Source organism: Bos indicus x Bos taurus, chromosome 23, assembly GCF_003369695.1.
Source record: "Bos indicus x Bos taurus breed Angus x Brahman F1 hybrid chromosome 23, Bos_hybrid_MaternalHap_v2.0, whole genome shotgun sequence".
Lineage (NCBI taxonomy): Eukaryota > Metazoa > Chordata > Mammalia > Artiodactyla > Bovidae > Bos > Bos indicus x Bos taurus.
In genome coordinates, this window is record NC_040098.1 from 53416556 (window position 1) to 53488644 (window position 72089).

Genomic DNA, 72089 nt, shown 5'->3' on the forward strand with positions numbered 1-72089 from the left:
AGGAGGGGGCAGGTGGGTTATAGCACCTACGTGCAGGTGATGGTGGTCCTGTTGGACACAACTCAGAGCCATAAGGAGTGGTGGTCAGGGGCTCAGCTTCGTCCTCTTGTTCTTTATCTGTAACTTCCCACTCCTGTAGCCTGGCCCTTTTCTCCTCTTCAGGTTACACGTACAGTGGTCTCAGAATTGCTAGCTACTGCACTCTGGAACAGAGAAGGCAGTGGCACCCCACTCCAGTACTCTTGCCTGGAAAATCCCATGGACAGAGGAGCCTGGTGGGCTGTGGTCCATGGGGTCGCTAGGAGTCGGACACTACTGAGTGACTTCACTTTCACTTTTTGCTTTCATGCATTGGAGAAGGAAATGGAAACCCACTCCAGTGTTCTTCCCTGGAGAGCCCCGGGGATGGCAGAGCTGGGTGGGCTGCTGTCTCTGGGGTCGCACAGAGTTGGACACGACTGAAGTGACTTAGCAGCAGCAGCACTCTGGAAAGATCTCTATAAAATGAAGCCCAGTGTTTATGTGCAGGCCATTTTGCCTTTTGTGTATCGATTCACTCATTTCTAAAGTCAACACATTTCGCCCCATCTCCTACAGTGAGATATCTTTTCAGTGCATTTCTAATGTGGTTAGGTTTTGTTGCATTGTGTATTCTGTCCTGCGACTCTCCTACACCCTGAATAACTATACTTGAGTAGATTGTTTGATCCCTTGGGCTATACAAATCGACGAGCGTAGACAAATGCATAGTGACAGGGGCCCATCCTAAAGCGTCACAGGGAACACTTCAGCCCCTTCAGCAGAGGATCTGCTCATCATCTGTGTGGCTGTGCTTTTCCTAGAATGTCATAAATGAGGTCATACCCCAGACTGCATTCTTTCACTGAGTGATAGCACGTGAGAGTTAACCATGCTTTTCAAGGTTTGGTGGTTCATTCCTTACTACTGATGAGTAATACTCCATTGCATGTGTATGGGAGGAAAAACAATTTTCACTCTGCCCTTCCATAATACAAGACAAATCACCAGGAGGAAAAACAGAGGCATACCTCCTCTATGCTTCCCTGGTGGCTTTGTGGTAAAGAATCTGCCTGTAATACAGGAGACTTGGGTTTGACCTCTGGGTTGGGAAGATCCCCTGGAGAAGGAAATGACAACCCACTCCAGTATTCTTGCCTGGGGAAGCCCATGGACAGAGGAGCCTGGCAGGCTACAGTCCGTGGGGTCGCAAAGAGGCAAACATGACTTAGTGACTAAAACAACAAATAGCCTCTGTATACAGGGGAACTACCAAAGAAACCTGAGTCACTCCCTGAAATGCCCAAAGTCATCACTTTAAATGCCATCTTCAGCTAAAAACAAGACCCTGAAGAATGGGACAAGCCCATTATGGAAGGTAATTACACAAAACACAGTAAAGAAGGGTATGATTGTTTATAGATTTAAGTCAGGACCTCTCCATTGATAAGTTACTTGAGTTTTAATTAGCCTTTTATTTCTGGTGCAAGCAGGGACAACCCTTAAATGCAGAGATTTCTCTGTTGTAAATGTCCATCACAAAACGGCAATTGCTACTTAGTTCACTGAGAGTCCTTTTTTTTTTTTTTTCATGGAAGTGGACTTAAGCAATCCTCACAGCAGAGAGGCATATTTTGGGGTGGCATGTTCTACTTGCTTTGACATAGATATACCCCAATTTGATTATGCATTCATCTATTGAAGGATACCATGATTACTTCAAGCTTTTAACTATTATGGATAGTGCTTCTGTGCCTAAGTTCATCTTCCTTTGTGTTTGGGCATGGATTTTTCAAAGCAGTTTCCTAAATACTGGAAGTACGATTGTTGGATCCCAAGGTGAGGTGTGTTTAGCTTTGGAGAAAACTGCCCAACTGTGTTACGAGGTGGCTGTGCATGCATCCCACCAGCACTGAGGGAGCGTTCCTGCTATTCCTCAGCCTCCAGCAATCGGTATTGTCATATATTTAGAGTTTAGCAGCCCTAATATGTGTAGTGTGATAGCTTGTGACTTTAATTTGTAATTCCCTAATGGTGGATGATGTTGAGTGTGTTTCTGTTTTGTACTATCTGTATAACATTTGGCTGGGTGTTCAGATCTTTACTTATTGTTTATAGGGTTGTTCAAGAGGTCTTTGTCTATTTTGTGTCCAAATCCTGTTTCAAATATGAATTTTTCAAATATTTTCTCCCAGTTTGTGGCTTGTATTTTGATTTTCTGAATGAGGTCTTTCAGAATAGACATCTTTATTTCTATAAAGTCCACAATATTTTTCTTTTGTGGACTGACAGCTTGTGTGTTAAAACTCAAAGCTCATGATATACAGGCCAAACCCAAGGTCATGTAGATTTTCTATGTTTATGTCCACAATTTTGATAGTTTCAAAATTTAAATGTCTGTTAATAAATCTGAGTGAATTTGGTGACTACATTTCATTCTATACAGTTTCAAGTTAATTATTCCTTAACTATTTTGGAGAAGTTTTGGATATTGGCAATATTTCAGTTTGAATTTCCATAGTTTAATGGACCTAGCAGAACTGCCCTGAGGGGCGGGGTCTCCACTTAGCTGCGCCTGCACGAGTGAGGGAGGCTTAAGCTGCAGTTCCCATTGGCTGGCAGGGAGCGGGGAACCCGCCTCCCCGACCCACCCCACCCCAAGCGGAATTCCCGCTCTGCCTGAGCATCTGGCTACCTGCTGACGGGAGTCTGGTCTCCTTAGGACCCGTTGGGGCTTCAGCTTTGGGACGTTGTGGGGTTCAGTTCAGGCTGAAGGGAGTCTGGTCTCCTCAGAACCCATTGGGGCTTCAGCTTTGGGACATTGTGGGACTCAGTTCAGGAAGACAGGGAGTCTGCTCTCCTCAGGACCTGCTCAGGTTTCGGCTTTGGGACATTGTGGGGTTAGTTCAAGCTGAATGGGTGTCCTTCTAAAGCACCGGGAATAAACATGATGCCCCAGGAAGCTGTATCACAGACACTCTGTTTTGCATCCCCCGTACCTCGAACTGGGGCCGTGCATGCTCCAGTTAGAGACGCGTGTAGGCATGTGGTCCTTGGAGTTAATCAGAGCAACTAAACGGAAAAACGATTTAAGTGACTCCCGACATTGCCAGTGTGGTCGTGAAGGGGAAAGGCTTGAGCCGCATTGCAGGACCGAAATGCAGAAAGTGTGTGCTAGCTTCCTGCACTCGCGTTCCAGAACACTTCTACAAGGACCGAGGGGATCTCCGAGGCCCTTATAAGGAAAACAGAGTCCTTGAACCAGGCGGCATGGGCAGGCGTAGAAGGTGGCGTGGGCGTGGCCGTCCCTGTGCAGCTGTCTCCTGACCGTCGCGCAGGGGCCTTTCCACGGCAAGTTCCCTTGTTTACAACGGGCGGTGGAGCAGCCCCTCTGAGAGGCTGGACCACAGTGGGAGCTGCTGAGTAGCTCAGGTCCTAGGGAGGCTCCTGTGAGCCACACGTCTCAGGGGGAGGAGTCAGGAGGAGACACAGCAGCCCAGAAGGGCGAGGGCCAAGGAAAGGGCCTTAAAAAAGCTAAGTTCCAGATTCCCAGGAACCAGGTGTTTCCACTTTAGGTGGTGAGTCTGTGTGTCAGATGACACTTTAGGTGTCGAGTCTGTCCCGGCGCTTGCACATGGGCTCCTGGAAGCCCTGGGCAGCTGCATGTGGCCCAGGGGCCCCATGTGCCCAGCTATCACCATGCAGTGACGCTGCCCATGGGTCCACACCGGTCCAGTTGGAGAGGACCCTCCTCCAGGCCCAGAAAGCGGACTGAGAAGCAAGAGGACTGGAACGGGGTGGGGGCCCTGCTGTACCCCTTTATCTTCCCAGTTCTGGCTGTCTTTGAGCTAAGATCCTCAGGACCTGCTGGTGCTTCAGCTCTTGTCAGCCTATGCCGTCCCTGCCACCAACAAAGAGTGAGTTCTTTCCATGCATTTCTAAGTCATTTAGACTCTGCTGCATTCTGTGTTTCATTCTGTAACACTCTCATATCCTAAATAACTAAATTTGAATAGATTATGATTTACTAATTGAGATCTAAAGATCTATGGGTTTATACAAATGCACAGTGGTAGATATTCATCTGAAATGTCAGTTCAGTTGCTCAGTTGCGTCTGATTCTTTGCGACCCCATGGACTGCAGCCCGCCAAGCTTCCCTGTCCATCACCAACTCCCGGAGCTTACTCAAACTCACGTCCATCGAGTCGGTGATGCCATCCAACCATTTCATCTGTAATGTATCAGATGGAATATTGAATCTCCTACCTCATAATCTTTTTCTAAGTCTGTTTTGCCTTTTTCAGAATGTTGTATAAATGGGGTCATTAGTGTGTAGACTGGATTCTTTCACTTAGCAATATACATGTAAGATTCATCCATGGTTTTTCTTGGTTTGATGGTTCATTCCGCTATATTTCCGAATACTATTCCATTGCATGTGTATTGGAGGAAAAATAATGTTTCCATTATATTTCTCTTTTCCTCATTGAGACTTTTCCCCACAATGAAAGGCAGATGAACTGGAGGAAAACAGAAGCTTACTACCATGCATACCCCCTATATGCTTGTAAGGTACCTAGGAAAACCTGAAATGGCCCAAGCCTGTAACTTATGTGCTATCTTTAGCTAAGAACAAAAGAAAGATATGGTGGTGGGGGGTGTGGTGGGGGCGGTGGGGGGGGGCGGTGGGTGGTGGAATGATTTGAGAGGTTTGGAGGCAAAGCACAGTAATCAAGGGTCTGGATATTATGCAGATTTACATCCAGGCTATCTCCATGGACTACCTTCTCTCAAGACTTAGTTATCCTTCCATTTCTGGTACACAGGTGGAGACAGCCTTACCAGTGGAGATTTCCCTAATAAATGTAAATTTAATTCCTAAAAGGGCATTTTCAAACATTCTCCTGGGTCTGCTGTTTTTTAAATGCCAGTCCAGAATGATCCTGATGTCAAAAAGACACAACTTGGGGTGGCATATTCTGCTCCCCTTGATGTAAATGTGCCCTAATCTGCTTATTAATTCATTTACAGAAGAAGATTCTGATATCTTTCAGTTTTTAACCAATTTTTAACCCAGAATAAATCTGTGCATTATTTTATGCTAGTTTTTGTTTGAACATTATTTTATGCTACTTTTTGTTTGTATTTTGTTGTCTAAATACAAGAGGTGTAGTGTTGCATCCTAGATGAGTCTGTTTAGCTTTGGAAAAAACTGTCAGACTGTCTTCCAAAGGCGGCTGTGCATGCATCCCACCAGGATCTTGAGTAGGTTTTTTTATGGTTGTTTACTATCAGTGTACCCTTTGTGGCCAGGTGTCTGTTTCAGGTCAGATCAGATCAGTCGCTCAGTCGTGTCCGACTCTTTGTGACCCCGTGAATCGCAGCACGCCAGGCCTCCCTGTCCATCACCAACTCCCAGAGTTCACTGAGACTCACGTCCATCGAGTCAGTGATGCCATCCAGCCATCTCATCCTCTGTCGTCCCCTTCTCCTCCTGCCCCCAATCCCTCCCAGCATCAGAGTCTTTTCCAATGAGTCAACTCTTCTCATGAGGTGGCCAAAGTACTGGAGTTTCAGTCTTTACCAATTATTAACAGGTTTGTTTGCTCTAGAGTTCTTGGTATAATTTGAGTAAAAATTCTTTATCAGATATGCGTTTTTTTTCATTATTAATGTTTGGCTGTGCTGGGTCTTTGATGCGTGGGCTTTTGTCTAGTTATGGCGAGCAGGGGCTATGCTAGTTGTGGCGCGTGGGCTTCTCACTGGTGGCTCCTGTTGTTGTGGGACACAGGCTCTGGGGCTCATGGGCTCAGTAGTTGCAGCTTCCGGGATCTAGAACACAGGCTCAGTGGTTGCGGTGCATGGGCTTAGCTGCTCCACAGCATGGACAGGGATCCAACCTACGTCTTCTGCATTGGGATGAAGATTCTTTAATATTCAGCCACCAGGGAAGCCCTCAGCCATGTTTTAGATTCTAGTTTGCCACACCTGTATCTGGTGAGAGAGGCCAGTATCAAGAGGCCTGGGAGCTGGGAGTGCTCAGCCACAGTTCTGGCTGTGCCATTGAAAGCTTTGGGGCCTTTGGTGAGCTCCTCAACTTTCCTGGGACTGTTTCCTCTCTTCAAAAATGCCCTGCTGTTGGACTGTAGCCCGCCAGGCTCCTCTGTCCATGGGATTTCCCAGACAAGAATACTGGAGTGGGTGCTATTTCCTTCTGCACAGATACACATTTGGAAGATATTTTCTCCTGGTTTGTGATTTTTATGCAGGAAGGGGGAACCCCTTCCACGGCCTGAGAGCAGGCTCTTGTCTGACACTTGGAAATGAATTGTCCGAGGCGACATGTGCTGTCAAAGAGACTTTATTGGGAAGGGCTGCCTGGGTGGAGGGCAGGAGGGTGAGGGAAGCTGAGAGAACTGCTCTGCCAAGTGGCTCACAGTCTCAGGTTTTATGGGCACTGGGTTAGTTTCTGGTTTGTCTCTGGCCAGTCATTCTGAATTGGGGTCCTTCCCGGTGGCATATGCATCACTCATCCAAGGTGGATTCTGCAAGGAGGACCCTGGGAGGTTGGTAAGACCTGCGGATTGGAGTCTCCTGTCTCCTTTGACCTTTCCTGAATTCTGGTTGGTGGTGGCTTCTTAGTTCCTTGTCCTTACCCAGGACCTCCTGTTGTAAGACGACTCCTGCAGGTGGTTTCTCTGGTGCCTGGCAAGGACGGGCGGGTGGTTTTGGTTAGTGGTTCCCCTAACGCTTTGTCCTGTGGTTTTCTTGAGTAAGGTCCTTTACAGAGTGAATGTATACATTTTTAAAAGTCAGTGTTTTAATTAATTTATTTAAAACATTTTGTATATTGGCTTTTTTGTTGTGTTTTAGAACTCATCACCAGACTCAAGGTCATGTAGATTTTTTCTTGTTTTCTAAACTGTTTATAGTTTTTAACTGAAATGTGGTGTCAGTTGCAAAGTTTGTGTTTGTGTTCCTTTCATTCCGTATGGTTTTTAATCGATTGTTCCCTGGCCGTGTGTTGAGCAGGGTCATGGAGATTTTTGGCTCCATTTCAGTTTGGGTTTCCAGTCTGAGCGCTCACAGCAGAGCTGCTTCTGGGTGAGCCCTCTGAGGTCTGTGAGCGCGGGGCTGCCCGCTCTTCTCTGGCGGCCCGCAGGGGGCGCCAACCGCCCTCTGACCCGTGGGCGCAGGACGTTTGCCTTCGGACTCGGCTCAGTGACCAACTGGCGGGAGGTTTGTCTCCTCAGGACCGTCAGGGCTCAGGCTTCTGGATAACGGGGCTGCGTCCAGGCTGAGAGGAGCGGAGTTTCCTCAGTGCCCACCAGCAAGGAGGCGCTGCAAGAGGGAAAAATGAGGACGAAGTAGACGTTTCCTGTGTCCAGCTGAGCGCTGACCGGAGGTCCATCTCAGAGGACTGGGGCGGGGCGGGGAAGAGCTCCATGTGCAAATGGCGGGTTTTTAGTTAGATTTCTGTTAGATGATCTAGAGGATGGCCAGTGATGCTCTCTGGTGTAGGTGGCCAGTTTTCTGTCACTGTTTCTTGAAAGGACTGTCCTTTCATCTTTGCACGTTCTTGGCTTGATTTTCATGAACTGTCCACATACATGTGGCTTTATTCCTGGGCTCTCTATTCTTTCCTCGAGTCCCTGTGCCTGTGTTTGTGCCAGTTCCTCACTGTTGTGGTTACTACAGCTCCGTGATGTGGTTTGAAGTCAGAGAGGAAGATGCCTCCAGGTTCATTCTTCTCTCTCAGAGTCTTTTTGGCTGTTTAGGGTCCTTAGTTGTTGCAGAATATTATTAGGAATATTCTATGAATATTTCTGTGAAAAATGCCATTGGATATTATATTTTGATTGCAGTGCATTTGCTGATGGCTTTTGTTGGAATGGACATTTTAATAACTCATTCTTCCAGTGCATGAGCATGGAATATTTTCCCGTTTATTTGTGTTTTCTTTGGTGTCTTTATCAGTGCTTTCTAGTTTTCTGACTACTGGGCTTTTACATCCTTGGTTAAGTTTTTTCTTAATTTTTGTTTCTGATTGTTATTAGTGTATGGAAACACAACTGATTTTCATATATTGATTCAAATTGTAAATTGTAGTATTTTATATGATTGTAAATTGATCCCAAAGTATTCAACTTTACTGAATGTATTCTAACAACTTTATGTGGGAAATTTTATTTATAAATTCCATGTAGACTCCTTCAAGGGCAATGAGCATCTCAACTTCCCTTGAACTTCGTCTGGGTAATTCTTGGCCTCTATAACAAAGTTTCAAGCCTGTCTGATCTGATTTTCTTTTGTGGTATTGACATGGTTGTTTTGAAAAATAATTTACTTTTCAGTAACTTAAAATGTGCAGGAAACTGTTAATAATGGTAAAAACAAACAAACAAACAAACAAAACACCTCACATTTGCCACATCACCTAAAATACTCCATGCTTTTTATCCAAAATGGGTGCCTTCTCCTGTGGAACCAACACATAATCTCCAAAATCAGGAAATCATATAGTTTCTACATTATAATGTAATCCACAGCCCCACTTCCACCTTCAGCAATTGTCCAATTGTGTGAATGTATCCTTTTTCCCATCCTCATCCAATTTTTTTTAAGACTGTTACTGAGATTTTCAGTCATTTGGACAAACGTGGTGGATGTAAAGCAGACGTGGTGAATATGGGATCTGGGTGGCCTTTTCTATATGGATTTTTTCACTAAAGATGTTTTTAATGTTTATTCATTTTGTAACATGTATCAATACTACATTCTTTTTCCCCATAGTAATTAAAAATAAATAACATGTGATTTGCCATTTACATATTTGTAAGCATACAGTGTTGTAGTATGAACTACCTTTACTTGTTTTGCAAACCAGTTTAATAATGTGCACCTTGTGCGTGCTTTGGAGAAACTCAGGAAACTGAGTCATTGACTGAAATGGCCCAAGATATCACCTTAGATACTGGCTTCGTCTAAAAACAAAACAGAGGCTTCCTGGTGGTCCAGTGGCTAAGACTGGACACTACTTAAGAAGGAGGCCCAGGTTCCATCCCTGATCAGAGAACTAGATCTCCCATGCCACAACTAAGAGTTTGCATGCCACAGCTAAATATCTGGCTTGCCTCAATGAAGGTTGACCTGGCGCAGCCAAATAAAAAAACAAATAAATATTTAAAAATAAAACTAAAGGAAAGGAAGGGTATGGTTGTTGTACAGATTTACATCTTAGCTTTCCCTATTGATAAAAAAAGAGTTTCACAAGACTGTCATCCTTCTATCTGATATATACAGAGAATTCCTTTGAAATGAGATTTCTCTTGTAAATGTGACTCAGAAGAGCCATCTTGAAATTGGGTTTCAGAGATGATCATGTGTCCTCTAAAAAAAAAACGTTAATTAAGTCCAGTGAATTCTCATGCTGAAGGGGTATATTTTGGGGTAGCATTTGCTCCCCTTCACTTTGGATGTATCCCAATTTGCTTACACAGTCATCTACCGAAGACATCCTGATATTTGAAAGTTTTTAGCTATTAAAAGTAGAGCTCCTGTGTCTAATTGTGTGACAATTTTTGTCTGGGTACTTTTTCAAAGCTGTTTACTAAGTACTAGACATGTAGTGTTCAGGTCACAGGTGAGCCTTATTTAGCTGAGGAAAAATCCAGCTGTTTCTCTGTGGCATGTGGGATCTTCCTGGGAAAGGGATTGAACTTCAGTGTTTTGCATTGTCAGGCAGATCCTTTACCACTGAGCCACCAGAGAAGCCCCTCCCCCCACCCCCCTTTTTTGAGTTTCCTGGATCTAATAGGTGTGCACTGCTACTTCACTGTTGTTTTAGTTTGTAATTTCATTACAGTATATGATTTTGAGTATTTTTGATATGCTGATATACTATCTTTGTATTTTCTTTGGCCAGGTGTTCAGATTTACACATTTTAAATGAGGTTGTTTGTTCCAGATTTTTTGTTATAGTTGGAGTACAATCCAGAAGTAGATGGTTTTTTGGAATACCTTTGCTTTCTCCATGATTCAGTGAATGTTGTCAAGTTGATCTCTACACTTACAGTAATAAAAGAACCATTGCTATTTAGAATGCGGGGGCTTTAGGGAAGTCATTAGGTCATGAAGGCTTTGCTTTGCCCTCATGAACTGAATTAGTGCCTGCTCATGCTTAGTCGTGTCCAACTCTGTGACCCCATGGACTGTAACCCGCCAGGCTCCTCTGTCCATGTGGTTCTTCACATACTGGAGTGGGTTGCCATTTCCTGATCCAGGGAACATTCCCTACACAAGGATCAAACTCAGGACTCCTGCATTGCAGGAATATTCTTTACTTTCTGAGCTACGAGGGAAGCCCATGAACTGGATTAGTGCCCTCATAAAAGAGCCCAGGGCACTCCCTTGCCCCATGTGATGTGTGGGCACAGCAAAAAGACAGCCATCTACAAACCAGGAAGAATGCTCTCATCAGAACCCAATCCAATCTTAGACTTCCAGCTTTCAGAACAGTGATAAATAAATGCTTATGTTATAATTACTATAGCAGTCAAAACAAGCTAAAACAATCATCAACATAATGTTCAGATATCAACAGAGTTTTCACCAGAAGACTATACATCAAAGAATGTGTTCTGTTTGATTTCAGTTGTGTAAAATTCAGTAAAATACACAAACTTTGTAGAGTGCTAACAGTAAAGATTCATCTAAGTTGAGGAATACTGACTCAGAAAGAAGAGGAGAAGTTTGTCTGATGTAGTGTTGGTCTTCTACTCGGTTTAGAAGTTTGGTCATAAAGGCATTTTTACTTTGAAAAAAATTCAATAAATTGTAAACTTATGTTTTGTGCACATTTTGAACGTATACTATAAATGTTTGAAATATATTAAAAATGATACTACTCTTCAAAGAACCAAAACTTCCTTTGAATATGAAAGCAGTCTCTTTGTCTACTGAAGGCAGAATGTATTAGTTTGCGAGGGCTGCTAAAACTAAGTACCACAGACTGGGGTGGCTTAAACAAAAGAGACTGATTTCCTTCCAGTTTGGAGGATAGTAATTCAAGATCAAAACGTTAGTAGGGTTGGTTTCATTTTGAAGCTTCTGTCTGGCTTATAGACGGCCATCACCTCCTGTGTCTCTCACAGTCTTTCCTGTGTGTATTCTTGTGTTCTAATCTCCTTTCTTAAAAAAGATACCAGTCATCTTGGGTTGCTGCTGCTGCTAAGTTGCTTTAGTCATGTCCGACTCTGTGCGACCCCATGGACGGCAGCCCACCAGGCTCCCCTGTCCCTGGGATTCTCCAGGCAAGAACACTGGAGTGGGCTGCCATTTCCTTCTCCAATTCATGAAAGTGAAAAGTGAAAGTGAAGTCGCTCAGTTGTGTCTGACTCCCAGCGACCCCATGGACTGCAGCCCACCAGGCTCCTCCATCCATGGGATTTTCCAGGCAAGAGTACTGGAGTGGGGTGTCATTGCCTTCTCCATATCTTGGGTTAGGATGCACTATTTGAACCGATTACAATTTAATTTCCTCTTTAAAAACTATATCTACAAATTCAGTCATATTCAGAAGTACTGGGAGTCAAGATTTTGATATAGGGATATTAAATAAACTTTTCAACCCATAACCCAAAGTGAGATGGTAATAGGTTTTGGCACAAAGTTATGATAATTGTGTGGAAGAAACTGTGTTAAATTGGATTAAGCAAATATTACGGGTAACAGAATATGGCATGAGTATCGATGGCAGACATCAATATTATGATGTAGACTTCCCAATGTATGAAGGAAAATATTGACACTGAATCTAAAAAAGAAAAGCACTAGAAACCAGTTGGGCTCCATGGCAAATCTGCATTGTACCCAATTGTTATTTCTCCAGAGAACTCATTTAGTGCAAAATACTATCTAACAAAGCAATTATTTAATACTCACCTATATGTATAATCTCTTAAGGAAATGGCACCAGTCTACAAATAATATAAATCCTGCCTGCATTATTGAGCAGAAGAGCCATGACACTGATGCTCTTTCTAAAATAGTTCTTCCTTCAAAGGTATATAGACTCTGTATTATACATTTATTTATAACCATCAAAACTCTGCTTTCTTATTTGGGCAATCATGTGCCAAAACTAGACTTATGATTCATAAATGACAAGAAAGAAAAAGGAAATACCAATGACCAGAAAAGTGTGGATATTTACTATTTTAGGTACTATTACTTATATAATCCATTGAGTCATTTAGGTGGATGATAAGGAATATATTGAATGCCATTCTCTATGATTCTTTACTTAATGACTAATAGCTACCATTTATTGATGACTACCCAGTCCATGGATGTACAAAGTGTCAGAAACGACTGAGCATGCACACAAACACACACAGACATGTATGGAGAACAATATGTTCCATAGTGCATACTTTCTGTTGCATAATCCTCAAAATAAACCTACCTATAAAAGGAATCCATTTTGACCAAAAAAAAAAAAAATGAAGCCCAGAAATATTAAGAAACATTGTCCAGAGTGCATGGATCAAAATTGTTAAAGCCAGAATGGGAATTCAACAAGTTGACTCCATAGCCCATGTTTTTACCAGTAAATTCTACTCAGCTCAGTTCAGTCACTCAGTTGTGGCTGACACTTTGCAACCTGTGGACTGCAGCATGTCAGACCTCCATGTTCATCACCAACTCCTGGAGTTTACTCAAACTCATGTCCACTGAGTTGGTGATGCCATCCAACCATTTCATCCTCTGTCATCCCCTTCTTCTCCCACCTTCAATCTTTCCCAGCATCAGGGTCTTTTCAAATGAGTCAGTTTTTCACATTAGGTGGCCAAAGTATTGGAATTTCAGCTTCAACATTAGCCCTTCCAATGTATATTCAGGATTGATTTCCTTTAGGATGAACTGGTTGGATCTCCTTTCTGTTCAAGGGACTCTCAAGAGTCTTCTCCAACACCACAGTTAAAAAGCAACAATTCTTCAGTGCTCAGCTTTCTTTATAGTCCAACTCTCACATCCATACATAACTACTGGAAAAATGATAGGCTTGACTAGATGGACCTTTGCTGGAAAAGTAGTCTCTGCTTTTTAATATGCTTTCTAAGTTGGTAATAACTTTCCTTCCAAAGGGTAAGTGTCTTTTAATTTCATGGCTGCAGTCACCATCTGCAGTGATTCTGGAGCTCCAAAAATAAAGTCTATCACTGTTTCCACTGTTTCCCCATCTTTTTGCTATGAAGTGATGGGACCAGATGACACGACCTTAGTTTTCTGAATGTTGAGCTTTAAGCCAACCTTCTCACTCTCCTCTTTCACTTTCATCAAGAGGTTCTTTAGTTCTTCTTTACTTTCTGCCATAAGGGTGGTGTCATTTGCATATCTGAGGATGTTGATATTCCTCCCAGCAATCTTGATTCCAGCTTGTGCTTCATCCAGCCCAGTTTTTCTCATGATGTACTCTGCATATCAGTTAAATAAGCAGGGTGACAAGATACAGCCTTGACAGACTCCTTTCCCAATTTGGAACCAGACTGTTGTTCTAACTGTTGCTTTCTGACCTGCATACAGATTTCTCAAGAGGCAGGTCAGGTGGTCTGGTATTCCCATCTCTTTCAGAATTTCCCACAGTTTATTGTGATCCACACAGTCAAAGGCTTTGGCATAGTCATTAAAGCAGAAATTGATGTTTGTTTTTTTTTTTTTCTGGAACTCTCTTGTTTTTTCAAATTTTTTCCAACAGATGTTGGCAATTTGATCTCTGGTTCTTCTCCCTTTTCTAAAACCAACTTGAACATCTGGAAGTTCATGGCTCATGTATTGCTGAAGCCTGGCTTGGAGAATTTTGAGCATTAGTTAACTCGCATATGAGATGAGTGCAATTGTGTGGTAGTTTGAGCATTCTTAGGCATTGCCTTTCTTTGTGATTGGAATGAAAACTGACATTTTCCAGTCCCATGGCCAGTGCTGAGTTTTCCAAATTTGCTGGCATACTGAGTGCAGCATTTTCACAGCATCATCTTTTAAGATTTGAAATAGCTCAACTGGAATTCCATCACCTCCACTAGCTTTGTTCGCAGTGATGCTTCCTAAGGCCCACTTGACTTCACCTTCGAGGATGTCTGGCTCTAGGTGAGTGATCACACCATTGTGGTTATCTGGGTCATGAAGATCTTTTTTGTACAGCTCTTCTGTGTATTCTTGCCACCTCTTCTCAATATCTTCTGCTTCTATTAGGTCCATACCACTTTTGTCCTTTATTGTGCTCCTCTTTGCATGAAATATTTTCTTGGTATCTCTAATTTTCTTGAAGTGAGCTCTAGTCTTTCCCATTCTATTTTTTCCTCTATTTCTTTGCCAAGGAAGGCTTTTTTTCTGATCTCCGAGGAAGGTTTTCTTATCTCTCCTTGCTATTCTTTGGAACTCTGCATTTGAATGGGTATATCTTTCCTTTTCTCCTTTGATTTTCACTTCTCTTCTTTACTCAGCTATTTGTGAGGCCTTCTCAAACAACCATTTTGTGTTTTTGCACTTCTTTTTCTTGGGTATCATCTTGATCCCTGCCTTCTGTACAATGTCATGAACCTCCGTGCACACTTCTTTAGGCACTCTGTCTATCAGATTTAATCCCTTGAATCGATTTGTCACTTTCCCTGTATGATTGTAAGGGATTTGACTTAGGTCATAGCTGAATGGTCTAGTGGTTGTCCCTACTTTCTCCAATTTAAGTCTGAATTTAGCAAGTGAATTTGGCAAGTGGATTTGGATAATATTTGTCACCTCTTTTTTTTTTTTAAGTGAACCACTTTCTCTACTCTTTTGAGATTTGTTTCAGTGCTGCATGAAAAATGATGATGTCAATGTTCTTGGTTAAGTCATGTTCCTGGTTTTAGTTTCCAATTTTCAAAATAATTTGTGGGTGACCTTGAACCACTCATTTTGTGTCATTCATTCAGTTCATTTTTAGGATGAATTATCTGACCTCCAAGATCACTTCTGGCTCATAATCTCCCCAAATCTTGATTCTTTTGGAGAATTTAAAGCAATTTTGCTATTTGCAGAAAATTCAGGATAGTTCTGTAAAGCACTTTAAAAAATGGATCTCATTCATACATTTATTTATATATCTATAAATTTTTTATAGTTAAGCATCTCTAGTATAAAATGTATTTAATCTTGACTCTCTTCCTTGCTCTCTCCCTCTTTAACACACACACACACACATACAGACACACTCACACACACAATGCTTTCTTGTTTTAAATTCCCTTTTTCTTGAGGGAGTGCAAGTTAAGTTATAATAATCTGGTGCCAATGAATTTGCCTTATGTAGCTTCTCCATAAAAGGTGAGAAGGAACTAAGAAGGAGTCTGGGATCCTTGGGCACTGAAGAGGAAAACTTTGCCTGAGTATTATTCTGTCCATGATTTTCCAGCAAAATTGAGGTAGTACAAATGGGAGTTTATGAACAATCTTGGTTTCCATTCAGATTCTTTAATTTGCTAGCTATCTTTGATGTCTGAGCCATCAGAGAAGCACCAAGAATACTGGAGTGGATAGCCATTCCTTTTTCCAGAGGATCTTCAGGACTCAGGGATCAAACCTGGGTCTCCTGCATTACAGGCAGACTCTTTCAGTCTGAGCCACCAGGGAAGCCCCTACTATCCATATTTTGTGGAGAAACTGAACCTCAGAATTATTTTACACAGTTTTCTTTTGTTTGTTTTTATATTTTATCCTTCAACACAGAGATAATACTGATCACAATCACAAATAGGTGGCGAGATCTTGTGAACTGTTGATAGGTGAAAATTCATGGCTCATTTCAATTTTTTGACTGCCTCATCAGAGACAGGCGTTGTGCTAGGAATTTCCTAATGTTGTCTACGATCCACATACCTCACTGTGAGACAGCAGTTTCCTTTTTCTACAGATGAACTTTGAAACTGAGAATCTTACTTTTCCAAAGACAGGCAGTTAATTATGGTGCAGAGTGAAGATTTTATTTCTGATCTAACTGACATCGAAGTTGATGCTCTACTGACTCCAAAAAGAGCCTGAAAGAGTTCACTGATAAATTGTTCTACTACAGTCAACTTCTCCACTAATGACCTCTACTTGTACTCATTCTCCCTAGATGTTTCTCTGTGATCTGTACTTTGGAGGCACCTGGGATCTCTTCAACAGCCATGAGATGCATAGGGTGTGCATTGCTGTGTTTGGCCTGAAAGATAATGCTTATTAGGACTAAAGCACAATAGAAAAGAAGGTGACTGAGCAACATTGTATAATGCAAACCAGGAATGTTTTCCTGAGGTGCAAGGTGCTTTCCTGAGGCAGATAATATACCATGTGAAGATGGGAGAGATTATACCCATGACATTAAGGATACTGGTCACATAATGTTATCAGAAGACATTCTTCTGATTAACCCTCCTTAACTTCCCTTACTCCTGAGATGTTTCTATAATTTATTATAATGTGTTTCATCATTATCTGGATAGTTCCTTAGGGAGATGCTCTCAGTGTGTGCAGTGTTCAAGATTCTATTATAAATAGTGAGGAATTATCATTTTTTTTTGTTGCTGCTGAAGATAGGTCTGCAAATTTTATAGTCTTTGCAATAGAGATTAATGCAGTCACATCTTTAATTTTTAGCCCTTTTTTGAAGAAGAGATTAAGACCTTCCTTGTGGACCTATTTGTTATCAGTGTTTTATTGTCTGGAATTATATACTTGGGAAATATTACTATTTGTATTAATAGTTGATATAAAAATTCATAAGAATATCTTGCTACCATAGGGACTTACAAGAATTTTTGCTCTTTAGGTTTTACCTCTTATATCTTCTCTACAAACCCAGTGATTTTCACGTTGTGTTTTAAAATGTATCTGAATGGAATTGAAAGTATGGTGTCATTGGGATGATTGTTATTCCCAGTGCAGTCACTAAGTTGTGTCCTACTCTTTGCCATCCCATGGACTGTAGCATGTCACGCTTGCCTGTCTTTCACTATATTGAAGAAATAATTATACCTTTGCTGTATCGTGTGTGTGTGTGTGTGTGTGTGTGTGTGTGTAAAATTCCTGAAAAGTTAATGAAAGTAATATTTTAAATTTCTAAATTATACATTCTATATGCTTAATTGCTTTAAAAGACGATGCATAGTTATCTAATAAAGTGGCTCTCTATGAGAAGTTACTTCAGTCATCTGGCCCTAGGACTATGGGATCACCTAAGCTTGAGAGGCATAGATAGTGGTGGTCCAAGAACTCTGTTTTTCAGGCTCTATAGCCATGTCAAGCTCTTCTGGTTCATCAAGCATTGAATTATCAAAAGGATAACTTTTCCCCTTTTTTGGATGATAAGCAAACTGCATTTTAAATGTAGAGAAATAGAATATTAGAGAAAGGTTATCAAAGAGGCAGTAGTGATATACAGTTATTGAGTGTACCCCTAGAGTTCAGTTAATTGGTTTGCATTTCCATCTGGCCAATTTGCAGATGTCTGATCCAAGGAGAGCCTCTAGTATGTCAGTGCTTCAGTTTTCTCATTTTTTAGAAAGATGCTAATTAGAACCTCTCTCCTGGGACCTTTGTTTATAAAAGATCGTGTAAGGAGTCAGCAAAAGGTAGCTGTTATCTCACCTTAAAACTGAGACTGTTGGCACTAGAACAGGTTTTAAATAGAGATTTGATTAGTTATGGACACAGTAATGCATTCTATGAAGCTGATCTGGAGATCAGGATGCTTAAAAATCATGTGTGAATATCCCTGAATGTCTACAGTATATAACAACTACTGTAGTCAGTTTGGAGTGTTCTAAAATGAATGAGACAAACTCTACTATCACAGAGCTAATGATTATGAAAAGTGGAAGAAAACCCACATATCACACAGGAAGGGAAATTGGAGAAGTAGTGTTACTTTATGTTTCTTAGGAGCCTTCATGATTTTTTATATATTTTATACTTAATTGCTGGTGGTGTTGTCACTAAGTCATATTTGGCTATTTGAGGCTCCATGGACTACAGCATGCCAGGCTCCTCTGTCCTTCACTATGTCCCAGAGTTTGCTCAGACTCATGTCTGAGTTGGTGATGCCATCTAACGATCTCATCCTCTTATAATTAGTTGTACCAATCATCCAAATCAAACACTGTTAATTAGGTAATTATGGGTTCACCAAGCGAAGGTAAGAGTTTTTATATATGGAAATTCTTGGTCTTAGCTCTATCTCCCAGTCAAAATCAGTAACTCTCATCTGGCTTAGTTTATCCACACTTAGAAACCAGAAGATCTATGATCATGAAAATATAGGGTACAGGTGAACCCAGACCAGAACTGAAATATCAGCGACTATGTTATGTGCCCAAATCATTTTCTCTATGGTGTATTTAATTCCCATACGAATAATTTCAGGGGTAGGAAGAGTGTTTACAGAGATTAATCAACTTCCAAATTGTGAGTTGCTACTAGTTGGAGGGAGGCATGATACAATCATAGAGTTTATACACTTTTTAAAATAGTTCCTCTTCTAACTTTTTGTATTTTCATTTTCTTTTTCCTCAATATTTTTACATAACTGGCTACTTGCCCGTAACTGAAAAGTCACATCCTCAGAGAGATCTTTGACCACTCTGTGTGCAGCCTGCCTCTTCTTATTTCTGTGTTTATCAGCATGCTCCGTTTCCATCTCATAGTAGTTCCATTCCCTAAATTGTCTCATTTCTGTATTTTTTATTCACTCCTTTTCAAAAAGAATCAATTATAATGCAAACCAAAATCTTGTGTAGCTTGTTCAATTTCATACTGCAAAACTTAGACTACTTCTAGATATAATATAATAAAAATATAATATAGCAAATATATTTGACATAACATTGGTTTTGATGTTTGTAAATGAATTATTATAAGCAAATATAACTACAGACCATTTTATGTCATAATATTCCCTTGAAGCAATGTTATTATGGGGATCTTAAATTCCCAAGATGATGTTAATCCTACAGATGCATCCCTAAGTACTCAGAGCAGTTTACTTCTCAGAAGACTTATCTGGGGAAGTGTATTAAACAGAGAAAACATTCGTTGTGGACATTTTAATTGTAATGACATTGAATTTGAAAATAATTAGACATGTAATGGATTGTTGCTGAAAAGCAGTAGAATCTTAAATAAGACAATAATTTTAAAAGCATGGCACCTGAATTTTATATGTATATAGAATTTGTATATTGATATAATTTTGATATGGTGATTGAACCACTCGCGGTTTACTTTACTGAGATAACTGTTAAACTGATACAGTCTGTGTTGTTAAATACTGCTTACCTCATCCTGCAAGCAGCAGTAATCAAACAAGTGAAATATATAGCTAAATAAAATAAAACATGATGAGGATTTTCATAAGTTGAAAGCTTTTTATATCATATGCTGGCATAGTGTATAAAAGTATGTCAATGGCTAGATTGTAAGACCAAGCTTTAAGACAATCATCCCGTAAAATTGCGTAGATAAGAAGATATCTTCTGAACTTCCCTGGTGACTCAGTGGATAAGAATATGCCTACCAATGTAGGGGACATAAGTTCGATCCCTGGTTGGAGGAAGCCTCCACGTGCCATGGAGCAACTAAGCCCGAGAGCCACGACTACTGAGCCTGTGCTCTAGAACCTGTGAGCCACGACCATTGAAGCTGCTCACCTAGAGTCAGTGCGCCACAACAGGAGAAGCCACTGCAGTGAGAAGCCCACACACCCAACCAAGAGGAGCCAAGCGCAGACAAAAATAAATAAATACATTTAAAAAAAAGGATATCTTCCAAGTCATAGGGAAATGAGCAGGTTAATATTACATGTGCATTTGTATTAATATAGACAATGACAGGCAACCATCATACACAAAAATAGTATTCAATGGCATTTCAATGATTCACTCTTATTACTTCCCTGGTCAGCACAAAGTGGTTGTCTGACCTTATTGAATATTTACATTTATGAGTCTCAAGTCATTTCCTATAAGACAATATGCTGAAATGGATTTGGTCATTCTCTGATGACTCTCAGTCTAGCTTTACTTCTGTTAGCTCTCTATGATGTTAGCATCATTGAAATAATTTAGCAAAAATAAGTGTCTAATACTAGTAGTATATGAATGTAATTGTCCGTTTTAAAGTTAAGAAACTAATAAATATTGTAATAATTACCTATAAGTCCTATTAAAGGACATAAATGTGATTATATACTCATATTAAACTTTGTGCAAAGTCTACATTGATTTTTATATTATTTGAACTAGAATACTGATAAACATGACTCAAAATTTTCAAGAATAAAATAAATCCATTTGTTGCTTTTAGTTTGTCCATAGGCACTGCAGACTGGGTCTAAGTGAAGGCAATGCCAAATTTCACAGATGTGACAGAATTTGTTCTTCTGGGGTTGACCAGTCGTCAGGAGCTTCAGGGTCTCTTTTTTGTGGTGTTTCTAGTAGTTTACATGATCACTCTGATAGGGAACACTGGTATCATTATTTTGATCAGCATCAGCCTCCAGCTTCAGAGCTCCATGTACTTTTTCTTGAGTCCTTTGTCTTTTGTGGATGTGTGGTTCTCTTCCATTGTCACTCTGAAGATGCTGGAAAACTTACTATCAGACAAAACCCATTTCCTGTGTGGGGTGTTTGGTGCAGTGTTACTTCTTCAGAGCCCTTGTCCACGTGGAAGTATATATCTTGGCTGTGATGGCCTTTGATTGCTACATGACCATCTGCAACCCTCTGCTTTATGGCAGTAAAATGTCCAGGAGTGTCTGTGCTCATCTCATCTCTGTGACACACATCTATGGATTCTCTGTTAGCCAAATCTGCACACTCTGGACATATGGCCTGTACTTCTGTGGAAACTTTGAAATCAACCACTTCTATTGTGCTGACCCTCCTCTTATCAAGACTGCCTGTGGAGGGGTCCACGTTAAAGAATGCACCATGATTGTTATTGCTGGGATTAATTTCACATATTCCCTCTCAGTGGTTCTCGTTTCCTATACCCTCATCATAGCGGCCGTGCTGCACATGTGCTCTGCCGATGGCAGGAGGAAGGCATTCTCCACGTGTGGGTCCCACCTGACAGCTGTTACCATGTTTTATGGGGCTCTCCTCTTCATGTATCTCAGGAGGCCTACTGAAGAGTCTGTGGAGCAGGGGAAGATGGTGGCTGTGTTTTACCCCACAGTGATTCCCATGCTGAATCCCATGATCTAGAGTTTGAGGAACGAAGATGTGAAAGAGGCGGTCAACAATGCAATCGTCAAGGCAAGCTTGAAGCAGTGCACCTGCAGTGCATAATTCCATGTATGCCACTTCCTGTTATAAATGTCCAGGCATATAAATAACCCTGTTTAAAATAAACTGTATACAGGCAACACTTAAATATACTAAGAGGTCCAGTCTAACACAGTGATGGTTTACCCCGTGAACGGACTCTCAGGACTAAGCCTCCTTTATCTACATATGCAAACATACTAACCCTGACCTATTACTGTTAGTCACAGTGTATGTAAAACTGTGCTAAGTGTAGTCATCGGATAACTCATAAACACATTTGGATAAGCACACGTTAATTTGGAGGTATTTTTGTAAGAGTTGAATATGCTTTCTTAGGATATTTTCTATATATAATTGCTTTTCACTTGTTTTAAAGTAATATGTAATTTCATGAGAAAAAATTAAGACTTCATCACTTTTCCATGAATGTAAAAGTTGGTGGATCCTCATGTATCAAAAAAGCTTTCAATAACATTCATACATGCATGGACTTTTGAAAACAAAAATGTTTTCAGAATCTTCAGCTAGTGTCATGAATCAATCAGAAGGTTAACTCTCAGTATATATTGCTCTATAATTAACACTATTTGTGTTTCAAACCATCTGTTGGCTCACTGTAATTCTACTCTTTGGTTTGGATTTTGGCTAGTTGTTTTTCTCTTCATTAATTTAAATAGGTGAAAAATTTATGAGTAAAGCCTATCATGTCCTTCTCATAGTTTAAAAAGATGAAGCAATATGGATTTTTGTCATTTAAAATCTAACTTTTGATCAGAAGAATGTCCTGTTAAACATTTGATTGCTATGATGAAGGTATTGTTTGATTCCAAATTCTTGTCACTAACATTACATTCTTAGATCTGTATTTAGCTGCTTAAGTCAAGCTTTTAATAACTAGAGTGCATCAACTAGGTAAGAATCTGTGTAAAACTAAATGTCATTGCACTGCTGCTGCTGCTAAGTCGCTCCAGTAGTGTCCGACTCTGTGCGACCCCATAGGCGGCAGCCCACCAGGCTTCCCCGTCCCTGGGATTCTCCAGGCAAGAACACTGGAGCGGGTTGCCATGTCCTTCTCCAGTGCATGAAAGTGAAAAGTGAAAGTGAAGTCGCTCAGTCGTGTCCGACTCTTAGCGACCCCATGGACTGTAGCCCACCAGGCTCCTCCATCCATGGGATCAGCACAGCTCAAACTGGTATCCATTGGGATCTGATTACACGTTTACAATTCAATTTATGTTGATTGGTGTCCACTTAATCTACCTTCATTCTTAATATAAGTGGAATACACTTTTTGTCCTTGTTGACTCTTGCTAATAATACCAGCATAAAAGCAAATCAGAAGTAGAAGTAATTTCTCATGAATGAGTTTATTCTTACGCTACGCTAAGTCACTTCAGTCGTGTCCAACTCTGTGTGACCCCATAGACGATAGCCTACCAGGCTCCCCCGACCCTGGGATTCTCCAGGCAAGAACACTGGAGTGGGTTGCCATTTCCTTCTCCAATGCATGAAAGTGAAAAGTCAAAGTGAAGTCACTCAGTCGTGTCCGACTCTTAGCGACCCCATGGACTGTAGCCTACCAGGGTCCTTCGTCCATAGGATTTTCCAGGCAAGAGTACTGGAGTGGGGTGCCATTGCCTTCTCCGGAGTTTATTCTTGTTTAGGGGCTAATCCAATTAAAAGGGGTACACAATTGAACATATGTAGAAAGATTCTGAGAAGTAACATTTACTTGTGGTAGTATCACTGGAAAGATGGATTCATTTAAGCACAGAAAGTACTGTTACTCAGGCTAATTTACTAATTGCCCACAAGCCACATTCCCTAAGATTGGTTCTGAGAAAAAGCAGATGGTGGGAGGAGAGTTCTTTTTCATAACTTTAGGTTCTAAGCAGGAAGAAAGAGTACTATTTGATTAGTGTTGGAAACTACATTAACAGAGTTTTTTTTTTTTTTTTTAATGTTTTCAAATCACCCAAGTTTGCTTCTAACAAGTTGGTGTCAAGTATGAAATGATAGGCTGCTCAAGAAACAATCGTACTGACAGAGACCATTATAACTTGACCCTTTAAGATCACATTTTCTGTGATCCTTATGGCAGACATATTCCTCAGTGTCCATTATTTTATGTTTTATTTTATAAGTAAAACATTTGTCATCCAGCTGTTCACCACTGTTCCCATTGCCCCTTGTCAGTGGGATACATAATGTTGTCCAGTCTTGGCAATGAGCCATCAGTAGAAAGTGGTGCCTGAAACCTGAAGATCACCTTCTCTATGTTAAAGCCATTAGATATGGACTTTTTTCTCTTCCTTCCCACTTGAAAATGTTGCCACTGAAATGATCACTTTTTAGACAAAGATGGAAACCACATATTGAGGGTCTAATTGCCTTTCCCAAACCCCTTAACTCATACTGCTGCCTGAGAAAGGAATAAATTATTAAGTCACTGCAGCTTGGGAGTTCATTTAGCTATAGTGATATTTTTGCTCTTATAATACTTTCCATAAACATATCCTTGGCATTTCACCTCTGCATCTTACCACTCACTAGGACAATTTTTACCTGAGAATGATCAAGTCTCTTCAGAAACTATTCTGGTATTGAGATCAGGGAATCTTGTCTTCTGTCTTAACCAGAAGGAGAAAAAGTCAAGGTTCTGATCTATATTAGATATTAGGTTATATATCCCTTTGTCGTAACTACTTGATGAGTCCTTGGGCTTGTTATGACCTTTAAGAGTCCAGTTGTCACATTAACTGGTTTTGGATCCCTTTTGACCCATCATCTAGGCCATTTCGCTAGCCTTTTTAGGTACTTACAACTCTCTTTCTTAAGCTTAGGAAATCTCAGCTATTTTTTGTCTGCGCTGTGCTTGCAGGTGTAGATAAGGTGTGTTTTCACCATACATTTGAGCCAGCACATCTTTAACTGTCCTTACTTATTAGTGGGGCTTCCCCAATGGGTCAGCAGCAAAGAATCATCTGCAAGGCAAGAGACATGATTTCAATCCCTGGGGGAACATCCCCTGGAGAAGGAAATGGCAACCTACTCCAGTATTCTTGCCTGGAACACCCCATGGACAGAGGAGCCTGGTGGGTTACATTCCATAGGGTCACACAGAGTCGAACACAACTGAGCATGCACACACTTATATGCACTTATTATGAGTGAAATTGTTCCCCCAGAAGATGTGTTAAGTTCCTAACCTGAAGAACTTCAGAGTTTGGTTATAGGATCATTGGGTTATAGGGTCATTATTTGGATGTAGGGTCATTGAAGATGCAATTGTTAATATGAAGTCATACTGAAGTAAGGTAGACGGTTAATCCAGTGTGCTGCTGCTGCTGCTAAGTCGCTTCAGTTGTGTCTGATTCTGTGCGACCCCATAGATGGCAGCCTACCAGGCCCCACCGTCCCTGGGATTCTCCAGGCAAGAACACTGGAGTGGGTTGCCATTTCCTTCTCCAGTGTGAGTGATGTCCTTACAAGAATGAAGAAATTTGGACACAGATGTAGAGGGAAGATGACCATGAGAAGACAGCAGAGACTGGAAAGATGCTTACAAGACAAGGAATGCCTGGGACCATGAGCAGCTGGAAAGAACAAGGAAGGAACCTCCCCTAGAGCTTCACAGAGAGCCTGGTTCCACCAATACCTTGACTTCAGACTTGTAGGCTCCAGAACTGTGAGAAAATAAATTTTTGTTGTTCTGAGTCAATGAGTGTGTGGTGCTTTGTTAACGCGGACTGATGAAACTAATATATTTCTTTACAGTAATTTTTAAAAGTTAGAACTTGGGTTTTACTTGGTTTTTCTTAGTGTCCCAGGCTATCATCCTGTCTGCTCTAGGAGCTCTTCAAATGTATCTGAAGTTTCTTAGTAAACCTGTGGTTTTGCAGCAACCTCCCCTGAATCCAGTGTGCTACCCAGAAGGGGCACCAGAGTCCTTCTGAAAGATTCACTGACCTTTAAACCCTTCTCACATTGCCAATCTCAGGTCCAGCCCTTACTCTGCAGTTTACTATAGAAGCTCACTGCTGTGCTTTTAACTATTTAAATTATACTTTTGGAATTATTTAAAAAATAGCAACAACAAAGATGTTCTCCTCTCTTGAGTTTTATCTTTGGCAATTGACAGTCATGATTCCCAAGATTAATTTCTGTGCAACTGTGCTCCCTGACCCCAAACGAAGTTGATTTAAGAACTTGAAAATCAGGATTGCAATTCATTGCTTCTCTTCAGAATTTGTACAGTTTACATCCACTTAGAACACCTTGTTGCTGCTTTAATAATGGTGTTGAGGTTAGGTGAGGCATAAATTAAAATAAAGTTTAATATAAATAATTTAACATGGCAATATTGATGTCTTCACATAAATGTGAAATCTAATTTAACAATGAAATGTTTACTAAGATAACTTGGATAAAATAAGCTAAACTGTTTCTAAATAACTTATACAATCAATTTTTTTGCCAGTATTTTCCAAAATAGCAGACTATTCAGCATATTCAGGAATGTTTTTGATTTTGCCCTATGAGAATAGCTCACAATATCACCCACATGGTAGACACCAAACATTTGAATCTGAATTAAAAAAAAAAAATTCCAGTTGATGGTTTAAGTGGGTCTTAGATTGCATCACTTTACAACCACCCCAACATAGAACAATATTCCTGACATCTGACAGCAACCATGTTTAAACTTGGTTTTAAACTATCGCTTCCTGTCAAACCATTGTAATGTCTTCAAATCCCTAAAATATAAAAGGATCTTAAGCCTTGCTGAGGGAATATAAGGGTATGTCTGCATTTTTGTTTTGATACAGAAAAAGAGAGTATGACTTTCCAAAAGCTGGCCCTGATTTCCAGATCTGCATGTCGAAAAATGACATCTTTTCAAACAACATGAGAACCGTGGAATTACAGAGAGTGACCACCAGTGAATCTAGTGGGAGTCAGAAGCAGAGAGGAATTATTTTTAGCAGACAGGGTGCAGTTGAGGAACAGCTACTGCCTGGAACGACATGGGGATGGACAAGAAATTTACTTTACCACCTCCCTTGTTCTGTTTCCACAATGTGTAAAATAGAAACATTTTTGAAAGCAGTGGCTAAATCTTATTATCAGTTAAATAGAAACTATCCAGGTCAAAACTATCAAGTGTCACAGATGCAAATAGTAGCAATTTGTTAAAAATGTGCATTATAGTCTTTTAAACCTTTTACTTATAAATTATATGAAAAATAGAACACATGTGCAAAGTCATTTTGCTCATATAAAAATGGCAGAAATAAAATTAACCTATCAAAGATAATAAAAACAACACATCTGCGTGTGGCATAGTTTCAAGACAGTCAGTGTTACAAGATACATTTTAATGTTTACTAGAGACAGGAAATAACATTTTTTAAAGGCTTTCCTCAAGGCATTTTTTACCTCTTGGTTCCTCAGGCTGTAGATCATGGGATTCTACATAGGAATGACTATTGTGTAGACGACAGAGGCCACTTCGTCTGTGTCAAGGGAATGGTTTGATTTGGGCTGCAGATACATGAAGATCAGAGTCGCTTGGAATATAGTGACAGCAGTCAGATGAGAACCACAGGATGAGAATGCTTTGTGCCTCCCTTCTGCAGATTGAATTCTCAGGATGGCAGCCACAATGTATAGGGAAGAAATAAGGACCGTGGTCAAAGGGCTGATTATGTTGAATCCAGCAAAGATAAAAATCAAGATCTCTTTCAGGCTGGTGTCTGAGCAGGCAAGGGCCATCAAAGGGACATCATCACAATAGAAGTGATTAATAACATTGGGGCCATAGTAGATCAGTCGAAAAGTAACAACTGTGTGGAGGAAAGCAACAGAAAAGCTGTATCAGTAAGGGCCTGCTACCAGTTGCATGCACACCTTTTGAGACATGATCACCATGTAGAGAAGAGGATCGCAGATGGCCACATAGCGGTCATAAGCCATTACTGCAAGAAGGAACGTCTCCAAAATCAAGAAGTTCAGGAAAAAGCCCAGCTGTGCGCACATGCATAGAGAGATATGGACCTGTGCTTGCTCAGGAGGGTCTCCGGGACCTTTGGGGCTATTGATGAGGAGTAACAGAAGTCTACAAAGGCCAGATTACTGAGAAAAAAGTACATGGGTGTGTGAAGGTGAGGATCCAACCGGATTAAGGAAACGATGCCAATGTTTCCCACCAGAGTTAGAGAATATACCACTAAAATGAGAAGAAAGAGAAGGATTTCACTCTCTCTCTGGACTGAAAAACCCAAAAGAATGAGTTCCATCACCTGGTAATATTCTCTTCAATCATTTGTTCTAGTCTCTGAACTGCTGAAAAGAGACAAGTTAAAGACAAATAAGTTATCAGGAGTAAGGAATTGTCATCAGATGCCAAAACGTGTGTGTTTTAACTTGAGAAAGTATTGCTCATTGAAGCAGAATAAGTTGCTCAGTCGTGTGCGACCCTTTGCGACCCCATGGACTGTAGCCTACCAGGCTCATCCATCCATGGAATTTTCCAGGCAAGAGTACTGGAGTGGGGTGCCATTTCCTTCTCCAGGGATCTTCCTGACCCAGGGATTGAACCCAGGTCTCCCACATAGCAGGCAGACGCTTTACCGTCTGAGCCACCAGGGAAGTTCCCCAGAAGTTCTGAAGCAGAATATCAGAACAAATAAATATATCCCCTCTCAAACTCTCCTGTCTGACTATTTATAATTTTCTGAAGCCAAAAATTGAGGTTTAATAAAAATATTGTTTATAAATATATGTAATATTTTAAGTTTAGATTATTTTTAGTCATATTAAATAATAGAATAAAGACATTTTAAAATACCCGGCTCCCATATTTACTTCTCAGCGGAGTAAAACTTTAATATGTAACATTTTATTTGTTTTAATAGACATTTATTTTAACAAATGTTCATTATGCTAAATATAATACAAAGCTAAACAGGATATTCCATGGATAGAAAAGTGGAGGAAATTAAATATTTCTATTTGTGAATTAGGCACATTTTGGATTCATATGTAATTTATTCATTTTCAAATACTACTTTCTAAAAGTGAAAAAGCACACTTGTAGTTAGAATACACATATGTTAAAAAGTAGAGTCCTTTATAATCATTTCCTCAATGGACTTGAGTTTGAGCGATCTCCGGGGACAGTGAAGGACAGGGAAGGCTGGCATGCTGCAGCACATGGGGTCTCAAAGAGGCAGACACGACTGAGTGAGTGAACAGCAACAAATGGTTTTACAGGAATTATTTTCAACACATAATCAGGAATACTTTCTAAATTATTGGTGGCATTATTGGTGTTACCAATTTTTAGTGATTTTTTGCCTGGGGAGCCCTAACGCGGGGTGGCCCAGCAACTGCCTGCGAGGCCTCCCGTGGCTGTTTGCTTCCTTCTACCAGAGCTAGCTGTGCTCTCCGCTTCAGTTTTTCGCAAGCCAGGGCTGCGCCTGCCACTCTTCACCAGGGGGCCCATGGGAGGTGCCAGGGGCCCATGGGTGGTGCCAGGTGCCCTCGGCTAGGTGACCCCAGCATGGCACCCTGCTGTGGTGCTGATACACTCCCGAAGCCTCCTCCCCCATGGGCAGTACTGCGATGACCTAGAAATGTGTTTGCAAGGCTCGGAAAGTGTAGGGTGACACACGGCCCTGATTTGGGAATTGAGGCCCTTGGAGCAGGCTTGGTGGTCTGACCTCTGAGGAGCCGAACCCCAGCTGCGAGGAGAGCCCTGAAAACACATTCTCTCGCCTGCCTTTCCTTCCTCCAAGATAGATAGCTTTCCCAGTCTCTTGTGTGCTGAGAGTCACACAGGGCTGGAATGCACTTGCTTTAATGTCATTATTCAGTAGCAATTGCCCCTGAGGCCCTGCACCTAGGTTGGGCTGCCACACTCACAGGCAAATCAAAGTGACCTCCAAATGAGTAAGCTCTTTGCATCAAGTAGCCTAAGTATTGGAGTTTCAGGTTCATATTTGTCCTTCCAATGTATATTCAGGCCTGATTTCCTTTAGGATGGAGTGGTTGGGTCTCCACAGTTCAAAAGCATCAAATCTTCAGCAGTCAACTTTCTTTATAGTCCAACTTTCACATCCATACATGACACATGGATAAACCATAGCCTTGACTAGACAGATCTTTGTTGGCAAAGTAACGTCTCTGCTTTTTAGCATGCTGTCTAGTTTGGTCATCACTTTCTTTCCAAGTCCTAAGCATCTTTTCGGAGAAGGCAATGCCAACCCACTCCAGTACTCTTGCCTGGAAAATCCCATGAACGGACGAGCCTGGTAGACTGCAGTCCATGGGGTTGCTAAGAGTCAGACACGACTGAATGACTTCACTTTCACTTTTCACTTTCATGCATTAGAGAAGGACGTGGGAACCCACTCCAGTGTTCTTGTCTAGAGAATCCAAGGGTCAGGGGAGCCTGGTGGGCTGCTGTCTATGGGGTCGCACAGAGTTGGACACGACTGAAGTGACTTAGCAGCAGCAGTAGCAAGCCTCTTTTAACTTCATGGCTGCAGTCACCATCTGCAGTGATTTCTGAGCCCCCCAAAATAAAGTCTGCCGCTCTTTCCACTGTTTTCCCATCTATCTGCCATGAAGTGATGAGGCCAGATGCCATGATCTTAGTTTTCTGAATGTTGAGCTTTAAGGTAGCTCTTACACTCTCCTTTTTCACTTTCATCAAGAGGCTCTTTAGTTCTTCTCTTTCTGCCATAAGGGTGGTGTCATCTGTATATCTGAGGTTATTGACATTTCTCCTGGCAATCTTGATTCCAGCTTGTGCTTCATCCAACCCAGAGTTACTCACGATGTACTCTGCATATAAGTTAAATAAGCAGGGTGACAATATACAGCCTTACATATTCCTTCTCCTATTTGGAACCAGTCTGTTGTTCCATGTCCAGTTCTAACTATTTCTTCCTGACCTGCATACAGATTTCTCAAGAGGCAGATCAGGTGGTCTGGTATTCCCATCTCTTTCAGAATTTTCCACAGGTTATTGTGATCCACACAGTCAAAGGCTTTGGCATAGTCAATAAAACAGAAATGGATGTTTCTCTGGAACTCTCTTGCTTTTTCCTTAATCCAGTGGATGTTGGCAATTTGATCTGTGGTTCCTCTGCCTTTTCTAAATTCAGCTTGAACATCTGGAAGTTCACAGTTCACGTATTGTTGAAGCCTGGCTTGGAGAATTTTGAGCATTACTTTACTAGCGTGTGAGGTGAGTGCAACTGTGAGGCAGTTTGAACATTTAGAAACAAACTTAGAGCGTCCTTTTAAATAACTTAATTAATTAAACCTTTTAGCAATATAACACATCAAATAAAAATGAGGTTTGTTAGGGAGCTGGGAAAAGCCAAGCAGCCATCTTGGATTTCCCATAGCCCTGACTTCTTGATTTACAGCTACTGTTCATGCATTTTTAATCCCCCACTTTAGGAGTAGACTGTTGCCATGTTTTAAGGATGTCAGAATAGCAAAAGTCTAACAGTGAGGTGTTATTTTTTTGTGGAGGCAGAATGAGCTTTCACATGTTCCATAATCTTAAAGAATGCTTATTTACTTTACCAAAGTAACAAAAGATTTTAAAAACAAATATAAATCACTTAAAGGCAAAGAAATTCATAATCTGTTTTTGAAAGCTTCATTCTTAGAAAACTTTGTTCTCTTAACATAGTCAGCTCAGTTCAGTTCAGTTGCTCAGTTGTGTCCGACTCTCTGCGACCCCATAAATCGCAGCATGCCAGGCCTCCCTGTCCATCACCAACTCCCGGAGTTCACTCAGACTCACATCCATCGAGTCAGTGATGCCATCCAGCCATATCATCCTCTGTCGTCCCCTTCTCCTCCTGCCCCCAATCCCTCCCAGCATCAGAGTCTTTTCCAATGAGTCAACTCTTCGCATGAGGTGGCCAAAGTACTGGAGTTTCAGCTTTAGCATCATTCCTTCCAAAGAAATCCCAGGGCTGATCTCCTTCAGAATGGACTGGTTGGATCTCCTTGCAGTCCAAGGGACTCTCAAGAGTCTTCTCCAACACCACAGTTCAAAAGCATCAATTCTTCACAGTCTAACTCTCACATCCATACATGACCACAGGAAAAACCATAGCCTTGACTAGATGGACCTTTGTTGGCAAAGTAATGTCTCTGCTTTTGAATATGCTATCTAGGTTGGTCATAACTTTCCTTCCAAGGAGTAAGTGTCTTTTAATTTCATGGCTGCAATGACCATCTGCAGTGATTTTGAAGCCCCCCAAAATAAAGTCTGACACTGTTTCCCCATCTATTTCCCATAAAGTGATGGGACCAGATGCCATGATCTTCGTTTTCTGAATGTTGAGCTTTAAGCCCACTTTTTCACTCTCCACTTTTACTTTCATCAAGAGGCTTTTTAGTTCCTCTTCACTTTCTGCCATAAGGGTGGTGTCATCTGCATATCTGAGGTTATTAATATTTCTCCTGGCAATCTTGATTCCAGCTTGTGCTTCTTCCAGTCCAGCGTTTTCTCATGATGTACTCTGCATATAAGTTAAATAAGCAGGGTGACAATATACAGCCTTGACATACTCCTTTTCCTATTTGGAACCAGTCTGTTGTTCCATGTTCAGTTTTAACTGTTGCTTCCTGACCTGCATCCAGATTTCTCCAGAGGCAGATCAGGTGGTCTGGTATTCCCATCTGCTTCAGAATTTTCCACAGTTTATTGTGATCCACACAGTCAAAGGCTTTGGCATAGTCAATAAAGCAGAAATAGATGCTTTTCTGGAGCTCTCTTGCTTTTTCCATGATCCAGTGGATGTTGGCAATTTGATCTCTGGTTCCTCTGCCTTTTCTAAATCCAGCTTGAACATCAGGAAGTTCATGGTTCACGTATTGCTGAAGCCTGGCTTGGAGAATTTTGAGCATTACTTTACTAGCATGTGAGATGAGTGCAATTGTGTGGTCGTTTGAGCATTCTTTGGCATTGCCTTTCTTTGGGATTGGAATGAAAATTGACCTTTTCCAGTCCTGTGGCCACTGCTGAGTTTTCCAAATGTGCTGGCGTATTGAGTGCAGCACTTTCACAGCATCATCTTTCAGGATTGAAATAGCTCAACTGGAATTCTATCACCTCCACTAGCTTTGTTTGTAGTGATGCTTTCTAAGGCCCTCTTGACTTCCCATTCCAGGATGTCTGGCTCTAGATGAGTGATCACACCATCGTGATAGAGAGTAGACTAAATCCCAGTCCGGTACCAGCTGTACCAGATAACAACAAACAAAATGTGTTTATCGATGAATCTTAGAAGTCTTTTCCATAAATCTTCAAGTAGCAGTATTCTTGCAAAGGCATCAGAATGAGACCATAGAAGGTGTGTTTAAAATCTGATTAAATTGCAATTGACAAAGTAGCCTGGTCATTGCTGTGATATGTAACACTTTAATATGATAACTAGAATTACAACTGACAACATTTTACCAGGACATATCAGATTCTCATGAATTTCACATAATTTCTAGGATATCTATATTAGTAACATCAACCATACACTATAACCTGACGAGATTCACCACTTTCCAACAATACTTCCCATGTAATTTAACATGTCAAATGAACTCAGGTAGTTTAATATCTCTCTTTGGGATGTCTCAGGGGCCCTCTGAAGCACCCCAAAGTTAGCTAGATGTCAAATGCTTTAGGAAATGTTTTCAATAAATATCAAACGGGTTTATAACACTCTGTCGGATAGGATCATATAAGTCGCTGTGAAACAATAGTTACTCACTTGGCCAAAGGTAACAAAAGATTTCAAAGGTAAACATAGATCACTTCAGAGATAAAGAAACTTAAAATCCATTATCTAAGGCAGTTCAACATCTCAAGAAAACTTGTATTTATGCACAAAACTCTTCCCTTGGGTCCACTTCCCATGAAACCTTCTCATCACGTTCTGTGCCCATAACTTTGTTCCCCCATCCTGAAACAGCCACCTGTAAGTCAGACCCACTTCCTTCTCCCTCCATAAAATGTAATTTCATGTATCGTATCTTTTTTACTGAAAACACACATCCTATTTTCCTTAAGCAACCAAGAACTGGCCTTTATATTAGCATTCTATAGATTGGTGAACATAATTACCAGCGATAATTTCTAAAGAAAATTCTAGAGAACATCTCAGGATGGCATCAAACATTATTCATTAATCGTCCAAAATCTCTAGTTTCTCCCTAAGAGGAAGTTAGTGTTCAGTGATGAATGCTTCAGAATCTTATTTGGAAATGACCTAGCTATTCAATACGCTTCTGTCACTTACTTTAGCACCCCCCTAGAAATTCAAGTTACCCCAATCTGGAGAGACTACTTTAGACAGGCATTTCTAAAATATAATTATTCTTAATAGTTTATCTAAAAGTTCATATCTCATTTACATTTTTTATGAGTTTTACTTTTTTCTAGAGGTACTTTCCTTGTTGACAAACTTGTAATAGATGTAACAATATAACAATATGTAACTTATAATAAACCTAGGCACAATTAAAATATTATGCTTCATGTTAATGACTCTTAGACATGTCTATATTAGATTAGCAAACAAACATTAATACTAGATATTTCATATTGAATATTTCTCAGTTCATGTGAATATGATATTCATTTAGATTAATTGCACTTGTATTTAGAATTGTCTGATTTGTAAGTACTTATTTTTCTTTGAAGTGCAGTGAAGTGAAGTGAAGTCGCTCAGTCATGTCCAACTCTTTTCGACCCCATGGACTGTAGTCTAACAGGCTCTTCTGTCCATGGCATTTTCCAGGCAAGAATACTGGAGTGGGTTGCCATTTCCTTCTCCAGGAGATCTTCCCGACCCAGGGATTGAACCCAGGTCTCCTGCATTGTAGGCAGACGCTTTACCATCTGAGCCACCAGGGAAATGTGACCCTCAAATCTATGGCCAGCTGACTTTCAACCAGCATCCTGAAAGGATAGTCTTTTCAACAAGTGGTGGTGAACAACTAGAGAGCCGTTAAGTGAAACAAACCAACCAACTCCCCCCAACCCTTACTTTAAGAACGTTTATTCTTCAACTTCTCTTTAGGCCAATAAAATTAGAACTCATTTACCATTTTGGCAATATTATTAAAACAAACAAACAAAAGACACACACTGAGACATACATAAATCGAGACAGACAGACAGAAATCTCATAGTTTTCCACTTGACATTGAAAATGTCTCTTTGACGACCCCCCCCCCCCGCCCCGCCATTTTCTTGAAGTTCTAATTTGCCCAAGGCTGAGGTTTCAGGCAAAGTGGGCTGTGTATTTCATGTATTTCAGGGAATGAAAGGGGTTAACTTCAAGCTTTTCCCTAGGCAGTCTTTTTAACAAACTTGTTGTAAGAAAAAATTTTTTCAGTTTAACCAGTTTTCTCTGCAGTCTAAAGAATATCATGGCCATCCTGTGTCAGAAAGTCACCTTTCCTTTCTGTAGTCATAGTTTTATACCTGAATTATAGGCTGAATAGTGCTCAAATTGACTCTGATGTCAGGGGCAGATCAGCTGATACAAATCTTGGATTGTCCCTCTGGTGGGAAGGGAGGTCTTTGTCCCATCAGAAGGATCTGAAGGGTTAAGGGAATTTGCAGGAGTGGGGGAAGCTTGGTCCTTCCCCATCCTGAGAAGCAGGAGTAGTTACAAGGGAATTCTTTAGGATGTTCAGGGGTGGGGGAAGCTCGGTTCTCTCTCCACCTGAGAGATAAGCATAGTTAGAAGGGGATCTTCAGAGTGTTAGGAGAGCTTTTGATCCTTCAGGCTTTTGAATATAGGAGGAAGACCTGGACCAAAGGGAACCTCAGAATCCTCTCCAAGAGATCATGTGGGCATGAAAGATCGAGTAGGGGTCGTCTAGGAAACCTGATGGAGAGAGACAGAGGGAGACAGGAGACAGGGAGGCAACAGGAAGACATGAGGCATGAGTCCCTGAGACCCGGATTCCGACTAAGGGCCCTGAAGGACTGAACGTAAGGAGATTCTGAGTTCTCTCACTGCTTTTGGCAAAAGCTAGTGTGCCTTTCAGAGGCCATTTTTTGGGGTCCCCCATGGCGCAGGAGTGCAGCTGGGAGGAGTTGCTGCACTTCCAAGGTCAGGGGCGGCAGCTGAGAGGAGCTACCTCATGTCCGAGGTAAGGAGCAGCGGCTGTGCTTTGCTGGAGCTACTGTGAAGAGATATCCCACATCCAAGGTAAGAGAAACCCAAGTAAGACAGCAGGCACTGAGATAGGGCATCAGAGGGCAGACAGACAGAAACCACAATCACAGACAGCTAGCCAATCTGATCACACGGACCACAGCTTGTCTAACTCAATGAAACTAAGCCATGCCCTGTGGGGCCACCCAAGATGGACAGGTCATGGTGGAGAGGTCTGACAGAATGTGGTCCACTGGAGAAGGGAATGGCAAACCACTTCAGTACTCTTGTCTCGAGAACCCCATGAACAGTATGAAAAGGCAAAAAAGATAGGACACTGAAAGATGAACTACCCAGGACGGTCGGTTGGTGCCTAATATGCTACTGGAGATCAGTGGAGAAATAACTCCTCAAAGAATGAAGGGATGGAGCCAAAGCCAAAAACAACACCCAGTTGTGGATGGGAATGGTCTTAGAAGCAAGGTTCAATGCTGTAAAGAGCAATATTGCAGAGGAATCTGGAATGTCAGGTCCATGACTCAAGGTACATTGGAAGTGGTCAAACAGGAGATGGCAAGAGTGAGCATCGAGTTGGACTATAAAGAAAGCTGAGCACTGAAGAATTGATGCTTTTGAACTGTGGTGTTGGAGAAGACTCTTGAGAGTCCCTTGGACTGCAAGGAGATCCAACCAGTCCATTCTAAAGGAGATCAGTCCTGGGTGTTCATTGGAAGGACTGATGTTGAAGCTGAAATTCCAATACTTTGGCTACCTGATGTGAAGAGCTGACTCATTTGAAAAGCCCCTGATGCTGGGAGGGATTGAGGGCAGGAGGAGAAGGGGACGACAGAGGATGAGATGATTGGATGGCATCACCAACTCAATGGACATGAGTTTGAGTAAGCTCTGGGAGTTGGTGATGGACCGGGAGGCCTGGTGTGCTGCAGTCCATGGGGTCACAAAGAGTCGGACACTACTGAGCGACTGAACTGAACTGAGTTCGTATTTGGGCCAGGCCTTTTGTAGGGCTAAAATTTCGTTTCTGAGAATGTAGCCAAGGGGTGAGTCTGAGAGAGGCTCCCGAGACGTACCAGAGCTCACTCTTAGCCTATCTGCCATAGAATGGGGTACTGAGAGTCACTGGCTGACAGAAAAGCGTCCCTTTTGTCCCAGTGATCTCCCCGTGGGACTAATGCACGGAAATGGCCGACCGACCCAACAGTCGCACCCGACAGTGAGAGGTGACCCCTGAGAACCGTGCAGCTAGGGCACTGTGTGACCCGGGCAGAGACAGATTCCATACTTTTCACAAGTGCACAGGGAATATTCTCCAAAACTGACCATATGTTAGGCCAGAAAATAAGTCTACTCTAAATACACTCAAATCATACAAAGGAACTTTTTCCTGTCACAATGTAATGAAACGAAAAATCAATAGTAGAAGGAAACGTGGGAAAATCCACAAGTATGTGAAGATTAAACACACTCTTAAATAACCAGCAGGCTAAAAAATAATTTAAAAAAAGTAACTTAGAAAACACCTGGAGACAAATCAAACTATAAATAGAACATACCAACATGTATGGGATTCTGCAAAAACATCACCAACAATGAAACATAAAGCTGTGAATGCGTACATTAGAAAGAAAGCTCAAATAAGCAACCTGTCTTTACAGCTAGGCAGAAAAGGGAGAGCAAACCAAACTCAAAGCTAGAAGAAGGAATGAAAATAGTAAAGACTAGCTCTCAGATAAATATACAGAAGAGGAAAACCAAAGAAATCAATTTTAAACAAAAGTTACTTCAAACAGGTCAACAAAAGTAACAAATCTTTAGTTATACTAAGAAAAAAGACAACTAAAATCAGCAACAAAGAGAAAACGTAACTGCTGATATGAGAAAATAGCACAGTAAGGGAGAGCTCTGAGCAGCTGAGTGCTGTGAGATGGGATAACCTGATGCAATTCTGTTAAGCCTCAGTCTGTGATATTCTATTCTGGCAACCCTAGCAAACTAGCATAGCTTTATCCTCTTTCTTGCAAGTAAAAGTTATGAAAATATAAAGTATCCGAAAGGAGGAAAAGAGAAAAGGACAAACTACCTAGGGTGTTTAGAGATAAATATTTTTCTTTGTTTCTTACCAAAGTTAAAATAAAAACATCAAAACCACCAGAAAAAAACTCACGAATAGACATTTTAGAGAAGCCAAACAACAACCATGGTAAAACAACTAGAAAGTCATTCAGTTGGTAAAAACAGTAAAATAATATAGTAAAATAAAAAACAGTAAAATGCATTTTATTCTTTGGAGGTTTTAAAAATTCAATTTATTGAAAATTCCAAAGAGGTTATAATACAGGCACATGATTCAAGATACTGAAAATACACTTTGCCTTAATCTGTGCCTCCTGTCGTTTACCCGGTGTGTCCAGGGCCATCTGCCTCCACAGGTAGTATTTTGTTTCTTACAGATCCTTCTAGAGTTCCTTATAAGCAAACATGAAAATATATTTCTCCTTCACGCCCTAATTCAAAACATAAATAGTGGTATATTAAGCATGGTGTTTTGTTACATGTTGCTTTTATTTATTTGACAATGCCTTGGAAATTGTCCTCTATCAGGACATAATTTCCTGCACAGCAGTGCACTGAGCAGATGATGTAGTAGTATAATACTTCTTGCCCATCCACTTTGGGATGAACACTGACATGCAACAATCTGTTTATATTACGAGCAATGCTGCAATGGAGAACTGTGACCTGTGCTATTCTGCTGCTAGCAAGTGTAGGATATATTTCCAAAGGATTTGTAACCTGGAGTATTTGTAACTGAGAGAGCATTTGATAAGATGGTACCAGTAAGATCCTTCTGAGCCAGCAATGAGCCTTTCTCTTTAAACTGCAACTACTCTATGACACCACTCCCCCACCTGTGTTTAAAACTGCTTTCCAACGTTTTCTAACCTTCAAAACACTCTACAGTCTTTCCTATCATAAGCACAGTCCTTTATTCTCAGTGCAGTTACAACCTCACCGGGTACGTACCTGTTGTCTCCACTCTTCTCTGGGTCCATCACTGCTCAACTCACTCCATTAGAGCTGGAAGCAACGTGGCCAGATAACTCCTTGAGTGTAGAGAAATGGGTCATGGATGATCTGACCCAGGGAACCTGGTGCCCAGGAGAGAGGGAGGGTCTGTAAGGGGTGTAACTGGGGAGAAGGAAAGGTATATTAGGTTTGATCCACAGTAATTTTTCAGGTGAAGATTCTACAGAGCCCAGACATGGGAGCAGGAGTCTTGGTTGGAGAATTTGTACTTGGGAATTTGTACCCAAATAGCACAGCTAAAATGGGAGGCAGGGACTCCAAAGGGAACAGCATGTGAGTGAGTCTGCTGTGAACCTGCTGTGAGTGCCAGGGAGAGACACACACGGGGACAGGATGCAGCAGAGAGGCAGGAAGGCAACAGCAGGCATTCCAAAAGGAAGGAGAGAGCGTCATGGCAATAAGGACGTGTCACAGAAGCATGTGCCACAGAAGGGTGGCGGTAAATGGAAAAGGGATCAGAAGTCATTCATAAGTCCTGGCGAGTTGCTTCATGAGAGGCTAAGAATCAGACCATAGGATACAATGAAAAACAGATAAAATCGGTAGGTAAAACCCATTCAAGTTCAAATTGAGATTTTGTTAAAATGCTCTTTTAAGGAACATAGAAATACAACCTCACATGGCAGGACGTTGAAGTTTAGGTGACGACTGACAGAATGACTCCCTGCCTAGAAGAGATGCCGTCAGCAACAGTTCTGTGCAGAGTTGGGCAGAGAGCCCATGACACCGGTGGACAGATGTGATGGGAGACACGTGTGGAAAAGGCTGCTGACTGGAGGGCTTCAGGGAAGAGGGGGCTCCTGCAGACTACATGCGCCAGTGGGCAGATAACATGAAGGGGGAGCTACTTGGGTCTTAGGAATTACTTAACCTGAAAAAAATTAAACTGAATTTTAAATTGGCACCATGTAAAGTGCAATGGCTTCCCTGGTGTTTCCGGTCGTAAAGAATCTGCCTGCAATGCTGGAGGCACGGGTTTGATCCCTGGGTCAGGAAGATCCCCTGGAGAAGAAAATGGCAACCCACTCCAGTATTCTTGCCTGGAGAATTCCATGCATAGAGGAGCATGGCAGGCTACAGTCCATGGGAAAGCATGGGAGGAATAATCCCAGCAATGTGAGGAAGTGTGCTGTGTGCTGGGTTTTTCACCAGGACAAAGCCTGCTGGCTTTGGATCAACCCCTTTTGTCTCTGAACTTTTCTTGTATTTTAGTGTCTTCTTCTTTTATAATTTAAAAGTCACATTCTGTAAACTTTCCAAGCAGTTTTGCTGGTGGGCTTTCTCCCATGGAAGTGGGATTTCTAGGCATGGGTTCTATATTTCCTTTCTACATAAACTTCATAAAAAGCCCAACATTTTTTTGAGGCAACAGTTCTGCAAACTGTAGAAATAAATTTATTTTGGTCCATACTGGCCAAGACTACAAAAATTGCTCCTCAGTCTCCTGAGTTTAAAATAGGCTCTCTGGTACCATCAAGGTTCCTGCTGATCTCAGATCCTGTGATCTTGCTGGTGCCTTGACTACTGCATGCACTCTGTCTGACTGCCAGGGCCCTGCGTCATCCATCTGTGTGGGCACGTGGCATCAATGTGCTGTATTTATTATGTGAGAAGTATTCAGAGCAGGATCAAATCCCGGGATCAGGGACTGCCAGCACTGAGCTAGCACTGACTCTGCCCTCCGCCCCGCCCCCCTTCCCATCACCACGTGTGCACTCACTCATGTCAACTCAGCCCCCATGTGTTTCCACCCTCCAAGGTGGTGCCCATCTGAGGACCCTGGTACCTGCTCTTCCCTCTCCTAGAATGCCGTTGTCCTAGAGCTTAAAGTGGCTGCTGTTTTCTGCTCATCTGGATGGCAGCTCAGATATTAACCTTTCGGATGGGCATCCTTGGACCAGCCTGTAATGCTGGTGTTTCCCCTTCACCATCCCTCGTGATCCTGATGTTTTCCATCAGTGTTGTTGTTTAGTCACTAAGTCACGTCTGACTCCTGCGACCCCAGGGACTGCAGCCTGCCAGGCTCCTCTGTCCATGGGATTTCCCGGGCAGGAATCCTGGAGCGGGTTGCCATTTTCTTCTCTAGGGGATTTTCCTGACCCAGAGATTGAACCCATGTCTCCTGCTGGGCAAGTGGATTCTTTACCACTGAGTCACCTGGAAAGCTCAGTTGTTTTTTTTTTTCTTTATAATGCTAATCAAAAAATTTTCCCCGATTAAAATTTTTATTTATAACAGTCTGTGTACTCCAGAAAGCCACATGAGGGCAGGGTCCCTATCTATCCCATTTATTAATGTGCCTCCAGTGATTACAATTCTCCGTTGATAAGTATTTATTGAGTAATGAATGTAATATGGCACCGCACTCCAGTACTCTTACCTGGAAAATCCCATGGATGGAGGAACCTGGTAGGCTGCGGTCCATGGGGTCGCTAAGAGTTGGACACGACTGAGCAACTTCACTTTCACTTTTCACTTTCATGCATTGGGGAAGGAAATGGCAACCCACGTCAGTGTTCTTGTGCCTGGAGAATCCCAGGGATGGGGGATCCTGGTGGGCTGCCGTCTATGGGGTCACACAGAGTCGGACACGACTGACGCGACTTAGCAGTAGCAGTAGCAATGAATGTAAGAGCCTTAAAGTCCCTTCAATTCTAATTCATGGATTAGAAATGAGATGTGAGCTGCCAGGTGTCACACAGGTGGTCACCTCAAGCCAATCCAGAGACAGTGAACTGCAAACTTTAGAGCAGAATGAACTGCTAGTGGGTGAAAAAGAAGATGGACACTGGGATTGAGGAGAAAAAAAAAAATTCTCCACCGAATAAGCTGTGGGAAAATTTAGTGTGACTTATTACACCAACAGATCTTGTGAAAACAGGAGCAAAAATTGCCACAGTGACTTGATAGTAGCTGAAGGATTCAAATTCAGAGACTCCTAAGACCTTACCCAGGATTTATTGACATAAAGTTCTTCTAGGGGGTGGGGAAAGCCATCTAGGTGTGTCTGCTGATATTTCATTTTAACATGTTCATGAGCAAAACAAAGACTATAAAACAAAAGACACCTTCAAGCATGTGTGGTTAGGTGATTTTAAATTATTGATGCAAAAGTATAATTTTCTCTTAAAATAAAATGTGATTTCTGCTTCCAAATAAATACAAAGAGTGTCTGGACTGCCTCACCAGTATTAATTGGTAATTAGAAAGCTGAACAAAATATGAAACAACTGTTCTCGGACCCTGAACAGCAGGCTAACAGTGTTAGGGTTCCAGGACTAGGTTCCTCGAGTGAGGGTGAACACACACATCAACGTGATGACTCCGCAGCTCTCTTCCTTCAGGCGGTTTTCGCGCTGCAGCTGCAGGTAGAGGAACCATAAACATTCTGGCAAAAATCTGAATTGAGGACACTGGTGAGCTGGGAGGACAGGGAGGCTATAATCTGTGTGGCAGGGCATCAAAGAGGAGGGAGCTACTCAGAGAAAATGTTCCACAACTGCTTCATGATCCCTTTGAGTCTTTATCGAATATCAATCTGAGGACAGACAGGTGAGATTCCATAATGAATAAAAACACAAAAACATAAAACATTGGTCTCACAAGCAAAAAATAAAACACTTTCTTCCACATTATTTTTTTTCAAAGTATGGCAATTAAATGAAGGCTAGTGCGCAGTACACACATACATAAATGGTTATGTTTCTAGAAAGCAAGTTTTTAAAGATGTCAATAAACCTCTTGTCATTCCAATTTTAGAATTCTACTAAAAAAGTGAAAAAATGTGGCAATATGTCTTTGCATCCAAAAGGCATTCGCATAGCTTTAGTATTCTTTCTTAAAATTTGTTTTAATTGGTGGAAAATTGTTTTACCATTTTGTGTTGGTTTCTGCCATACAACCATGCAAATTACCCATAATTATTTATATATATATGTCTATCACTTGCTTCCCGAGCCTCTCTTCCCTCCTTGAATAGCTTTAGTTTTAGCATGGAAAAGTTATAAGGAGCCCTATATGTAATGTCTAAATAGTAAGGAAATAGTTAACCATGTCACACATGTTCCTGACTCAATATTATGCTTCCATTACCATGTTTATGAAGATTTTAAAATACAGATCAGTAAGTTTAGCAGCTATTTGCATTGCAAGGGGTCAGCCAGCACCACTTGCACTAGGCTGAGACTAGCGGTACGCATAGGAGCGGCAGCAAAACAGGAAGGCATGTGCTGCTCAGAGCTTGTGATGTAGGGAAGCTGGAAGCAGGCTCAGGGGAAGAGGGGCGCCCATAGGACTGCTTAGAGGAACCTAGTCCCACAGATTTGTTTCTAATTGGAAAGGATACAGAAGGAAACAGTCACTGACCAAGACCGGACCTTGAGGCCTATTGCAGCAGAGTTTGGGGGTGTGGATTGCCAGAATGGTTGCTGCAGGGTATGGCCTCATGGATTGTAGAGTTTCCTCTACTTTTAAACAAATATTTAGACATACTGAAATTCCTCTTTGGTCATCTTCAAAGCAGATGAGCAGCTGTTCTGTGGATAAACTTTATAATCACAGACAACGGTAATAATTAACGTTGAATAACAACAATAGTAATTTTCATTATTATAGATTTCAGTACTTTCATCTAAAACCTGCTGCTGCTTCTCCTAAGTCGCTTCAGTTGTGTTCGACTCTGTGCGACCCCATAGACGGCAGTCCAGCAGGCTCCCCCATCCCTGGGATTCTCCAGGCAAGAATACTGGAGTGGGTTGCCGTTTCCTACTCATTAATGCATGAAAGTGTAAAGTCAAGGTGAAATCAGTCGTGTCCCGACTCTTGGATACCCCTGGACTGCAGCCTACCAGGCTCCTCCGCCCATGGGACTTCCCAGGCAAGAGTATTGGAGTGAATTGCCATTACCTTCTCCCCACTAAACCTACTGTAGCAAAATTTAAGGTACTAAAGTCTGGCCATCTGGACGACCTGTCGGCGGCCCAGCTACAAACAGCATGAATGCCACCGGGACAAATTTGGATCGCAGGGTGGGGAAGGCACAGCGTTATCACTCCGCATTCGTTCCCTCCGTAGGTTGCATTTCTCTCCCGCATTCTCTTTTACGCGTGTTCAGAGGCTCTCAAGACTAAAAACCGCGCCAGGCTCTCGTGTCACCAGGACCCTCATCGGACGGCCCCGGACGCTTTCTGTCTCAAACATTTGCTTGGCGCTTCTGACCGCCGAGCCCAAGCAGGACTGGAGCCGCGCATTGGGCGAACTCCTTGTTCGCCCGCCACGTTCCCTGTTGTCACCCACGCTGAGGAGACACGTGTGTGTGGGGTCCATACAACCGCCGAGGCCGCTAGGGGAACAGAAGAGACCACAGGGGGTAGCCGCGAAGACGCAGCCCGTCCTGCGGACAATCGCAGAGAGGAGAAACGAGAGTGGCCGTCGGAGAGCAGCTACCCCGCTTCCCGGCCTTGGTGCGGACCTGAACCCCAGGCCGCGAGGACGGGGCCCACAGCCGAGCGCCAACTTGTTCCGCGCGTTCGGCCCGTCCCCCACTCCAGGGGAAGAGGGACAGGATCCAGGTACGGCCGGCGGAAGTCAGCGCCGTCCGCCGACGGAGACACACGGCCACTCCCAGCCAAGGCGGGAAAACTGGTCAACGTGGCCCAGGACACGGCTCGTGGCACAGTCACTCTTGGTCGCGAGCTATAGGCCATGCTGTACACTGGGGCAGAGGAAACGTCCCGTCCGCCATCCAGCTCCTAGAGAAACGGCCCGGCCTCGCCACGCAAGCCTGTCCGTTCAAGTCAAGCGGGAGCAGGACGCGTCCAGGCCCGTAGACGGGGCCCCGGCTCGCCCGGGAACGAGCCCTCGGAGCACTGACTCGGGCGGGCTGGCCAAGCCCCGGAGCCTAGTATGGGGGTACCGAGGAAGGGAAACGAGCGCCCTAAACGGTGACCCAGGAGCCTGGCCGCTGAGCCTAAGGCACTCTGGAGCGAAAAAACCCTCTCCTTGCTCGCTCCGAGGCCCCGCGGATGGATGGGCGCGGGGAAATGCTGGTCGACCCGACAGAGCAGCCACACACCGCATACCGCGGCGCCAGCCCACCTCCTAAAAAACCTACATGTCCAATCTTCAGCAGAAGTAGGCTTACCCAGATCTCCGAAGCACCGGGGTTATCGCCGCCAGTGATGCCGGCCTCTGGAGCTCTGCGCCGTGTTTGCCGGCTGAATCGCAGCCCTTGTGAAGGTCGCCGAAGGAAAGAACGCTCTGAAAGCGGCCGCCAGGGGCGCCCGACAACCGGTTCGAGTGTCCCCGGGACGAGGCGCCGTCGCCGGCAGGCCTCAGCGGCGACGACCGCCCAAACGCCCGAGCTCGCCGGGGGCCTCAGCCTCGGAGGGGGCTCCCCGCTCGGGGAGCACGGCGCGGAGCGGCCCAGGCGGCAGAGGCCCAGGTGGCCCAGGGCGGGTGGAAAGCAGGAGGCCGCGGCGGAGAGGCCCTCCCCGCGAGATTGCAAGGCCCAGGCCAACCTGAGCAAGGGAGATTCTGCAGGGGGCTGGGCTGTGTGAACTGTAAGCTGGAACAGTGAAAGTAAAACAGAAAGCAAGCAAGCACGGAAGACATTTTATTCTGTAATTTCAGAGTTGAGACGTTATTGAAGTATTAAAAAAACAAGGCTCAGAAGACATGAAAGAAAAGTCTGAAAATTTGACTACGTAATTGGTCTTTTAGTCTTTACCATGCAAAATCAGATGACAAGAAATGGGTGTGTGGGAACATTTGTGCAACTACACGTATAGTAAGAATGTTGATATCAGCATTAGTTAATAACAGAATATTTAGAAACCATGGCAAGAAACCAGTTAAGTAAATCTTTCACTGCATTCACATAACACAAGACTATCAATTTGCTTTTTGGTTTATTGCTGTTATTTAAATGAGTTAGATCTATAGATATTGGAAAGATATCTATGGCAAACTGTTAAATGAAAACAGAAAGTTTTAGCACTTCCAGTGGTGCATATATATATTGCATTTACTTTTTTTAAAAAATGAAGTGGAAAAGTAAAGAGAATAGCTAAAGCGGTTTTAAAAAACAAGACTCAAGTCTTCCCTATAGCCTGGTGTCTGGACAGAAAGACGTGCCAGAAACAAAGATGGGCCACACTAAGTGCTTTTCTGCTCCCTCCTGCTATAGTCTTGGGACAGGCAGCTGGCATCTCAGCCCCTCCACGTCTCTGCTCCACTAACAACCAGAGCCCCTGCAGGCAATCAGAACTCTGAATCCGCAGGCCTGGGATCCCTATGTCCACAGTCTTTTCCTTCACATCAGAAGCCTGTACCAATTCACTTGGTTTGCCCAATCATCCATGCCCAAAGCTGCTGGCTCTAACATACACCTGTGTAGTCCTTCTCTCCATAAGTTTTGAGCTAATATCCCAAGGGAAGACCACTCCCCTCACAAAACAGGTATGAACCACGGAAACAACTGGATATTTGCACCTGGACCCATTATACAAACTCTGTGTGCACACTCAACTCCCAAAGATACTACCCTTTTCACTGTGCTGTTTGCATGTCATGGCCATTGCTTACTTGAAGCATCCAGACTCACTTACGTGGCAGGAAGTATACACACGCACACACGCACACACACGCACGTGCACACACACGTACAAACATAGAGGCACACACACACCCCAGGAGCTAATCTGGACTCCTGCTAGGGCTGGCAATGGTGGGAGCAGAAAAGAGATCATTGTTGCTGCTTCTCGGGCCCTCTGCGCTGGCAGACCCTGGTTGCTTTGCTGACTTCACCGTGGGGAGTGCGGGCTTGGGGCGCCCTAGTCTGCAGTTTGCTGTCCAGCGCCCTGCGCTTTATTCAGTCCACTCTACACTTTCTCCTCAATGCACAGTCACCATTAAGAAATAAGAATCAACACATATTGCATTCATTTTCAAATTTGAACAAAGTTTAAGAACAGAGAGAAATTGAATTATTGTGAAGAAGGTAGTGAGAAAATTTTATCTGTTTTGTAGCTACCAGAATGTTCAAATATAGTCTATAAAAGCTTAATATTTTTTAAAATTAGGAAAAGTAAATAATCCCTCATTACTCCTTCTTAGCCATCACCACCTCTGCACCAGCTTCTGTCACACTGGGCTCACCTGATGACATACCTGTTCTCCTGGTTTGGAAACTTTTTTCATACTCATTACTATCATCTATGCTCACTGTACACTTGAGGCCATGGTAGCCATTCACATGGTAAATCAGGGGATTTTTCTCTAGTGAGCCTGAGGGTTTTTTTTTTTTTTTTTCCCCCTTTTAATAGAAACCTCTCCCATCTGTCCTCTAAAGTTACAACCTTTACAGATGCTGTAACAAGTGGGTGTGAATGACTGAAAGAGGCTGTTTCCATATCAGTCCCTGAGCTGCCATATTCCTAACAGAGTGGTGGATGTTACTGGCATTAATATTTCCTGGATGATGTTAGAAAATCCAGGCTGAAAGGAGAAACTGGACAATTTGGCAAGACACAGATCAAACCAGGAATGAGAGCAAGTCCCCTTCATTGTTTCAAGGTCAAGAACTCAGCCACCACTGTCCTCCTTTGCATCCTCATGCAGGATGGTTGAAACTGACCAGATAAAGCTGAGGAGATGGAAATAAGTCATGAAAGCCAAGCCTCTAAAGCCCTGCTAGATACTCCAGGTATGAGTCCCCAACCACTCACTTAGGTGACCCCTCCTACCAAACCACAGGCATGCAGAGATATGGGGAACAATCTTCTCTGGGGTCAAAGCACTATGGGCTATTCCCCACATAAACAACATAGTAATATTTCCATTTTACACAGAAAAAAAAAAGTCATGAGCTGTTATACTCTGATTAGACCTACTTGTTCAGAGTTATTTAATTAATATTCAATTCCTATGATTTACATCAAATCCCAGGAAACCCTCACAATGATCATTGGGGAATCTTGACTCCACAAAACAAACACCACTCTCTAACATTTCCATAACTAATTCTTGATTAAATGCATCAGGTGTTGTTCTCCAATACTCACCGAAGTGGTTTAGAGTTCCCCGTCCTTCCTGCTGCGCCCTCATCCAACCCTCTGGATGCAAGTGCCTTCAGTCATCTTGAGTCCTCCCCATGTGGGAATCAGGCAGCTTTGGAGCCCGAACCTTAGTTCCATCATCCATGGCCTCAGATATGTGGCCAAGCGACTCTGAATCTTTTCAATGGTGGGTGAAACAATCTGAGGAGTCATATCTTGGTGGAAGGTCAGGCACTCTGGCCGCACAGATAAGCTCTTAAACCCCCTTGCACAGGAAAGAAGCAGGAGCACATACATCATGAGTCCCCTGGTGGGTGTCACAGTCCCACAGGGCAGACACGCTCATCAAATGCAGAGGAAGTTTAATTTGGGGTGAAATCTAGTTGACACCTTCAGAGACATGGTGAAATACTACATGGATTTCTGCCCTACTAACTATTATTTGTAGAAACGGTCATCATTTCATAATTTTGGTTTAGGAAAGAATTTGTCTTTAAGAAAGAAAAAATAAACTAATTGCATTCTTCATTGAACAAATTTATGTGCCCACTCAAAGCATATTCTGACATTAGTTGACACTCTCCATCTTCTAAAAAGATAAGAAATATAATCATTTGTTTCATTTCACCCTGCTCATCTCCAGGTTTCCCATTTTCCCAGAAGGGTGTGCTTCCTCTGAGTACAAGTCCCACCTACTCTCTTGTCTTCATAAGAGAGCTCAGGCCTCAACCATAAGTTCGCCCTCGAAATAAATACCTCAGATGATCTAATGGCCACAGGAGAATGAGAAGCTCTCACTAATGTGGTGAGAACTTGGGTTCTCTCCCCAACTAATCTTCTGCCAAGCCTCCCTCCCCTCTGGGTTATTATCCTAAAGATGCCTGTGGGCAGCAGCTGATGTGAAAGAGAAGAGGGTCTCCAGAGGCCCAGCACCGCCCCATCCTCTCCCTCAGTAGCTCTAATTCTGGGTCTGGTTTCTTTTTTTGTTTGTTTGTTTTACCATGGGTGCTCTTTCCAGCCATCCTAGGACTTCCTTTAGACTAGTTCTTTAAAGATCCCCCAACCACCATTGGTCTCTCGTTTTCCACTTCTATACTTCCCTTCTGAAACTAAATTCAGTTCTTTCCAAAAGATTGAGTCCAGGGACTTCCCTGGAGGTGCAGTGGAGGGGACACAGGTTTGATCTCTGGTCTGGGAAGATCCCACATGCCACAGAGCAACCAAGCCTGTGCACCCCGAGTACTGAAGCGTGCACACCCTGAAGCAGGTGCTCCACAACAGGAGAAGCCGCCACAGTGAGAAGCCCAAGCACCACAGTGAGGAACAGCCTCTGCAGCACGAAGGCCACAAGCACAGAAAGCTGGTGTGCAGCAGTGACGGCCCCGGGCAGCCAAAGGAAGTAATTACTTAGCTGAATTTCTAAAAGACTGAATCCGGAGAAAAAAATTGAATGACATTTCATTTCTCTTTATGTTCATTCTTCTTCTGACATTCTGCACCTGGTTCTGTTAGATATTTAGGGTGTTTACAAAACTCCAGGTCACAGAAAAGGAGGAATTCCCAGTGTGTTCAGCCTCTCAGGGAACAGGCACACATTACTTCTGCTGAATAGTCCAAGGAGATGTGAGAGGAGCTGCCAGGGTCCAGCCCTGGCTGATCCAGGGTATTCGAAGGACAGACGGCATAGGCGACCTATTTATTTAAATATTTATCAAAGATATAAAGAGCAATAGAATGAGGATAGCTCAGTGAGGAAATTCAGTGGAGAAAAGAGGCTGAATAATTCAGCCAGAAGGTGAGAGAAAGAACGACATGGGGAGACCAAGTTTCGGTGAACAAGGCCCGCACTTTATTTTCCAAAGCAGTTTTTATACCTTAAGTTATGCATAGAGGATAATGGGGGAAGGGGTAGAGTCATGCAGCAAGCCAGGCTTTCTTCCTGCAAACTTATCATATGCAAAAGCTTAGGTGATTTGCATCATCTTCTGGCCCAGAGGCCTGTTAACATTTTAAGACCCTTTCTTCAGAAAACTTATTTTTCTCTAAAGGTGATTGGTCAGGAGCCACCCTCCAAAAGCATTAGATAAAGTTGCATTCCTATAGAGCAAAGGTGTGGTGGGCTATAACAAGAAAAAGAATTAACTCAAGGGTCCCAGGTTACAAACATTAAAGCTACTACTTACACCAATTATATTAATCAATACACTGCCAGGGACACAGCAGGTAAGGGATATGGAAACTTAGCAGCAAACATTGGCCCAACAAGTGAAAATCCCTTCACCAATACAATTTCTAATCAATCTTTTAACTACTCAAAAGAATCTGTGTTTAGACAGTTTAGAACATCTCCTGCCTCTCACAGTTGGGAGGCTCTGAACAATCACATGTGGCCGGAAAAACCTATTCAGGCAGGCTAGAGGATTTCCAAAGGAGTTTGTAGGTTGAAACACTGTCACACCCAGGAATTATTAACTGGAGCTGTAAGCTAACTCTTTTTTCAGAGAGGTAGTGGGGGACAGCCCCCCGTAAAGTCAGAGGTGTAGGTGAAAGCACAAAGCAGAAAGTAGGCAGACTCTGGTTTTGGGGGTAGATGCTGGAGAATTTCCAGGGGGACTCCTGAGGCTCGATCCCGCCTTTGCGTATGCCGAGCCTCCTTCCTCATGACCTTTGTCATGGGTGGAGCGCCTCACGTGGGCTCCTGGCAGTGATAGAATTCCAGTTGAGCCATTCCAGATCCTGAAAGATGATGCTGTGGAAAGTGCTGCACTCAATATGCAATATGCCAGCTCCCGGCAGGGAGCAATGAACCAAAACCACCAGAAAACTCCAAGAGGAGAGCAGCCCATGGACACCGGAGCAGGGTCTGTGGGCTCCACTTGAGGGCAACAGAGGACCCACAGGCTGGCCGGGCTTCCTGAGCCCCCAGACTGTTGGGGAAGGCTTCCGTCTTTCAGTGATGATTCAGACTCAGTTCAGTTCAGTCACTCAGTCATGTCCAACTCTTTGTGACCCCATGAATCGCAGCACACCAGGCCTCCCTGTCCATCACCATCTCCCGGAGTTCACTCAGACTCACGTCCATCAAGTCAGTGATTCAGACTCCCCATCAGCAAAACCTGATCTCAGCATCTCTGACTCGGTAAATACCTTCAGGACCCACCCCAAGTCCACCCTCTCCTCCTCTATCTCAGGCAGAACAAATGCAGTGTGGGCTAGGTCGCTGATCTACCTGGGGTGCTAAGGCCGGGGCTGGCCACATAACTCACCACCTGGGGATTCTTGGGGTCATAAGAACTTCCCTACTTCCTCATTCAGGGTGAGGAACAGCAGTGGCTGTGACAGGCAGGACGACCCAATAAGGCAAAGGGACAGGCAGAGTCAAGGTGAAAGGACAGGAGGCTGTCTGTGCGGGAAGCTGACCAGAGCAGCATGGCCAGCCCCTCTGTTCAGGGACAGGCGGGCGCCCTTGTTGCCAGAAGCAAACGAGAATCAGCCAGGGTCCCAGGGTTGTGACTCACAGCAGGTAACGACGTCAGCTTTTTGGTCCCTGAACCAGGCGGGCACTTGTAAATCTGGGATGGCTACAGAGAGCCAAGCCAGGTGGAAGGTCAGCCCACGGAGCCTGCAGACCTTGACACCCACTGGGTGGAACACAGAGAGAAGTGCTGACCGGTCACCAACTCTCAGTGAGGGGAGGCGGCAGGAAGCTTTGGCCTGAGTCTCATTTCTAGGACCTACCTACAAGGTTAAAGACTCATCTGACTGTTACTAGATTCTTTTTAACAGAAGCCCAGGGTTCCTACTATACCCAGGTTCTAATGGGCCAAGGTGAAGATGGAAGAAAATGTTAGCATCATTCCTTCTTGGATTCATTTGTAAATTCATCCTATATTTACTGGACATTTTTATCACTAGTGATAAAGAATAAAATCTGTCTTTGAGAAGCTCATTCTCTGCTGGTAATACAGAAAGTAACCCCCATCACAGGGCAGTGGAGAGTCCACTTGTTCTGCCCAGGAGTCTGGGGGCCCTGACAGTCTCATAGAGGAGGGGAGGTTCAGGTGAGTCTTTAAAAGTGAGGCTTTTTTTTTACCTGGAGGCGGAGGCAGCTCATGTGAAGAACAGGAATGTTTGTGAAAATGAACCTCATTCCCCCCTTCTCCTCTCAGGTGCTGGACCACATGGCACCCCGGGTGTTCTTTGAAATCCCCATGCCCCCCGCAGTCACAGAGCATTTCCCTTCTCTCTGAAATTCCCCCTGAAACAGGCTTCTCTTCCAGCGACAGACAGCTCATTCCTCCCCTGGCTTCAGGCCTTTACTTAAACGCTCCCTCCTGGGGGAGAGACCCCACACCTCACATGGAAGGCATCAGCTCCATCCTTCTCTTCCACTTGTCCTGCTCTCTTGCTCTCTCTTTTATTTTTTTATATCTCTGACAGCCTCTAGGGATGGGGCTGTGGATGAAGGGAGATGTGGGGAGAGGCTAGGGTGGTATCTTCTCTCCACAGGATTTGCTGGAAAAGTAACTGTTTTTCTTCAGACAAGGCATGGATATAAATTGCAGGTAAATTGAAACTTAAATTAAAGGTGTTAATACATTGAACATTAAGTGTGAAAGACAAAAAACATGAAACCTTTTGGAGCATACCTAACAGAATGCTATTATGATGTCTGGGGGATAAAGAACTTCTTTAAAAAGCCAAACAAATGGATAAGCAAAACATGGATAAATGTGATCATGTTACAAGTAACAACTGCTGCTCATCAAAAGACATCACAAAATGAGGAAAGCAAAAGCCAGGGAGTGGGAAGTGACATGTTGAACAAGTGTAAGATCTTTCACCAATAAATATTTTTTTAAAGTAGATGTCAAAAACATGTTAACAAGCATTGCATGGAAGGTGAAACATGGAAGTCCAACGAACATTTAAAATGTGATCAATTTCATTTGTGATAAATTAAATACTAGTTAAAATTGCAACAAAACACCATCTCAGAGCTCACAGTTGAGCAAACATTTGTGAGTGACTATGAAAAGGCTGGCTCAGATGTGGAACAGAAGAAGCTGTCATTTCTTGTTAATCGGAATGGCAACTGTTGTAACATAGCACAGCTGCACAAGTGCACACCCTAGGTTTCATTAATCCCCATCCAGCTCATAAAGTAGATACATGCGAATGATATTCTTAACAGCAAAGAGCTGTAAACAGCACCAACATCCAGCAACAATAGAATGGATAGATTCGGTACATTTAAAGTATGGACTACTATATAGCTGCTGCTAAGTTGCTTCAGTCGTGTCCGACTCCTTGTGACCCCATAGACGACAGCCCACCAGGCTCCCCCATCCCTAGGATTCTCCAGGCGAGAACACTGGAGTGAGTTGCCATTTCCTTCTCCAGTGCGTGAAAGTGAAGTCTCTCAGTTGTGTCTGACTCCTAGCGACCCCATGGACTGCAAGGCCACCAGGCTTCTCCATCCATGGGATTTTCCAGGCAAGAGTACTGGAGTGGGGTGCCATTGCCTTCTCCAACTATATAGCAGTAAAAGTAATTCAATGGCATGCATACGAATGAATGAACTTCAGAAACCGATACCACACACAAAATAAATATTATGTCACAAAAGGATAATCACTGTGATTCTACTTACATAAAGGGACAAAAGAGGAAAAGCCCGTCTACTGTTTAGGAACTCATATGCATATGCAAATTTCAAATAAAAGGCAGAGAATGACATAGAATTGAGATATCCAGAAAAATTAGAATCTTTTTAAATGAGAGTGGGTGTTGAGAACATGAGAATTTGCTTTACTAATATTCTGCAAATTATGTACTTATATTACCTACAAGCTTTTCTTTGTATAATCTATTTCTCAGTAAGATTTGTGCCACATATCAAAATAAATTCCAAGTGGCATTTAATATAAAATTTGATACCATAAACCTTAAGAATAAAGTATAAATATGTATGCAGTCTTGAGATGGGGAAGACCTTGATAAACTCTGATGGACTGGGTTGTGTCCCCCCAGGGAGATGTGTTGAAGTGCTAACCTGCAGGGACTCAGAATGTGACTGTATCTGCAGACTGAGGTTTTAAAGAGATAAATCAATTGAGGCCTTTAAGTTGTGCCTTAATCCAGTATGACTCTTGTCCATGTAAGAAAAGGAAATTGAACACAGAAAGAAACCCCAGGAAGGGTGCACACAGAGGAAGGGGCAAGTGAGGACCCAGAGAAAGTCATTATCTGCAAGTCAAGGAGCAAGTCGTTGGGAGAATCAACCCCAACCACACTATGATCTTGGGTGTCCAGCCTCTGGAGCTGTACGAAAACAAATGTCTGCCATTCAAGCTTCTGGGGATGTGCTATTTTGTCATGGCAGCCAGCAAGCTAATATATAAGCATTGCATTGAATGCCAAACTACATAGAAAAGTCTTTGTGGGTTTTACTACAACATTGCTAAACACTTACATGTCAAAAAGTAAAAGGAAAATTACAAACTCAAAACTATAATACACTTAACAAAAGTCTGACATTACCAATACATAGCTCCTATAAGTTTCCTATAAACTGAAATGTTCATATAAAGAAATACGAATGCTTGTTAGAAGACAGAAAAAAAAAAAATCAGCTTCCCTTAACAAATTAAGGCTGAGATATTATTTTGTCTTCTATTAAGAGACAAGAGCCTCATAAAGTAATAGCATACACATTTAAAAGATTGTAGCTATCATCCTTAGCAGATCTAAGTATTCAACATTCCTTCTTGTTTGGTCCTTTGACAGTACATACAGATCAAAAAGCAGTAAAAATGATTTATGTTTGGCATGGAAATTTGATGTCTCACTTCTGGGAATTTACACCAAGTAATTAGGTAAATATTTTGGCTCTCAGAATATGTACTCTAAAATGAGAAATAATCTTTACTCTCAGCATAAGGATTTGGTTAAACAAAGTATAGCAACTTTCACACCATGGAAATGTTTAAATTGGAAAGGAAATAAACCAAGATATGAAGCAAGATCATCTCTGATAGGTAGATTTTCTGAATTCTATACAGGTAAATTTAAATGTCTTCTTTCCTAGTTATCAATATTTTTCAAAGTTTGCTACAATAAACTATAGATTGCTTTGACAATAATGTGGAGGTGGTTTCATCACTAAGTTGTGTCTGACTCTTTGTGAACCCATGGACTGTAGCCCGCTGGGCTCCTCTGTCCATGGATTTCCCAGGCAAGAATACTGAAGTAGGTTGCCATTTCCTTCTCCAGGGCATCTTCCTGACTCAGGGATGGAACCCATATCTCCTGCACTGCAGGCAGATTTATTACAGCTGAGCCTCCAGGGAAGCCCAAGAAATCTATAAAGTCAGAAACATGAAAGCAATTGCTGAGGCGATCTGAGTAGAATGGGAAGCAGACTTCCTGTGGGTCTGAGACCCAGGGACAGGACTCCTCTGCATTTGAATCGTGGTCACTCTAACTTGCTCTAATCTAAGCTGGGTTGCTAAAAGTACCAAAGTCTGAGCTTTGTCAGAGGCCTCAGAACCTTGTTTCCTGAACTCAAAGGGCTCAGAGTGGGCACAGAGAAAGGCTGCTTCTCATCAACTCCTCCAACCTTGTACAGTGAAAAGTAGATTTTTAAAGTTGAGAGTAATAAGGTTTTTTGAATCAAGGGGGATGCAGAAGTAGAAACAGGCCAGACAGATGGAAAGAATCCAAAGCAGGACAAGATTCCAGAGGATGCTAAGCATGATCCCTCTGTGCTCAGTATCATGAGTCATTCCTTGGGATCTGGGGGGATCTCTAGCTACCTTCACAGATGTGAAAAACCGACTCACTGAAAAAGACCCTGATGCTGGGAAAGACTGAAAGCAGGAGAAGGGGACGATAGAGGATGAGATGGCTGGATGGCATCACCGACTCGATGGACATGAGTTTGAGTAAGCTCCGGGAGTTGGTGATGGACAGGGAGGCCTGGTGTCCATGGGGTCACAGAGAGTTGGACATGACTGCGTGACTGAACTGAACTGAGCTACCCTCATATAAGTGCCAATACATTTCTTATCTCATGTAATTTTCCACACAGCTCTATGATGCAATAGGATTGTCATTTCTACTCTAGAAGTAAAGAAACATGTGATTAAAGACATTAGGTGTCCTGTCCAAAATCACACAAGTAGACAGGAGTAGCGATAGGATGTGGATGTTTGTGTGACTCAGAGCCAGCTCACGTTTGCCCCGACTCACACAAGCACAGTTTACTTCAGGCTTGTGCACTGAGAATGCCTGGCTTCTTACCTCAGCATTTGATAACATATTGCTGTCACTTTCAGCTAGGTGTCAGAAGAAAGAGACAGATGCAAAGCTAAATTTATGTGGAGAGCGTTGTGATATAAGGTCATTTTTTTTTCCTGGTTACTCTTTCTCTTCAGTGGGACCCCCCCCCCCCCGGTTCTGGATGCTCATCTTTGAGGGATGGCACTCACCTGGTGGTCAAGATGCAGGTGCAAGACCCCAGGAGCCCCCTTGTGCATCACCCTCTCTCAGCTCAGCTGTCTCCAGAGCATCTCCAGATCTAAGTAAGATCACGAGCACACTCTCCCAGCTGTTTCCCTGAGGCTCCTCTGCCCACAGTCCCTTCCTGCCCCCAGGAAGGGCCTTTCATATCTACCCACATCTTCCCTTCCCTCTTTCTCAGGAGAGTGGCTCCTGAATTGCTTTTCAGAGGATACATATTATCGAGTTACCTTTTCTCATTCTAACTCCCTGATACAAAGAAATTCTTCCTACCAGTAGGGGGGGCATGTATCTTTTAAAATGATACATTTTTAAAAGAAAACATTTTAAATTTTAAAGAAATTCTTCCTACCAGTAGGGAGCCACGTATCTTTAAAAAAGACACATTTCCCTACCTGTATTCATTTCTTACTGCTGGTATAACAAATGAGCACAAGTTCACTTTCTCATCCGTCTGCAGCAGTCCAATGTAGATCTCGCTGTGCGAACATGGAGGTGTCAGCGGGTCTGGGTTCCTTCTGGAGGATCTGGGGGTGTTCATTCTAGGGGTCACCGCACTGCTCGCCTGTGGGCCCAGCAGCCACTTCAGCCCCGCTGTGGCTCATGTTCTCACGTCTCCACCAGCTGTGACCCTCCTAACTCCCTCTCTGACTTCTGAGGACACTTGGGACTACATTACACCCTCACCATTAACCCAGAGGGCCTCCGGGTGTAGATCCTTTCTTTAACCACACCCACACAAGTCCCTTTTGCCATGTGAGTTAACAGTCACAGGTTCTGGGGGTTAGGACCCGGACGTCTTTTGGGGGGAGGGAAACTGTTGATCACACTACTCTTTCTGCACAACTTGAGAGAAAATTACTTTAAACAATTGCGAAGTACCTTCACAACAGCTCAGAGTATAATCACCTACGAAAATATGATATACAGATAATACTACAATTGGGTCATAATGTGGGTCACAATAAACAAGCCTAGAAGAATGCTTTCCTAATTTTTCACCAGCGAGAAACAACGATCAGATTGTATTTGGGTGACACCTGTCAGGGTCATTTCCTGAAGCATGAGGTCGGGGAGGGTGGGTGGGGTCTGCACAGACAGGGCTGAGCCTGGAGAGGTCCTGGTGAACACAGGCACAGAATCCAAGGGACAGCTAGGCCTCTGCAGGGTTCAGGCAGGAGCAGCCCCAGACATTAGGGTGGGAGCTGGGTGGGCAGGATGTGGCCGCGGGTGTGGGGGTCCCTGAGAAGCCGAGTCTTCTCACCACCTATTTGTGCAAGTGCCCACCCTCTCTAACTCCTAGTTCCCCCGTGATGTCCTGATCTACAGCGTCCATTCAACACAAAAGCACAACGTGGTAACAGCAGCGTGGCAGGACTGCAGAGGGCGGTTCGGACCGCTGAGATCAAGAAGCACTTGAGAAACAGCAGCGCTGCTGAGCCCGGAGCCCCGGGAGACTCCTTCCGCCCCGCCCCGTCGGTGATCCCCAGCCCCGGAGCTTCCCGCTCGGGTCCTCTGCTGGAGAGGGGCCCGGGCGCCCTCAGGTCTGAGCCCTGGGCCCCGCGACCGAGCTCGGGTGTGCCGCGCGCGCCCCTTCTCCCGGTCCTCCGCTCCCGGTTCCCGCAGCGGCCGGAGGCCCAGGGTCGGGCCTGGGGCAGCGAGCGGGTGGGGACGCGAGGCCCCGTCGGTGGCCGCGTGCAGGGACCGGGTGCAGTTTCTCCTCGCGGGGCCGAGCCCGGTGGGTCGGAAGCCCTTAGACCGGCGGAGGGGCCGCTGTGCCGCCGGCGGGGTCCCCGGGTCCTCCGCATCTCCGGCCCGCGGGGTATCCGTACCGTCTCCGGGGCTCAGAGACCGCCCCGCTCTCTCCTCGCCGCCTCCCGGCTTCTTGGGGCGCACCCGGCTCCCGGGTTCCAGAGGCGACCAGGGGCCCGGAGCTCCTGCGGGGACTGGACCCCAGATCTCTCCCGGCCCCGGGCCCTCCGTGAGCGTCGCCTGCCCCGCGGGCGCGGCTTCCCGGAGCGGCCGACCGAGCGGCAGCCCCAGCCGGGGAGATGCCGCCGCTGGAGGCGCCGTCGGACGGGGACACGAGGCCGCCTGGGCTTCTGGCTCCGCCGGCCGCCCCGTCTGCAGCCCGAGGGCCGGGGGACACCAAGCGAGGCGGCTTGGCCGTCTGCCCGCCGAGCCTAGGGGCGGCCCGGAAACTACGACTTGGGGTCAACTGCACGCGCGCCGCTTCTTTGATCCATGTCTCTGGAGTGAAAGAACCCAGATTTCCCACCCTGGGCGGAAGAAATGTTCTTTATAAATATTCTGTAGGCGTTCTTTCCCCGGCCAAAATAAGACGGTTGGTGATTTGAAACGCCACCGTCACCCACACTGTTGGCTTGAGCCTGAAGGGCAGGTCTGAGCCCGACCCCCTGTGGGTGCGCGGAGCATAGAACACGGCCCGCCTGGGCTGGTGGTCATCAGCCGTCAGAGACTCAGACACTCAGGGCTGGACTCCAGCTCCAGGGCTGGGGCTGGAAAGGCGGCTTCTGTCCCTCTGGGAGCTTCAGTAGGTACTGACGACGTGATGGGTGAGGAACTGTGCCCAGCAAGTAACTGCTGCTCAAAACTCGATGGGCGCCAGCGCACAACAGGAAAGAGGGTAACGGACAGGACAGCTTCACTCCCTGCTGGAGGCTGGGGAAACACAGATGAGGTTGTTGCAGCAAAAATAGAAACGAAGTGTTTTCTCTCCTGAGAACAAGCGAAGACTAAAGAAACATGACCAGTCGTCATTTACCCCTAGTTTTACTTGAAGTGTTACTAACCTGTGGTGTCTGTAACCAGAAGTCCCCTAATTCTACGTAATCTTCATCGTGTACCACATTTTTGCTCTCCCTGCACCCTCCTCTAGCAAGTCACCCCTTAGGGCTGTTTGCATTTTGGAAGGAAGGTGGCAGGCTGAAGGACCCAGGAGACCCCGGCTGTATACAGTCTCTCAGGTTCCCCAGGTGGGGACAAGGCACTGTTCCTGGGGTGCTAGCCTGCTGTGTGCTCCCCTCGGCCAGCTGAGGAGTAAGCCGTCTACTTCCTCCAAAATTCCCTCATTGTATTTTTTAATTGGGCATTGGTGGGCAGAGAAAGGCGAGATTTTGGCAGTAACAAGGCGGCCACGCATGAGAGGGAGGTGGTGGTGGGGGAAGCAAGGCAGGGGAGAGGACTTGAACCCCTCACACCTCAGGCAGCTTTTTGGTAATTTGGGTTTTGTTTTCTGAGTAGAGCTTTCATAGTTACAGCACATAGCACAATCAGTCTGTTTTGGAATGGTGGTCCCTACGTGTGGGAGAGTCCACTATAAATGGATAGAATGGGCCATTGCATCTTACGTCCCATGGACCAAATTCCACTCCCAGATTGTGCTGGTAGGGCCTGAAAGCTAAAAATGGTTTTCATATCTTTAAATGGTTGAAAATAATTCTCAAAGATAATATTTGCAGCATAAAAACTATATTCATTATAGTCATATTCATCCAGATTTCATGGTCTATAAGTAGTGTTTTCTTGAAACAGGCTCTTTCATGTACTTTTTATCTGTGGTGCTTCTTGGATACAATGACTGAACTGAGAGGATGCAACAGATGTCATATGGCAAAGCTCAAATACTTACTCTCTGGATCTTTATAGAAGTTTGCCCACCTCCATGTAGAACTATGGTAGGGTGTGTGTTTGTTTGTTTTAATACATATGCTGAGAGCTATACTTTAGAAACATTGTGAATTTTGTTCCCATTACAAATTACTGTGAAGTTAATTCACGTTACATTGTGAATGTTGTTCTTGAAACAAACCTCCTGTAGGCAGATGTACTGGTTACATTGTTCTCAGTGGTCTCAGCCAGAGTGAACACTGAGCCTGTGTACCCAGTTGCTACTCAGTTGCTAAGTTGTGTCTCTTTGTGACCCCATGGACTGTAGCCCTGCAGGCTCTTCTGTTCATGAGGATTCTCCTGGCAAGAATACTGGAGTGGGTTGCCATGCTCTCCTCCAGGAGATCTTCCCAACCCAGGGATCGAACCCAGGTCTCCTTCATTGCAGGTGGATTCTGTACCATCTGAGCCACCAGGAAAACCTCTCAGGAGAATGGTCAAGCTGAATCGAGTTCTCAGAGTGATGTTTACTCTACTTTCTGTCTCAAATGTCACCCCTTAATTGAATCTCCCACCCTTTTTTGCCTTGGTTTGTTGAAGTTTCCATCTCTGCCTGCTCCCTGCCCCCAAAGGGTCTCTCTGCATTCCTTCCAACCTATCCTTCCTACAGCAGAAAATGTAACTAAAAAAATAAAAACCCAAATCCTCCTTAAAAATTTCAGTAGTTTCTCACTACCACCAGGCCCAAGATTCCAGGACCTTCCATGAGTGACCCCGGAGTTTCTCCTCACTCTAATCTCCCTGCCACCCTGGACTTCTTTTAGTGCCTGGCACCATATGGCACCATATGTTTCCCCCTGAGTCATTGCTTTATATACTCTGTTCCTCCTGCCTGGGGAGCTCTTCTCCCTACCCCTTGTTCCACCAGCTCCCCATCATTTCATCTTGATGTCCAATACTCCTTGTTAAGGGGAGTCTTCCCTAACCCTTCCAGCAGCTCCCAGAACACCTGCATTCACTCTCTGTAACATTCATCAGATTGCCAGTTCTCATGTAATCTCCTGCTGGACTGAAAACTCTTCGAGGGCGGGGCTGTGTCTTGCTCGTGGTTCTCTCCCGGCTCCTGACATGAGTTGATTCTCAGTCACTGTTGAATGGATGGTTGAAGGATGAGTGATGGGGATAGTCTGGGAGGGGCCTGGCTCTTCGATGATCTGGAGATGCCACACATCTTCAGAGGATTTGGAGACTGGACAAGGTAATCATTAAGGTACATCAGTTCGGACATGTATTAATCTTTAGGCTTACCCCCAGCCTGTTCCATTTGCTCCTAGGTATTTGGTTGAACATTAGTTGCACTGAACTTGAGATTCAAGATTAGGCTGTGGATAAAAGAGTTAAAAGTGACAGTTGCTTGGTACACACATAAAATAATCTGCATAATTTCTGTGATCTTTCTCCAGTTACACAGTTCAGAGAATAGCCACCAAAATCACATAGTCATGAACTTGGCCACATAGTTTCCTGGGTACTAAAGCACTGTTGGAGAAGGAAATGGCAACCCACTCCTGTGTTCTTGCCTGGAGAATCCAAGGGACAGAGGAGCCTAGTGGGCTGCCGTCTACAGGGTCACACAGAGTCGGACATGACTGAAGCTACTTAGCAATAGCAGCAAAGCACTGTAGCCAAAGAACCAAGTGTTATCTCTGAAGGTCTAGGAACTAGCCATGCTTGGACAATGGAGAGGGTAACTTATGACAGTCTTTATCTTCTGGTAAATACTGACACTGGAAAGTGTTTGATGATCAATTGGATTTAATTCCCTCACCCCAGGTCCCTCTGGGGGGACTAATCAATCAAGTTGAAACTTATACTCTAGAAACACAAGGGGTCCTCCCCATGGGAATTTCACTGTATTCAAAGCTTTTAACAATCTCTGAAATGGGAAATATTCAGGGCAAAACTCTGCCAGCCATACCTGCAATTAGAATTTGAGAAAGGGTTAGGATCTTTGCGTGTGGCTTTTTATATGAGTTAATTCTCATTCCTATCTGTCCATAGATTCCAAGAGCATAATTAATGTTCCCTGAGTTACAGAAGTCAGTTCTGCATCACCTAGGATTAGGGCAGGTTCAAATCTACTCCTATGGTTTAATTATTGTAAAAGCAACCTTCTGTAAAGGCCTATAGAACATGTGAAGTTTTCATGGTTTGCTGACTCTGGGACTAAAATCTGGAGGAAAGTCTCCTAGGGAGTTGTTTTTGTGCAGGATGTTTGATATTTCAAAGGGAGAGATTCAAGTCTGGACTCGTGTTTCCAAACAGCAGTTGCTCTAATTAATGAAGCGTTTATCAAAGATGATGTCCATTATCACGGTTGTTGGAAACAGAATGATTACTGAATGACCACACACTTTACTGATGTGGAGTGGAAGTGCCCCAGAGCCACACACCAGGGCTGGGAGAATCTGCCCCATCACAGGCGGTGGGAGGAGATCACATTCGCATCTTACCGAGTTTACCATCCACTGAATGATCATTCTCACACAGCAGCCCAAGACTCCACATGGAATGTTGAGAGGGTAAGAGATCCAGGACCTACTAAGACCTGCACTAGTCCTACAGGTGCACAGAAAAAGGGTGCGCTCACTTACGCGTGGCGTCTTAAAAAATAAATAGATAAAATAAGAAGCAAAGCACCACGGTCCTCAATACAGGGCACAGGTTGGTGTTTGCAGAAGGTGGGCTGTGGTGGGGGTGGGAAGTAGGTGAAGGTGGTTAACAGGTACTAACTTCCAATTACAGAAAATAACTCACGGGATCATCATGTGCAGCATGGAAACTATAGCTAATGATACTATTTTAAACAATTAATTTGTATATTTGAAAGTTGCTAAAAGAGTGGCTCTAAAAAGCTCTCATCACACACACACACAAGATGTAACAATGTGAGATGATGGACGTGAGATGGACTCATCATGGTGATGATTTCACAATACATGCAGATATTGAGTCATTATGTTGCTTACCCAAAATGAATATGAAGGGGTATGTCAACTATGCGTCGGTTAAAAAAAGAAAATGGTGGAAGGACGATATGCGCTCTCACAATTGCTGAGAAAGATGAATCACTGAGCTTTGCATCAGGGTCTGCAGTCTTCCCTCCTCTCAGTGATGTAAAGGATACTTACGGCCTTGGACGCAGTGATGGGATAGATCTGGGGCTCCGCGTTTCTCACAAGCTCCCAGGAAATGTCAATTCCTACAGATCCCTGGCTGCACTTTGAGAAGCAAGGTGTTAAAGCTGCTGAGGGTGGAGATTAGCTGGGCTGGATTCTAAGGGATCCAGTTATACTTATGAATACAGCACAGGGGCTTTTTTGGCCTCCAATCCTGACAGTGTGAAATAGCTGCGGGGTGAGCTGAGGTGGTGTTTCCCTTGCAGAGAAGAGGAAATGGCAACTTTCATCAGACTGGAAATGATGCTGTTTCATGTTCATATACCGATCTCCTCAGACAAATGGGGCCCACCAGCAAAGACCTTCAGAAATAAAGGCAAAAAGATCATGGTGACTTTTAAAGTATTATTTTGGAGTGCTACCCACAATGAATAAACTAGATTAAAGGAAATGACTCTATGTCACAGCTCAAGTGGTTCAATTGCCTAGGAGCTTTTTCTTTTTTTTTTAAGTTTTATCTTGAACCCTTCTTAGAAGTGTCTACAATTACATGAGGGCTTGATGGGGTGTATCACTGCTTGTTCAAAGCTCTGGTGGCAAATAAAATATACAATGACGGAAGGACCCTTTACTACACTTGTTAAAATATGGAAGGGACCTCCTTGGGAAGCTATAAATTATTGGTTACCATGAGGAGTAGAAAGTGAGCCTGCAGAAGACACAGCTGGGCCATAGGAGAGGAGCCAACTGAGCTCCTGCCCCTCTCAGCCTCTCTGATGAAGGCTCTGTCTGACCTCCAGACCCTCAGCCATGCCTCCTGGGGCTCACAGACCCTGAGAGGCCTCGCGTGGGTCCCAGTGCTCTTCTCTGACCTGGAGGAGGAAGCGGTGGGCTCAGGAGAGACCCTGGGCGTGGAGTGAAGAGCCCGGCCCGAGGTGTGCCACGCGCCGAGGGACACCATCTATGGGCTCCGCTGGTGTCGGCTTCCACGTGTGTAAGACGAGCAGCCCAGCTGCTCTTGGGTGTTTCTTGATTCTTCAATGGTCCTTGGGCCTCAGCAAAACTGGCAGAAGTGAGAAATGCGTAATCTCAGGCATCCCTGCTGACTCAGGGGTAAAGAATCTGCCTGCCAAAGCAAGAGACACAGGTTCGATCCAGAAAGATCCCACATGCCGTGGAGCAGCTAAGTCCGCGCACCACGACTTTTGCTCCCGTAGAGACTGGAGCCACAACCCCTGACGCCCGTGCCTCCCAGAGCTTGTCTTTGCAACAAGAGCGTGGGGTGGGGGGCAGCTTTCTTAGAGTGAAAGCTGCCCCCCCACAGCACGGACAGTGCCTGAGATGAGAGCCAGATGGCCCTGCAAGCCTGACCGGGGAGCCACAGCCTTCAGTCACCGTGCAGGTGAGCAGTGAGCACCTCTGGGCCTCAGAGAGTCGTGGAGAGTCGTGGGGCCTGGATTCCTGTCCTCAGGAAGCCCTGGCCCTAAGAGGGGCATCAGACAAGACGTAAGTGCCCCACCATGTGGTACATGTTCACTAAGAAGAGGCACACAGGACCAGACAAAAGACAAGGAGTTATAACACAGCCTGAGGGAGTCAGAGGAACATCAGCAGAGCAGATGGTTTTCAAGCCAAGGCCTCGGAGGCACGCAGTTCAGCAGCCAGGAATCCAGAGCTAGGGCCAGTGGTAGATGCAACAGAGAGCAAGTTCCACCAGAAAGGCAAATGTGAAGGCAGAGCATTCATCTCAGCTCCTGGATGATGTCAAAGGCGGTGTGGACTGTGAGGTGGACACAGCGGGTGAGGGCTGGCAGAGGAAGGGGGCAGGGGAGAGAGAGTGAAAGGCATTTAGAGCCTGGCCTGGGATGCCACTATCCTTCCTGGGAAGTGGGAGCCACTCAAATGCTGTGAGTAGAGAATGGACATGTTCAGAACTGCAGTTAAAGCAGATCAGTTATCAGAGAGAGAAAGCAAACAGGAGGGCAGAGAGGCTGTAGCCAGAGGGTGGTCAGGAGCCCAGCAAGAGCACCAGTGAGAGGAGCCCAGACTGAACTCAGGAGGCAGAGCTGGAGGGAAGAAGCCCATCAGAGCAGGGGGAGGAGAAGGAGAGGGGACGGTAGGAACATGGAGAGCACCTCCTGCAGAGGCTGAGGATCCTCATTGTTTGGTGATGAAGGGATGCTCAGAGAAGTCAGTCCCTGAAGGAGGAAACCTGAATCCTCATCCCTGTCCAGATGTTTGTTTGCCTACAGATGTTATAAGGGTGAGAACCAAACAAAACTTAGGATAAGACCTGTTTCTTGTGTGAATTCTTAAAAAAAAAAATTCTCTATCAATCACAATTTTTAAGTTGGAATCTAATTCACATATCATAAAATTTACTCTGTAAAATGTGCAGCTCAGTGATTCACACAGCAAAGCTGTGTCGCTATCACCACTATCTAAATCAGAGCACTTCATCTCCTCACAGAGAAAGCCATTACCCACTAAACAGGCACTTCCCCTTCCGCCTTCCCCCAGCTTTTGGCAATCGTCTGTGTGTTTTTTGACCCTAATGATTTGCCTATTCTGCATATTTAAAGTACATGGATTTGTACAACTGTGGCCACATATGCTGGTTTCTTACACTTAGTGCTATGTCTTTGAGACTCATCTATGGTTTAGCACACGATTCATTCCTCTGTTTGACTTGAAAAATTTCCTTTATAGGCCATTATAACACACACACACACACACACACACGAGTTCTTTTCTTTTTAATTGTGAAAAACTCATGGAATATAAAGTTACCATTGTTGCTCAGTCCATGTCACTAGGAACCATCTTTGTGCAGGGAGCCTCTTTGCCTCAATGACCCTGAGCCACCAGTGAGCACAGAGCAACCAGCCCAGCCACGACACCCCTTCTCGGGACCCTCCGAACCACCCACCTGACCCGGACTCCACGCGGGCCTCCCCACGGAGGCCTAAGAAAAGAGATGGTGAAGGAGACAGACCAGGAGAGAGGAGAGCAGAGGTGGGCGGAGAAGCTGCCCATGCTGAGCTCCTGTCTCAGTCGCTTGCCTGCCAGACCAGCCCTGCTCAACTGCTGGGATCAGAAACGGTCAAATGGGTGAGGGAGCTGTGACCACAGATGTCAGCAGCTTCAGCCAGACACCTGACGGTCTACAGTGCAAACATGCCAGGCCCAGCTTCACTCCCTGGGCCAGCTTCAGAGCCCCAGAGCCCCAGCTTCATGTGGGGGGCTATCCCAGCTCCATCCTCCAGAGCTCCACATCCCAGCTCTCAGTAGAGTCTTCTGAGCTCCCAGGAGGTCATGTCCACTCAGGGTGTATGACAAGTGGCATTAGGCTGGGACCAGCTGGAAGTGGCCAGAGTGAAATCAAGTCTCTCTGTATCTCCTCTGTCCCGGAAGCACCCACTCTCTCCTACTCGCTCATGCCTGTTTTGTCCAGGTGTTCCCTGAACACAGCCAGGCTGCAGGGAGGGGTTTCAGGGCAGGGCAAGAGCTGCAGCATCTCACAGTGAGCAGGGCTGGCCACCAACTCATGCCCGACTCTGGGAGAGCATCACTGTGGGTCTGAAACTGACCCCTGAAGGCATAGGTGACTGCTCCTGGATCACACAGGGGCCCCAGAATTTAGATTTGTCTTGTGACCTTTATAGCTGGCTCTAAGGGACAGATCATCAGCAACGAGACATATGGACCCCGGTAATCACAGTCAGGTTGGTTAAGTACAAAGAGGGTGGGGCGGGGCAGTGAGAACGGGGGTGGGCACCACCTGCCTCTTCTGTTTCACACCTCCCACCCCAACTCCCTTGACCTTCTCCTCCTCAGCATCCTACCCCCGGGGCGGGGCACTGAGGATGGGGGTGGGCACCACCTGCGTCTGCTGATTCACACCCCCCCTTGCCCTGACCTTCTCCTCCTCAATATCGTACCCCCATATTGGGCTTTCTTGGTCCAGACACAACAGAAGTGATCATTAAGTTACTCAGAATTCAGTGGAATAGCCACGAAGTGACTTCAAGTGTAAAAAGAAATAAAATTGAAAATAAAATCCACCCAGACTGTTAATGTTTTGGATGAGGTTAGTGTCAGAGAAGATTCCTGGGCTCCTGGTAAAGGTCCCCCTGAAACTCTGGCTCTGGAAGGAGGGAGAAAAGATGACCTTTGGTGAATGTGACCTAAGCCTGGTTTGTGTTTGACCAGCTCATTGATTTGATTATTGGTCATCATCACATTTGCTGAGCCCCATTCTGCATCTGTTCAAGGTCCTCACAGGGCTGACAAGTTGGAGAGCTCATCGCAGTGTGCTTAAAGACTTGAGGGGTCCTGGGTGAGGCAGAAAATGGTGGGGGCAGAGCATGGGATGAAGAAAGGCGTCGTGGACCCGGTGAGGTCTGAGCCGGGTCTCCAAGGGTGAGTTCGGCAGGGCCTGGCTCTGAGCAGGACTTAAATACATGATGAATAACTAAATGAATGAAAATGGAAATACTCCCAAAAAGAGCAAGACTGTCAGCTCTTCTGTAACTGAGTCCAAGCTTGCCCTGCTCACCTCACGACAGGCCAATAAACTGAGAGATGAGTTCTTGGGTCAAGGAACAGCAACTTTATTCAGAAACCCAGGACTCTTGTCCCAGGACCCATGTCGCCTGAATTAGAATTCAAGCTTCTTTTATATTAATTCTCAAAGGTGGTAGGGGAGGAAAGTCAAATATTTCCTCATTCTGATCAGGCTCCAGAAGGATGTGTTAATGTCTGCCTCCTTGCCATGATTCACAGGTGAGTCTGAGCAGGAAGTTTCCTGTGAGCTAAACAAAATTATTATTTTAACTTGGTGCTCATTGCCTGGGATGCAGGGCTCCCAGAGACAGGACTTTATGTACAAGCTTATAGGCAACATTCCTTTGGTGGTTAACTCCTAATAGAATACAAAGGGTCCTTCTTTACGACACTTTCAGGCCAAAGCTTGGAACTGCAGGGCACCCGGGGACAGCGGGAGAAACCCCACGCGGTGCCCACTCCACCCCTCACAGCTGTCTTGTTGACTGAGCAGCTTGTGTCTTGACTCCCAGGGGGCACCTGTTTGCCCTCTTCTCTAGAACAGTGCTGGTTGTAAGGTATAGATTGGGCTGAGGCAGAAAAGGAGAGAGGACCTCAATGGAACGGAAGTAGGTTACCTTTATTCAGGCAAAGAGGGGCGGCAGTAGGCCTAACGACCAGGCTGAGCCTGAGAGGGATCAGGGAGGCTTCATATTTAAAGGGAGGTTTGTGGAAGCGATAAGGGAAACAGTCAGGCGGGATGTTTTGGGTATTCTTTAGTTGAGATGGCATTTGTAGTTGGGCAGGGGGTGATAAATCCTCTGGACAAGGGGTGATAGATTCAACCAGCCTGGAGCATCAGGGCAGGGCCTAAAGTTTGGTTTTGTTTTCCCTCTTTTCTAGGCCCAAAGACTCTTTCACTTGTCAGAAGCAACACTCACCTGTGCCCCTCCCTGATCAGGCCCCAGCAAACTGGCTGTCCTCACCTGAAAGGGTGTTAGTCTCTCAATCATGTCCCTGGGACCCCATGGACTGTAGCCCACCAGGCTCCTTTGTCCATGGGATTTTCCAGGTAAGAATACTGGAATGGGTTGTCTTTTCCTTCTCCAGGGATCTTCTCGACTCAGAGATGGAACCCAGGTCTCCTACATTACAGGTGTATTCTTTACCATCTGAGCCACCAGGGAAATGCATAAGAGACTGCTACCTCCCAAAACTGGGGTCAGAAGGCTGGGCGTGTGGTTCAGGTTTTACAGGGCATTTCACATCCTCCTAGTATCTCCTCTTGTCTCCCTAAGAAGCTCTTACATCTCAGGACACCTCTAACCAATACCCCCTTTCGGTGGGAGCTAGTGCTCAGCAGTTAATATTTTCAGCTCAGAGAGACACAGCCTGTGCTTTAGACCATGGAAACCCTCCCAGCTAGCCCCAATCCATCCAAATCTCTCCTGTTCCTCAGATCCCAAGGTCAACAGGCAGTCCTTGAGTCTGTTCAGCAGACAAGGTCCCACAGTGTCCAGCGCTGAGGCTCCTCTCACCCCCGTGTCCCCTCGGCCTTGCACGATGAGCCCGCACTCCTGGGAATGGAGGGTCCCCTGTGAGCTTCTTCCGGGGCTGCTGCTGGGCCTTCTTCCTCCTTCAACCAGAGCAGGGAGCTGGCTCGGGCAGGCCTGTGAGTAGGGGGAGGAGGGGATGAGCGGTCAGTCCCTCCATCTCCTGCAGGCCGGGCCCTGTGGGAGGAGGCACTGGGGGCTGAGAGCGGGCTTGGCCTGCTCAGTGGTCAGGACTCGGGGCGCATTCGGGGGAGGCTGAACCTACTGGGGAACGGTGACAATGTTGATGGTGACAAGCTGTTTCCATCTCTGTACGAGCTGGTCCAGTTCACCAAATTCTCCCAAAACTAACACCGGTATATAAACACTCTTCCTCTGGCCACAGGGGGTGGGCTGAGTGGTTTCCAGGAAACTCCTCACTAACCTCTGGGAAAGATTCTGACAGAGTCTCTGATGATGCAACAAATATCCGCTTTGGTTCGGAATCAACAAGGACTCCCTGTTTGGCACATGGATGTCAATGCTATGTAGCAGCCTCGAAGGGAGGGGAGTTTGGGGGAGAAAGGACGCATGTGTGTGTTTGGCTGAACTGTGCCCCTTGGTGTCACTTGAAACTGTCACAACACTGTTTGTTAACGGGCTACACCCCAAATACAAAGTAAAAGTTAAAAGAGAGAACAATATGTGACCAAACACAAAGAGAAGACACTGGGTGATTTGAACGTTGGCTTCAAAAGTGCATTTTGGTAACACAGAAAACTACAGCATTTTAAAATCCTAGTCTATGATTTAGAATCTATGATATTTAGGTGACTGATCAATTGTTTAATATAGGCACTGACAAAAATACAAGCTAAAGGCTAACCAGTTTTAATATAATAAATTTCACACTACAGTCTAAAGCCAGGGCATATAGTTTATTTATCTGTCTCCCTCCCTCCAACTCCCTCTCTCTATAGTTTTAAGATTTATGTCACCAGTGAGCTCACTCCAGCTGTCCTGCAACACACACCCTTCATTCTGTGGGAGAAGTGATAACACTCGTTTACACTAGTGTAAGTGAGGAGGTGACGCACGGTGACAGAAGGAAGGAGACTGGTGGGGAGCTCGGCCCGGCCTCGGCCTGGGGGCTTTGCCCAGACCCTCACTCCCTCTCTCACTGCTGACTGTAACAGGGCCCTGGAGAAGCCTGTGAGGGGCCCTGGCCAAGAACCTTCATGCACGTCTTGCCATTTACATCCTGAGCATGGAGTTTTCACAAAGATCTTCAAATTTCTGTTTTCTGACTTCTTTAGTCTTCATTAGTCTCACCAGGGGTGTCATTACCTAAATCGGCCTATATTATTATTAACATATATTATTGATATATAAATATTATATTAAAATAATAATAGCACATAACACTTAATATTTATTTACATTATATATGCATATGCTTATGTAGCATTATGTTAGAATAAATTAAATCAATAAATATAAATAAACCAGCATAGCGATATGAGTATATATTACTCCTCAGAGGCAGACCTTTGCCTTTTATGCAGTCAACTCTGCCTGCTGACCATATTTTGTTTGCCAGAAAAAAATGAAGACTGAGGCCAGAGTGAAAAGTGAGGGGAAGGCATGCAGAGAAGACCCAACCTGCAATTACAAGGGAGGCATAATTGAATCACTCAAGTGAAACAAGAAGTGTGTTCCCCAGACCAGCCTGAAGTGCACAGTCTTAGTGAGGGGAGCAGATACGACCCCGCACTGGGCTCATGGGCACCTTCTGGGGTGGGGTGAGTGGGAGGGAGCCTACTCCTGATGTCTCTCTGTCGGCTCCTCCCGCGGACCCGGTCTTCCTCCCCAGGCTCTGCTGCGACCTTCGTGCTTTGCCGCCAGGAGGCCCGTTTCCTGCCCTCCACAGTCCTCCTCCTACCGTCTCTCTTTCCTGGATTCTCTCGGCTGCTACCGGCCAAGCTGGAGACACAGGCATCACAAGACCTTCCCCGCTCTCGCCGCGCCCTCCTCCTTTAGTGCTGGGTTAACGGGGTGCCTGGTGTTCATTACTGAGACTTTCCTTGCTCATATTTTCCTCCATTCCTGATGGTGGGATGTGCAGGGAAACTAAAGACATTTCTGAATTTCCCTGAATGTGGATGCTAGATGAACCTAGTTTGCTTATAGCAGAATCATGTCGTTCTAAAGAAAGATTTTTATATTCCTATTGAAAACCACTGGAAAACCCCCAAACAGGAAATGGTGACACCTCGAAGTCATACTGTTACATGACAAAAGCAAGTTGTAAAACAACACACATTGTCTAACTGAACTAAAAATGAGCCTATATTATCTGCATGTAAATAAATATATATTTGAAAATGTTTTTTAAAAAGCTGGAGGAATATATACAAGTGAACCACAGATACTTTGATAAGGATGAAAGAGAAATTCTATTTTTACTCTACATTATCCAGGTTTTTTTTTGTGTGTGTGTGTACTTTTAACTCAGGAGGAACTTGAACAAGAGTGTATATTGTTTGTATTTAAATAAACACTTTACATATGATTGTACAGAACCAGCTTATCATAAAAACAGAACCAATGTATTTCAGAGTCAAATGATAAGCTGCATAGAGGAGAGTGAATATCTGCTGAAGGGCTAGAGACAGAAAGAGCACACGAGCAGCACAAACAGTGAAACGCTGGCTGCACACTGCTGTGCCCTCCAGTCACTGGGCCATTCCCTGAACACTTGCTGGGTTTAAGGCAGCCTGGAAGTCAGTCACCTGTCCAAGGCATGTCTGAATTTATGTCAGGCCCATAGTAAAGACATGTTTTATTTAGTATCTCTCAGAGGTAGGAAATGTTATTCTCTAAACTTATTTTGGCCTGTTCTATAATGGATTGTTCCATTAAAAACAAAACACTCAAACCAACATTAAAAACCAC

At 44.2% G+C, this 72089-nt stretch overlaps 1 long non-coding RNA gene and 2 pseudogenes across 1 annotated transcript; 1 reads left to right on the forward strand and 2 right to left on the reverse strand.

Moving 5' to 3' along the window:
* The first annotated feature begins 20356 nt into the window (after positions 1-20356).
* LOC113881943 lies at positions 20357-21647 on the forward strand (annotated as a pseudogene).
* Positions 21648-21897: 250 nt separating this feature from the next.
* LOC113881807 lies at positions 21898-27719 on the reverse strand (annotated as a pseudogene).
* Positions 27720-37875: 10156 nt separating this feature from the next.
* LOC113882099 lies at positions 37876-45021 on the reverse strand. The gene is made up of 3 exons (XR_003508285.1): positions 44812-45021; positions 38607-38771; positions 37876-38086 (listed from the first exon to the last, which is right to left on the reverse strand). It is a non-coding gene; the product is annotated as an uncharacterized LOC113882099 (long non-coding RNA).
* Positions 45022-72089: the final 27068 nt, after the last annotated feature.